The sequence below is a fragment of the Pongo abelii genome, chromosome 2 (genome assembly GCF_028885655.2).
Source record: "Pongo abelii isolate AG06213 chromosome 2, NHGRI_mPonAbe1-v2.0_pri, whole genome shotgun sequence".
Taxonomy (NCBI): Eukaryota; Metazoa; Chordata; class Mammalia; order Primates; family Hominidae; genus Pongo; species Pongo abelii.
The window spans coordinates 11848049-11920137 of NC_085928.1; the positions used below are offsets into that span (position 1 = coordinate 11848049).

At 43.6% G+C, this 72089-nt stretch overlaps 1 protein-coding gene and 1 pseudogene across 8 annotated transcripts; both read right to left on the reverse strand.

Annotated features, from left to right (window-relative positions):
- Window positions 1–1945: 1945 nt before the first annotated feature.
- On the reverse strand, window positions 1946–16392 carry LOC129058448 (ropporin-1B). Of its 8 annotated transcripts, XM_054551342.2 has the most exons (8): window positions 16082–16351; window positions 15890–15960; window positions 14359–14389; window positions 13353–13480; window positions 9829–9946; window positions 8341–8502; window positions 2960–3135; window positions 1946–2152 (listed from the first exon to the last, which is right to left on the reverse strand). In XM_054551342.2, the coding sequence occupies exons 4-8, from the start codon at window positions 13466–13468 to the stop codon at window positions 2086–2088; spliced, it is 639 nt and encodes a 212-aa protein (XP_054407317.1). In that variant the 5' UTR covers window positions 13469–13480; window positions 14359–14389; window positions 15890–15960; window positions 16082–16351; the 3' UTR covers window positions 1946–2085. The 8 variants fall into 8 exon arrangements, with proteins under 8 accessions (XP_054407317.1, XP_063577784.1, XP_054407320.1 ...); XM_063721714.1 differs by lacking the exon at window positions 14359–14389 and having other exon boundaries at window positions 16082–16364; XM_054551345.2 differs by lacking the exon at window positions 15890–15960.
- An 8616-nt stretch (window positions 16393–25008) lies between these two features.
- On the reverse strand, window positions 25009–26932 carry LOC129058447 (uncharacterized; annotated as a pseudogene).
- Window positions 26933–72089: the final 45157 nt, after the last annotated feature.

Here is a 72089-nt window from a genome sequence, read left to right on the forward strand (position 1 = left end):
CGCCTCTGCCCGGCCGCCCCGTCTGGGAGGTGAGGAGCGCCTCTGCCTGGCTGCCACCCGGTATGGGAGGAAGTGAGGAGCGCCTCTGCCTGGGCGGCCCCGTCTGGGAAGTGAGGAGCGCCTCTGCCCGGGTGGCCCCGTCTGGGAAGAGAGGAGCGCCTCTGCCCGGCCGCCCTGTCTGGGAGGTGAGGAGCGCCTCTGCCCGGCTGCCCTGTCTGGGAGGTGTACCCAACAGCTCCGAAGAGACAGCGACCATCGGGAGCGGGCCATGAGGACGATGGCGGTTTTGTTGAAGAGAAGGGGGGGAAGTGTGGGGAAAGGAAGGAGAGATCAGATTGTTGCTGTGTCTGTGTAGAAAGAGGTGGGCATAGGAGACTCCATTTTGTTCTGACTAGGAGAAATTCTTCTGCCTTGGGATGCTGTTGATCTATGGCCTTTCCCCCAGCCCCATGCTCTCTGAAACATATGCTGTGTCAACTCAGGGTTAAATGGATTAAGGGCGGTGCAAGATGTGCTTTGTTAAACAGATGCTTGAAGGCAGCATGCTCTTTAAGAGTCATCACCACTCCCTAATCTCAAGTACCCAGGGGCAGAAACACTGCAGAAGGCCGCAGGGTCCTCTGCCTAGGAAAACCAGAGACCTTTATTCATGTGTTTATCTCCTGACCTTCTCTCCACTATTATCCTATGACCCTCCCATATCCCCCTCTCCGAGAAACACCCAAGAATGATCAATAAATACTTCATAAATTAAAAAAAAAAAAAAAGAAAAGAAAAAAAAAAAAAAAAAAAAAGAAATGAGGGGCCACTCACATGTACACATATGTAACAAACCTGCACGTTGTGCACATGTACCCTAGAACTTAAAGTATAATTTAAAAAATAAAGAAATGCGGGGCCACTTTGGCTAGGAAGGCAGACAGCAGGTAGGATTAGTTGTTGCCCATCCCCTGCAGGTGCAGCCCAGTGCTGTGGGGGAAGAATTTGTTTCAGTCCCTTTTATTGTTTCACTCGAGTCAGAAATCAAGGACCATGGTAACATCCAATCACAATCTCCTCTTACCTTTAGACACTAATAGACAAATTTCTCCTCAATTGATGTAGAGACACATATGCATGTAACAACACAATTTTTGAGCAAAAGCAACTTTTAAGAGGGGATAGTATTACAAATACAAGGGACTGACCCAGCGACCTTGGCACACCTGACATTAAGAACCATAATCACAGCCTGTTAATCTCATCTGTTTCCTTCGAGAAAGGAAAATCTTTAAGACCTTGTCAGAAGGTCTTAGGCTCATATAGGGGATTTTCTCTAGTGGGTTCCATGACATCTGTATATGGTTTCAGAAAAATCCGTTGAATTGACACTTACTGGAATCCTGTTAGTTCTTCTCAAGGCCATTTGCATGAAAGTAATGTATGTTCATGTATTTTCTTATGTTAGACTGTGAGCTCCTTGAAGGCAGAATTCAGATATTATTTGTATCTGCTCAGAAGCCAGCATAGTTCCTGGAATGTTGCCATGTTTAGCAAAAAACAAAACAAAACATTTGCTGTTTGTCTGAAATTCAAATTTAACTGGGTGTCCTGTATTTTTTCTGGCAACCCTATTCCTGGCACATAGCTAACCTCAATAAATATTGATGAGAGGATGAATGAATGACTAGCACAGTACCAACAAATGGAGAAATAAACTGGTAAAAACTTCAATTGACCATATAAAAGACACTCATCTAAATTATGCCTAACAATCACAGAACAACAACACTGTGTCTGGTTAACATACTGCTTTTTAAAATCTGACAGTCTGGCTTTGATTGGAAATGCATTTTCTATCCGTGCTTTGTCACCCACTTTTACTCAGTGTCCACGTGGGAAGAATACTAATCTCCTGGTAATTAAGGTGTTTTGTTCCAACAACTTCACATCTTAATTCCGCACATTTCTGATCTCACATGTTTGTTTGTTTATTAGTGTGTACCAGTTGTACAAGAAACTTGATTTTGGGTGGTATATGGGTTTCAGTCATTCTGAAGTACAATCATCTCTGTATCTTCCTTTAAAATTGCCAAAATTGTGCTGTTACTCCAGCCAAACCATGGGGTTTTGGGTAAAGTCATTCACCGTGATTAAACCATCAGGACCAATTCTGTTTGGATAAAGGTATATCTGCAGTTAGTTAATTGACAGTTAATCTTAAGAAAGACATTATACAAACAACTCTCATTTCAAATTAATTCTGCTGTTGCTCGTTTTTCTCTTAACTTTGTTTTTCTGAGACAGGGTCTGGCTCCATCATCCAGGCTGGAGTAAGTGATGCAATCTCGGCTCACTGCAACCTCCGCCTCCTGGGCTCAAGCCATTCTCCCAATTAACTGATACAGACACATACCACCACGCCCAGCTAATTTTTGTATTTTTAGTAAAGATGGGGTTTCACCATATTGCCCAGGCTGGTCTTGAACCCCTGAGCTCAAGCCATTCACCCACCCTAGGATTACAGGTGTGAGCCGCCATGACCAGCCCTCTTTTCCTCTTAACTCTTGACTCGCTGCTCCTCCTCTCATCCTCCTCTTCCACTTCTGTTTCACTGGTCATAGCTAAGCATGAGTCAGAGTTACTGGAGGAGCTTATAAATACACAGATTCCTGGGCTCCACCCCTACAGTTTATGATTCCATAGGTCTAGGGTGTAGCCTGAGATTCTGCATTTCTAACATGTTCTCAGATGCTGCTGCCACTACTGCTAGCCTCAGTAGCACTCAAAGAATTATTGTCCTGTATCATTCTTTTCCTTCCTCTTCTCCTTCCCTTTCCCCTTTTGTCTCAGATCCATATTTCATGTCCTCACTTTTCTGTTCCCAGAGCAGTATAATACAATAATCTCACTCTGTCTTGGCCCCATAGATTTGTTTTCCTGGTATTCTTTCACCTCCAATTGGTAAAAGTTAACTTACACTTCCTGTTCAATGTAGTTTAGCATCCTGCTGACGTGTGATGCACAGATCTCCCCATCCACTTCGGCAATATACGTGTAGAGAAACTGGAAGGTGCTGAACGGGATCCGGGGCAACCCACCATTATGGTCACATGATAAGACCTCACACACTATCTTGAGAGTTTTGGTAATAGTCTATAAAAGTTACATAAAATGAGGAGAAAGTTACTCTTCCAGGAAATATTCCTGAGATCCATTTAAATACAAGAAAGAAAACAAAAATATTGCTCTTACAAAATGAAGTGGGAACAATTTAAGATTCTAGAAAGCTTGAAATTTTTACATTCAAATGTCACTAATTCATTCTAAAAAATATTAAGTATTGGGTATCTTTATTTTTCTTTCTTTGTTGGAAGACTACTCAAGGAATTAAATTTATAAATTCCTAAATACTTTAAGATATTTGTTACTTTAGTCCGAATAACCTCACTAAAGGAGGGAAGTTGATTTGTATTCTATATCATTAGAATTATTTCTTATTACCCTCCAATCTTATCTCTAAAGAGCTGAGATAAATGGTCTAGCCTATGTACTCCAGCAAGATACTATATACTCCAGCAAGACACAGTAGAGGAGAAGAAGGTAAGAGAAGGATAATTTCCCCAGGAAAATGGAGTCCCAGGAAGACACTGGAAAAATGGTCTTGAACATCAAGATAAACCTTCATCTAAAGCATCTGGGTCCATCTAAATAGAATCACCTAGTGCTTTATTTCATATTACATAATACTAACCCTTATATTGCTGGGGAAATATCGGTTGACAATGAGTGCCAGGAATTTTAACAGAAGGGTTACTACAGAAGCAAATCCTCCTTACAATGAAACTTGAACATTAAAGGAGCATGCTCAGAACTCATCTCACGTCTTTAAATAAACCCACCCTTTGAATAAATGTTACAAGCAAAAGAGTTGTGAAATGAAGGTCAACATACAGATCTTGGTGGTTTACTGAAACTGATGATGTACAGATCATCCTGACACACTCTTCCAGGGATCAGTGAAAGATCAGTCCTGAGTGGTGACTTAGGGTGAGTGAAAAAGCAGCTGCTGTGTCTTCCCACATGATTAGTAGAGGAGACTTGTCCTGCCTTAGCAGTTGATGTTTGCTGTTCTCCTCTCATCCTCTCCCAGAACAGAATGATTGCCTAGATGGGACTTCTCTAACTGTGGTGTGTGTTACCCAGGAGCGTAAGTCTATGTCAGGAGGTACTGAGGATGTGAATAAACTCGTCCTTGAGTGATAGTTTTACTTGATGCCAAGTAATTTAAACATAATTTGTAATAATTATTAATTTTAATTGAGTTAATATTTAAAATTTGTTTCTTTACATTTAATAAGCATTGTTATTTTATGAAACAGAATCTTCAATAAACCACACGATGTCAAAAAAAATTGAGTTTGAGGCAGGCCACCTTCCTTTCCTCTCCTCTGCCCCTGGGGGTCCTCTCATGGAAATCGTTGTGAAACACTGCATCTTCTACTCACTTTCACTTAATTCAGAGCAGGTGGGAGGGCAGGCATGGGGCTAACTAGTATATATGAGGCTGTCTGGGAGGATGGTAAGTCATGCATGTGAGATGAGGTCAGTGGGAGAATGCTTTGGGGTAGATTTGCAAGCACACTCTGAACTTTATAATTTCCACCCACAGCTCACCCGTTTCTGTAAAAAAACAAACAAGCAAACAAGAACAACCCTCTGCACCACTAATGCTTTGTTCTGTTGCCCTCTCCCATGGGGTGCTGGTATGGGCTGAATTGTTCCCCCTAAAATTCATATGTCGAAGTCTTAACCCCAGAACTGGAGAATGCAATTGTATTTGAACATATGACCTTTAAAAAGATAAGTTAAAATGAAGTCAGTAGGGTGTCTTTATAAGAAGAGAAGTTAGGACATAGAGAGAGCCACCAGACATGTAGGCACAGAGGGACACAGTTCGAGAAGCTGGCCATTTTTAAGCCAAGGAGAAACATCTCAGAAGAAAGCAATCCTGCTGACAGCTTGTTCCCAGCACTTCTGTCCTCCAGAACTGAGAGACAACAAATTTCTGTTGTTCAAGCCACCAAGTCATGGCAGCCCTAACAAACTAACATAGGGGCTTTCAACTCTAAACATCATCTTTTATTGTTTATTCAAACAATAAACCTTCAAATTCTATTGCCTCGTAAGATTTTTAAATATTTTTAAAGATTTGATAAATGGATGAGTGGATAAATAACTCTTTGTACTAGAGCTATTTGGTAAACTGACATAAATCTAAAGTAAACAGATCTTCATTCTCTTGCACAATATTTTTTTGGGGATCCACTTCACAGAGGTAGTCTTTAAACATCTTGCGAGCTTCATTTTCAAAGTCAGAGGTGAAAGCCTTGAAATGTGAATAATTTGCTAAAAAAAGTCATTCTTTCCAGTGAACATTATTTTCTACATACATGATCTCTTCCTTTTTTAATAATCAATTCAGTGGAACAGGAGGTGGCATAGGCCAGTCCAGAGGAAGGAATGCTGAAGGGAGGAGGAATACAGGTCTGCATGCCATCGCATTGTGAATAATGTGTATTAGACCCAGAGAGCTCAAGATGGAGTAAATGTACCTATTACCTACCAGAGTAAAAACTCCTGTTACTAGACTCTTCTACAAGGAACAAACTGGCTTTTCTAGATGACACAGAGATCCTGTCTTGCCGTTGAATTCGCAAAGGAAAGAGAAATTCTGGGCTTGCCTCTAAGCCCAGAATTAATATGAATTAACTAGGATGCAAGGTCTCCACCAGATGTGACCCCTGACTTAGTCTCAGCTGTAAAAAAAATACCTTAGAATGGGTAATTTATAAACAACAGAAATTTATTGCTCACAGTTTTGGAGTCTGGGAAGTCCAAGACCAAGGTGCCAGCAGATTTGCTCTCTGGTGAGGGCCTGTTCCTCATGAATGATGCCTTCTATGTGTCCTCACTTGGTGGAGGGGGCAGCTTTTATAAGGGCACTAATCCCATTCATGAGGGCTCCACCCTCATGACCTAATCAACTCCCAGAGTCCCTACTTTTAAGGCCATCATCTTGGAAGTTGAGATTTCAATATATGAATTTTGGGAGAGCACAAACATTCACACCGCACCACTGACCAACCCCACATTTAAGATCCCAGAAACAGTCCAGCATGATAGAAATGAATATAAGGGTATTGATTACTGGATTCATAGGGCACCCCTTATTTACAGACTTAACCTCCAGGCTGACTTTACCTCTAGGGGTTCTTTGACATGGGGATGATGAGGAGCAAAGTCAGATGTGTCAAGGCATCTTAGAATTGGAGGAGCTCACTGTTATTCAGAGGTAGGCCTGAGGGTGTCTCAGAGGAAGCAGAGAAGCCTCAGAGGAAGCAGAGAAGTCTCAGAGGAAGCAGAGAAGTGGGGATAGAATCACAGGATGTCAGAGGTAGATGAATCTCATGGAACATTGAATCCCACCTCCTTGTTTTAGAAGGGAAGTAGAAAGATCCAATTCACCTCATGATTTCCCCTCTCTAGTTTGGGAGGCAGGTACATCAGAAGAAACTTAGCATCTACACGGTGGGCTAAGCAGAGGGACGGTTGGAATTTGACTTTCCAAAGTCACTCTTTGTTACTCTGAGGTATGGGGATAAGGGAAGGGCTCAGACACCTCACACACTGGTGAGGGGCTGTGAAGTAGGCCACCAGAGCCAGGGAGCAGATAGCACACCCTGGCAGACTCAAAGAGGCCCTCGACACCATTGAGAACGGAAATGAGCCAGTTGGGGAGGCATCATCAGCCTTTCACCAATCTGGGAGAGACGAAACCAAAAACTTAAGCTGCAAGCAGCTAGCGACCAGACAGACAGGGATTGCCATGGAGACCAGAGATGCCAGAGAAGACTGAGGGATGTGAGAAATGACTGCTCTGTGGTCCTAGAGTCCCCTCTTTCCGTCTACATTCAACTGCCATCTTGGTGAAGACAGCATGGTGAGGAAAAACCTGAGATACTGGAAAATGTACCTTTAGGCTCTTTCAGTTACTGCCTCAGACTAAAATTTCAGGATTGGATTGAATTTATTTATTTTCTTATTTGACCCTTTGTGGGTGGGGTAGACAAAGAAGATCAGAATTAACTACAGATAAAATTTTAAAGGTACATTTTCCCCCAAAACATCTCCAAATGTGGTGTGAAAAAAATCTGTAAGCCTATAAAAATTTAATAAAATATGTTCTTTTTTTATCTTCCCGTTTGTGATTTTCCCCAGTCCTGATTGACAACTCATAGGCCTCTGCTGCTTACTTTCTTTTCCTCCTCAGAGGATAGTGATTTATTCAGTAATAAATGCTATAAAGGACAATGAAGAAAAAAAGCCACAAATGTCCTCTTGTTTACTTCTCTTTAAAGCAATGATAAACATTGTAGGGGAACCTATAGGAAAAGTTGGACTACAATATTTCTGCTAAATTTTCTCAGAAACAAACCTGTCAAATATGCATTCCAAGCATATTTGAGAAGAACAAGATTATGTTTAGATATGCTGAATGATTCAGACTACCTTTTCATACCATTTGGTTTTGGCAGAGGCAATTATTTTCTCAATAATTTTCAAACTTGTATGTATCTCAGGGATTCTTTTTAAAAACCATGTTTTTGATTCATTTTAAGTTATTTTAACAATGTTTAACAATGTAAGTCCACATATAAGATACCCAAGCTTTAGATATCTATACATATAAACTGATTTCAGCATCTTTGGCTTCAAAACCATAAAATTGTTTTTCCAATATCAAACAAGTCAAATTTGGAAAAGGCATAAATCTCTATGAACATCCTGCATCCATGGAGATGTCGTGACTAAATTCAGAAATAGCCTCATCTCTCTTTTCTTTTGCTTTCTTATGTCTGAGTTTTGCATCCAATTCTGTTTATTACATAGTAGTATTCTATAAGATTGTACCCCTTTTAAAAAGTGTCTATTGATATATATTCTAGGTGTCTAGAAGTCTTTTTCTACAGTCGGCTCTTGGTTGTCTCTGGGAATATGAATGGAGGGAGCAGAGTGAAAATAAATCTGAGGGCAATATTCATAAATAATCCAAGAGCTACACTGTAGTCAACTCTCCCCAGAGCCTGACCACAGTGTTTCCCTCTCTCTTCCTCCCAACCCCTGCTACTGCCTGATGAGCACAGAAATGACCTTGCTTTAGAGAGGAGAAGGACAAGATGAGAAGAGGCATGTTTATCATCAGCCCTGGAGAGTTGACCGCGTGTATAGATGCACTGCCCTTCCAGGCCCAGAGAGAGATTTCCCCTTCAGGAACAAAAAAGAGTCAAGGTAACTTACAACTCCCAGAGCGCTGCAAGCAAGGGCTAAAAACTTCAGCCACTCGATCTCCTCCGTGAAGCGACCCACATTCATCACACTATTAAACAGATCTGTTGGGAGATTCACCACTTTCCACATCTGGGCCAGCTCCTCTGCATGGATGATCAGTCTGCCAGCAACCTGCAGGGCAGGGGACAGACACAACACAGAGGATGTGGGAGAAGTTGAGACAAAGCCCAGAGAAACACCCTGCCCCCAGGCTAGGTCCACATCTCCCAGCACATGGCAAGGGGCGGGAGGGGGTGTTAGGAAGGTAAAGATGGCTCTGTGTGGCAGTTATCTTTGCAAATCCTAGTGAAGAGCATGCTGAAATATAATTTATTAATTGTTAAACTTTAGGTGTCAGAATTATGCAAAAGATATACATTTATATTACATTTTAATTTCTGGTGATGCTTTCATCTGCTATTGTATTCCTAAATTGTTTTATTCCTTATATGACAGATAGAACAGCCTGAAAACAAAACCAAGGGGTAGAGGGCTTACCTGAGACCACTAATTAGTGGTAAAATTAGAACAAGACATAGGTCTCTTTCTTCCAGATTGCACTGAGTTCTTAGCTCTAGACCTCAAGTGCATCCCTCATGCTTTCCCAGGAATGATATGGGATATGTGGCTGACCCACGGGGATTTGGTCTGGCTGCCTAATGTTGCTTGATCCCAGGTACTTTAGAGCTCTGTCTTGTTCACTGCACAAGGTACTTGGTGGATAAAAGGAGGGAAGGTGACTAGTTGTTGGCCACCAATGCAACAAGAGCACAGATGCCCCTGATGAAGTGCTCCAACACCTTTCCTGACCGTCTGATTCTAGTGAAATGCTAAGCCTCTGGGACCAAGGTAGTTAGCCAAGCCAGTCCTAAATCACCCCAAACCTCTCTGTCCTGGATCATAAAGCAGGGTATGGTGGTGCTCAACCATATTTCCTGGGAATTGGCCAAACCACAAACTTTCTCAAGCTGGACCCTCCTCATGCATTCATTCACCAGGCAGCTCCTAGGATGATGTGGCTGTGAAGAGGCTCACAGCCTCTCCCTAAAAGGTAAAAGCTATGTCTGGACCTGGGATAACTGGGGAGCTAAAATATGACCTTCCCCAAACTGTGATTGGCATCATATTATGGTCTTGATCAGTAAGGGAGACACTGTCGAGTGACTGAGGACCTGCACTTTTCTGGAGAGACGAGATGAGCATTGCATTGAGCCCCTGTACATTCTGCCAGCTTCAAGGAAATCTGGGATGACTCCACCAATGACTCAGCCTACAGTCAATTTCAAAATTATTCCCATTTCCCCAAGGGAAGATTTACTTTCAGTCCACGGTTTAGTGTATTTTAGGGTGGTGCTAAGTGGTCAGCTGACTGGCAGGAGAACAGAGGGCTTTTGTCTGTACCCACCCAGCCTCAACACTGTCCCTACATCCCCGTCGATGCTGCAGCAGGGCCCCTACCTGAGAATGCAGGATCTTTAACAGCTCAGGTGTTAGCTCTGCCCAGTTACACAAAGGGACTCGCTCAGACTGCTCTCTCACCGGAGGCATCTCTCCACGGGACAGGGCCTCAAAATAACTACAAGAAAAAAAGTCAGAGAGCAGGAGGAGCATCGTATACACCAGTGGCCTCTGACTGTTCTAGCAATCCTTCCCCCTTCTTCTGAGGGAAGGAGGTAGAGAAAGGAACCTTTCTTAAGTGGCTTCTATGTGTCATTGTGTTTAGTTCACTTACATATGGGAAAAGCCTGAATGTGTTACTCTCCACTTAGGGCATAGAGAATGCTTAGAGAATACAAAGCTTTGTTCTTCTCTAAGGATGAGGAAGAACCAAGACAAGTTTGGGTATGCAATTCCCTGGAGCATATTGGGTTCAGGTTTCTTTTTCAGTCATCTCTGAATGTTTTATACACACAGATATATATTACATATGTATATATAATCTTGGGAAGAGAAGTTGGAAGAGAACTAAAAAGTAATGTACGTAAGAAAGGGGAAGGCAGCACAGGAATGGTGGCTAGGGCCTGTAATCTGGTGACTCCAGAGGCTGAGGCTGGAGGACCACTTGAGCCCAGGAGTTTGAGGCTGCAGTGAACTATAATTGTGCCACTACACTCCAGACTGGGTAACACAGTGAGACCCCCATCTCTGAAGAAACAAAAAAGGAGGGAAGGGGAGGAGATGTTAAGTGTCCTGGGGTGAATCAGGAAGGGTTTCTGGCCGCAGGTAGTGAGGCTTGGGGCTTCAAGAGGGAAGGGAGAGAGGCTTGGCAGGGCAGCCTGCGAGGCTCAGGAGAGAAGAGAAGCCAAAGAAGGTTTGAGACAATCTTAAGCTATATGGTGCCTGTGAAATAAAACTGTTTCTCCATCTTCCCTCAAAATTTTCAGTGAAATCTGCCTGCTCCTCAATGTTTTGTGGAGTGGACTTTGTTTTGGGGCATTGTGGAACAAGTACTGAGTTCTGTTTCGGGATTGGCATAAGATGAAAAGAGGCTGCCTACAGCAGGGAACGGACATGAGCCGCTGACATGTGGGTCACCAATGCAGCATGGCAGGGTCTGTCTCCATCAAAAGCCTGGTTATTGACGATCCATGAACCACAAATTTCTGTCCCTCCCTGCTTTTTTCCCTCCATTACTTCCTCCAAATCCAGGTAGTATGAAAATAATATAGAGGGAATTTTGTAAAAGCCCACTTTAGGGTCAAGCCATACAATGATGGGCTAACGATTGCCTGTCTGTGAGCCACATAGCAAGGCAGAGTGAAAGCTACATGGACTAAAGGAGTAACTGCCAGTCACCCCTTGGAGGTCATCAGCAGGAAGGGCAGAAGAAATACATTAAGGCCACCTTTAACAATGTGCATGAGAAATTTCTGCACACAGATCAGTGTTGGGGTGGGTGGGGCATGGGTGCAATATGACAATAGGAGCAGGGTGTGGCCTCAGGCTTTATAATCAGACTTGGGTGGTATAAATGGGACGGACAGAGACACACAGCACCTCATTCCACAGAAGTGCTGCCCAGGTAGAGTAACACTCAGCACCAACATCTCTGGACTTCTTGTGGAATTGGTTAGACAACACGGAAGCAAAGCTGTAATCATGGATTTCGTTCTTTGGGTTATTGAGCTTCATTTGCAAGTGATCAGGTCCATGGTTATACACATATATTGCAAATTTGAGTTGTAACACATGCCTACCAGAGGACAAATAAGCGTATGTCCTGCCAATACCTGGTAAGAGGTTTCTTCGTTGACAACACATATGTAGGGAAATTCTTACTTGCACTGGATTAAATACATATTTTTCTTTGAAATACTTTGTAGAGTTTTATTCTCTAAAATGCTACAGGTTTTAATAAGTCACATACAACCATCTGAGAGGTGCTTTTCATGTCTGGATAGAATGGAGGGGGCTCTTAGGTCATGCCCTCCTTTTTCATTGTGGTTAAACTACAAACTAAGTTTTCATGGATGTCTAAAAAAATTATAGCACGTGTTACAATACAAGAGCAAGCAGGCTACAATAGTGGAATTCCTTCTTCCATAAATGTCAGGGACAATACTAAGCAATGTCATTTTGCTTACTATAAAACAGCAGCACAAGAACAATCAAATGGGTTTGAAACTAACGTATAAGATAAAGTCTGTCTATCTGACTATGCCAAAATAAATTAGTCTTATGAAGCTAAAGTTCAATCTTAGAGGCAATATATAAAATTTAGAATGGAAAACTAAACAGAGCTCATTACTAGGCAAAGCAACCCCGATTTATGTTTCTTTTTATGAGCACCACTGGCCTATTTTCCTTCCAATTGTAAAAGCTGCATCCTAATCTAGTCCAGGAGCACAACACTGGCTCAGAGACTCCGAAAGTCCCCTCTTAGATGACATTTTATGTCTTCTCAAAGGTGTCCACACTCTTCCCACCATCTGCGCAGAACACCCACTCACAGCCTCAGGCTGAGGACATCTTCCCTTCCCCAACTCACTGGCTTTCTCTCAATGGCCTCTCTCACTCTCACTTTCCCACTGAAACCCTCCTAAGCAGGGAATCATCAAACAGTAAAAATGCCTGAAAATGGTCCGTGAGGTCTAGTTATCTTCCAACTCCTGTCTCAAGTCCTGGTTCCCCAGTTTCAAGCAGGCAAGTTTGTCCAAGGAGCAATTTCATAGCTGAGAGGTTTTCTGTGCAAAGCTACTTCAATGCAGGCCCGCAGCGATTGTTGTGTAAGCTCCATCTACTGAGCAGCCTCTGGAGGTCTCTCCTGAAAGAAGGCACCCGTGTTTGAGGCACACTGTTTTCAGCCATGCCTGAGGACCCCATCACTCTGCTTGGCCTTTCCCCAGAATGCAGTGTGTACTGTGTGGACATCTTTATGTTGGCAGAGCAAATCGGTTCAGAGAAACACCAAAGAAAATAACAATAATTTCCTCAAAGATACAAAGCCTCTTTGGTTGGGTCCGAGTAAGAGTTTTAACAGCAGGAGAGGAAGTGTCTCCTTAAAGGGGTGAACTAGCTGGACTGGTCCCACCCCAGCCACCCAGGGCTGTCGCTTCCCTCCCCCGGCTGCACTTCTGCCATCTAGTGGTGAGACAGGAGAACGAAGAAAGGCAGATTAAGCTTCGGAGATTCCCAGCCCTTCTTTCCACGGAGAGTGGGAAAAGCAGTGCAGGGAGGAGGTGGGTGTGCATAAGCTGGTGTGACGCGGTCATCTAACTTGCTGCTTGCCCCAGGACACGGCCTATTGACCTAGCGTCCTACTGCTCAATCTGGCTCGCTTGGGGGAGGCATCCCATCCTTGCCCAGCTAGATTAGTATTTATGTGTAGATTCTAAAGCATCAAAGCAATGCAAGAGCTAAAACAAAGACGATGCCAGTTAGTCCCGACCCCCTGTCTGCAGCCATGACAACCTTCGCGGTTTTCCAGGACCCTCTCTCCCCGCCCGTCCTCCAAGAGATGAAGGCGAGAAAGGAGCACATACTCGGCCCCCCACTGGATGAGGTCCTGCGGCTGCGCCCGAATGGCGGCTTTGGCAAACTCCTTCAGCATTTTCGGCAGCTCCGGCGGGACGCATGTTGGCTTATCTGTCTGAGCCATTGATTGGTTGACCTATTCTCAGGAGAAAAAATACAAAAGATGAAAACTTGGACTCTAAAGATGAGAGCAATCCTGGACAGGAGGTCACCCAGCCTCTGTTTGACACTCAATTTTGGGGAGTCCGCAAGACAAATGCATGCTATTGTTACACAACGGCAAGGTTAGAAAGCCGTTATAACCCCTACTTTTTGTTGTAAATAGTTATATCCTTTACATAAAAATTACACAGTCCTTGTTTATTTAAAAAGGGGAAGTCAACAAAAAATTCCCTAATGATATCACCCCAAAATATTGGATGTCTCCTTCCAGAATTTTTCAGTATAAATATATATGTTTGTAAAATTAAAAAATAAGATTATACAAAACAGCTTATTTACTCAAAAGTATATCATGAACATCTTTGCATGTCATCCAGCTGTTATTAGCTAGGTAAGAATTGTAGCAAAATTTACTCTGAACCCTCTATGAATTAACATTAGGTTATTTCCATATAAAAATAGTCATTAAACAGCCATTTCATGAGCATCTCTCTTTATAGCTGCATGTTTTTTCAACTCTAATTGTCAGGCAGAAAACTTGTACATTTTCTCTCAAAAAGTTCCAGGACAAATTGAAACAAAACATGAAAATCCATAAAGTGTATACAATTCCATCCACAAATAAACAACAGATCAAAAGATTTTTGTCTGCTTTTAGTAGAGAAAGGGACAGACTAGATATGCTAAAACGCTGTCCCTCTTCAAAACACCTAGAGGCAAGACAAATCTCAGTATAAGCCTTTCACATTGCCTTGCTGGGCTTGCAGTGAAGTGAGAGAAATCTTCCAGTGGCAAATCAGGTGAGTAAAGCGGAACCCGCAGTGCTGGGCAAATGAAGAAACTAGGGCTCACCTGGGCAAATGTAGATGGCAGGAACTTGAAGCTTTGAGATAAATGGCCAGGCAGGGTGGGTAGAGACCAAGGATTGGGCTCACAAAAGGCAAATGTCTGGACTAAAGGACTCCCCTTCTGACCTAAACTTGAGACCCGCCCAGGGACTACACCCTCAGCCTGAAAAGGTGTGGCTGAAAATATCCGCCTACAGGCAGGGGTAAGCAACAAAGAAACCTGTCTCCATTGCTGCTTCTAGTCAGGAGAGAAACAGTCCCCCAGGAGTTTGTAGCCACAGACTAGTTCTAAGTTTTCAATTTATACCAACACCAGCATGGCTCGGAAATCCCAAGACAAGAAACTAAAGTGGTCTTAGGTTGGTGGGACTTCATGACCTTTTACTTTATTTATATTCTTTTATTTGGAGGAAAAGGATGATAAAATAATGATTAATTTTAGACTTTGCAAAGTATTAGAAAAGTTTTAACAGTAATATAATCACTAAATCTGTACAGAGGAAAAAAGGAATTTTTTTAAAAACACAAAAAAGCAAACAAAACATGCCTCCCAATGTGAAATGGCAGCCCAATATATATCTGCCAAGTGCTGAAGAATGTAGGTCTTAAAATAGACTATATAGTCTTGTTTCTGGAATCTCTCACTTGGTTTTATCGGTATGGGCTAAACAGGGCTTCCGTTTCATAAATGAAAGTCTCCATTACATGAATGAAAGGCTCCAGGCCAGAATCTCAGAGGGTTTCTATGAGCAGCTTGGAACCAAGCACAGACAACTGCACATCCCTGTTTGGGTTTGGAATTGGAGGTGGTGAGTTTGGGATGTGGTTACTCTTGTTTGGAATGCATTCTCCTCCTCTTAACAAGTTAATTCTTCCTTTGGAGGTCTGCTCAGCCTTCCCTGATTACCCTGTCAGTTCCATTGTACATACCCTTTCAGAGCATCACTTACCTATCGTTGGTATGATTCTTTGAGTAACATGTGCCTCCCCCAGCAAACTCCACGGCAGGACTGGTCAGTTTTTGCTCACCATACCATCCCAATGCCTAGCCCAGTGCCTGGAACTTAGTGTTCAATAGATACTAGTAAAAATGAACGCGTGATAGCAGTCTATGAAGTGCTAGGTATAAAATAATGCGTGATAGGAGCTTACGAAGTGCTAGGTATAAAATAATGTGTGACAGGAGTCTATGAAGTGCTAGGTATAAAATAATGCGTGATAGGAGTCTATGAAGTGCTAGGTATAAAATAATGCATGATAGGAGTCTATGAAGTGCTAGGTATAAAATAATGCGTGATAGGAGTCTATGAAGTGCTAGGTATAAAATAATGCGTGATAGGAGTCTATGAAGTGCTAGGTATGCCCATTGGTCCACATGACAATTCCCCAAAGGTATTTTTATATCCCTGTTGCTGATGAAAAAGCAGAGGTGTGGCTCCTCCGTGGAGGGCTCTGATTCCAGACTCTTGAGTCTCACAACCACTGTCCTCCGGGTAAGAAACCGTATAACAGTATTCTGGGTACAAAATACGCACACAAATTGGCCAGAAAGCCTTAATCCCCCACAGTCACATTCTCTTGAAGATCTCCTTGCCTTCCCCTTGCCCTGTGAACAAGCAGAGGCTCAGAATCCAGGGGGCGTCCGGCAGGGCTCCTCCCTCAGACCAGCGCAGCCCTCGGGGCGCTCAGAGCCCTGCCCTCCCTCCACTTCCCCTCGGGGTGGCTACCTCAGGCTCGCTCCCAAACCGGCTGTCTGGCTTCAGGCGACACCTGGCGCCTGGCCTTAGGCGAGAGGTGTGGGGAGAGATCCAGTGCTTCCCACCCTTCTTCTCAAGAAGGAGAGCAGTAGAACGTAGGTGGCTGGCGGGGGCCGGGGGGAGAGGCGGGGACAGCAGCGGCCAGGGGTGACAGCAGCGGCGGGGCACGACCGCCGTTAGCGTTAGACGTTAGCGCTCCGCCTTCGCCTGGCAAACCCTGCGCGGGTTCAGCTGCCAGGTCACCCGGGGTAGCGCCAGACCCGACGTCACAGAGCCGCCCCGCCTCTCCTGAAGCGGCGGGTTCCCAGGGATCCGCTAGGGCGCTGCTGGGGGAAGCTGAAAGCTGTTTTGGGCTTTGCTGGTGGTGGAAGGACCAGACGGCCTGGAGGGTTAAGGATAGGTCTGGGGGCGTTAGGAAACCCGGGCTGGGGGCGCTGGGGGTGGGGCGGAATGTGTAGCCATTGACCGTGCGCTTTTGTAGGTGAGAGGGCAGAAGTGGAGCTTGATCTTTGGGCTTGTGGAAAGTGGACAGGTGAGAAGTCCTCAGGAATCATAGTAATAACACTTCTTACAATGAGTTTTTTGGTGCCAGGAATTGTTCTAAGTGCATTACACACATGAACTCATTTCATCCTTACTGTCACCCCATGAGGCAAGTACTATTATTATCCCCATTTTTACAGATGAGGGAACTGAGCACAGAGAGGTTAAATTTGTCCAAGATGACAGTCAGCAAGTGACAGAGTCAGGATCTGAATCTGGGTTGCGTGGTCCCAGATCCCTCACTCTTGACCTTATAATGCTAAGAAAGGGGGATGGAGTGGATAGGAACAGAGCCTGAGATGCCTGGGGACAACAGGGAAAGATAGAAAATATTTACTGGGTAGAATGTGATCGCTGTGCCAGGGCACTTTTACAAACATGATGACATCAAAGTTTCACAGTAAACTCTGAAGGTAGATATTACCTTCATTTCAGAAAACAGGCTCAAGGCTTCGAGTAATTTTGCCTGTGATCGAACAGCTGGCAGTAGGGCCCAGGGCCCAACTTGACTCCAGGTCTTCTGATTTCAAGACTGTTGTTTTTGTTTTGTTTTGCTTTGTTTTGCTTTGTTTTGAGACAGAGTCTCACTCTGTTGCCCAGGCTGGAGTGCAATGGGGTAATCATGACTCACTGCAGCCTTAATCTCCTAGGTCTAAGCAATCCTCCCACCTCAGCCTCCCAAGTAGCTGAGACTACAGGTGTGTGCCACCATACCAGGCTAATTTTTATATTTTTATAAACGGGGTTTTGCCATGTTGCCCAGGCTGGTCTTGAACCCCTGGGCTCAAGTGATCCACCCCCCTTGGTCACCCAAAGCACTGGGATTACAGGTGTGAGCCACTGCACCTGGCCTCAAGACTGTTCTTTTTAAGCACCCAAGGAGGTAAGAAAAGCTCCATCTTTCTCTGCTACACCCCGTGTCACTTTACACCCTTTTGAAAACTGCCCATTGCATCATGTAATCCTTCAGTCCATTTATACTACAGTGTATATTAGTCTAAATAGATTAGTTCACCCAGGGTCTTCAGAGCTTTCTCTGGTTGTGAGATGAAAGCTTTTCTCTCTCCTTAAAGCAATTTTAAGTATCAGTGAACAGGTGGGGGAACTAGATTTTTGGCATATGCATGCAGAAAGCTTTTCACAGCCTGTCGTCATCCATTTGTAAAGAGGCCACTCTGCTGGCATTTATCAAAATCCTGCAGGTCCTTGCACACCTGGAGAATCCTGGATGGTCTGGGGATGGCCACTCCCCACAGGGCAAGATCTGGGGATGAAAGAAACCTAGTCACTAGCTATCACCTACCTTTCTGAGGCCTCTGTGGAGGGGCTACCAGGTGTTGGTACAGGCACCTGACCAACAGAGTATGCCTTAGGATGAGAGGGAGAGGCTGGAGGTGCATCTTCCAGGATAACAAGAATGCTCTGGCCACTGGGGTCTGTTCTGTTGTATGCACATGAGATGAAGGTGTGCCAATCTCTTCCTGCTTTCATGCTGAGTAAATAATACTGATAGGAATGAATAATAATGATCTTTGTGCAGAAGAGGTTTTTCAGACAAAGCACTAACAGCTGGAGATGGAAGATGAAATAAAATAGAATTTTAGAGTAGCAGGTTAAACACAAGGGAGGAATTTCATAGCACTGTCTGACTGAGGTGGTTTGATGTCTGTCTGTAGGAGGCCAGGTTGAGAGGCATAGGTTAGATTATCCTTGATCTATCAGTCAATAAATAACAGGATACAATAAATAACAGGATACAGTCAAGAGAATATAATTTTACAGGGAAATGATAATAACACAATTCAGGAAAGTTGCTTTCTTCTAAAACAGAGGTAAGAGTAGAGAGGGAGGAGCACATAGATGTTACTGGTAGTGGTCTAGCTCTTGGGGTGGATGGTGGGTTCATGGGTGTTTATTATGTTTCAGTAAAAAAATCTGTCTTAAACATTACAATAAAAACTTTTATTACATAAAATCTTTTATCAAGTAGGTTACATTGTTTTCTGCTATTTTCTTGTACAAATGAATATCCTTTCTCATCATTTCCCTTGTTCTACTAGATAATTCCCATCAATATACAAACATGCTCTAATTTCTCCCATCATTTTCCTCTTCAGCTTTCACCCATTTCTCTGCTTCCCTTTATTGCCAAGTTCTTTAAAGAGTTGCCCATACCTGCCACCACTAATTTCTCTCTTCCAAATCTCTTTTTAATCTACTTGAACCAGGCTTTCATCCCCATCACTCCACTGAAATGACTTGTGTCAAGTTCCCCGGTGACATGCTGTTAAATCCAACATCATCTCTCAGCCTCGGCTCAACCTATCAGCAGCATTTGACCCTGCTGATCACTTTCACATGATTGAAACACTTTCTTTCCTTGGATTCCGGGACATCACACTCTTGGTTTTTCTCCTTCCTCATTGGCTGTTCTTTTGCTTGTTCTTCCTCCTCTCCCTGACACTTTAATCTTGGAGTGCCCCAGGATTTACACTTGGACTTCTCTATCTACATGCACTCTCTTTTTTATCTCACCCAGTTTCATGTTTTGGATATTACATTTATGTCTTCAGCCCTAATCCTTCCCTAAACACCACAGTAGAACATCCAACTGTTTACTCTGCACCACTGGATGTCTAATAGGCTTCTCAGACTTAATACACCCCAACTATACTCCAAGATTCCTCTCCAAACCAGCTCCTCCAAGCTTCCTCATAGCAGAATATAGCAACTGTAAATTCTAGTTTCTCAGGCTAAAAACCTTGGCATTATCCTTGGCTGCTTTTTCTCTCACACCTTAAATCCAATCAGAGCAAATGCTATTGGCTGTATCTCCAAAAGTCATTCAGAATTGGAGCACTTCTCTCCACTTCCATCACCTTGGTCCAAGCAAACCTCATCTCTTACCTGGACCACTACAGTGGCTTCCTAACCCATCTCCCTGTTTCTGCCCTTCCCTTCCGATGGTCTGCTCTCATCACAGGTGCCCAATCAAATTACTGAAAACCTAAGGCTGATCATGTCATTCCTCTGTTTAGAACCCTCAGTGGCTCCCACCTTGTGCAAGTAAAAGTCAAAGTAACCCACAGGCCCTTAAACTCTCTGAACCCATCATTTTCTCTTTTCTCCTTCCTCACTTCCCTCCAGTCATGCTGGCCATCTTATTATCCCTCAGAAAGGCCAGACCCTCTCCTGCCTCAAGACTTAGGCACTTGCATTTCGTCTGCCTGGAACATGATTTCCTCAGGTATCCACAGGGTTCATTCCTTAGCACCTTTGGTTTTGTATCCAGATGTGACCTTTTAAGGGAGTCTTATCTGACTCTTTTAAGTTGAACACCAATATCCCTTCCAACTCCTCCCTTGCTTTACAATCATTACACACTATTTTTACATTTTTGTTTTATTGATTTCTCTATGTTTTTTCACTGGAGTGCATGGGATTCTGTTTGTTTTAGTCACTGCTGTATTTCGGGAGCCTAGAACAGAACTGTGCACATAATGGGCACCATAAATATTTGCTTACTGAATTAAATTCTCCTTTTTTTCTCTCCTTCCACCTTGCTTCCCCTTCCTTCCTTCTTCTAAGCGGCCCTTCTGAAAAAATGATACTTCAGTGTCCATTCAGCTTTGCATGTTCAGTATCTTAGGGACTAAAGTTCTATTTGGCCAAGTAACCATAGGTCTGGCACCAGAGAGTGGGAATCCTGACGGTCTTCTCTACCATCTCAGCCTTATAATAAATATCAACTGTCTCATACTAGCTATGAGCTCCGAAAATCAGTTCTCCCTATCCTGTGTGGCTTATATTGTGGCTCACTTTCCCCAGATCTTAAGTGTGCCATTTCATAGGAGGAAATGAGAGTGACCCTGTCCCACCTGCTGCTTGGATCATGGTGAGGATGGGGCTGAGTAGTGATGATGGGGACACCATACTCGGGACCTTGGCTCAGGTTCAGCACAATTCTGTGATTTAGCTGTGGGTGTGATTGTTAGACTCCCTGTGGAGCCAATCTACCCTGTGTATATAAACTCCTTTCACATATACATTTGTTTTCTTTTGCTGCATTGCAAATTACCACATACTTAGCAGCTTAAAACAACACAGATTTATGATCTCGGTTTCCACAGGGCAGGAGTCTGGGTAGATTAGCTGGGTCCTCTGCTAAGTCTGCTGAGGGTCTTGCCCAGCTAAAATCCAAGTGTTGGCTAGGGCTGTGCTCTCATATGAGCCTTAGGGTCCCCTTCCACATTTATTGGTTGTTGACAAAATTCAGTTCCTTGGGGATATAGGACTGAAGTCCCTGTTTTCTTGCTGGATTTTGGCCAGGGATTGCTCTCAGCTCCTAGAAGCCACTTTCACGTCACAGTTCCATGGCCCCAGAATAGCAGTTTATTGATGTTTGCTTTCTTCCAGGCCAGCAGAGGCATCTGTTGTTGTTTCTTTTGTCTGTTTTTTAAGGCTCACCTGATGATGATTAGGTCAGATCCACCCTTTTGACTAACTCAAAGTCAACTGATTAGGGACCTTAATTATATCTGAAAGTTCTCTTTTGCCACATAATATTAATTACAGGAATGATATCTCCTCATATTCACAGGTCTCACCCACACTTACAGTGATGATGAGATTATACAGGGCATGTGCCCCAGCCGGTGGAAATGTTGGAGGCCATCTTAGAATCCTGCCTACCACAATATGCCCCTTTGTGAGAGAAAATGATGAGAAGGTTTGTCATCTCTCTTCAGAGTTGGAATCATTGAGACGACAAGCACAGCTACTCATTGTGGTTCTGGATCCCCTCCTCTTCCTGCTATCTCTGTGTGTAGTCTTTTTCCAGAACGGAGAAGAGCAACACCTATAACCATTCAGTTATGAGAAACAAACCACAAAATTCCACATAAATGAAAATGTCTACCTAATCAAAGTCTACTTCTTTAAGGACTTGAGTGATTGAGGGGAAAAAAGGAGAATTTTACCACTGGGAGTTGGGGTGAATTGTGTGGACAAGGTTCCTCCCTTCTTGACACCTGTGTCTTCTGTGGCTGCCCTGATTCTCCTCAGGACTGCCCTAGCCTCTATGGCACCTTTGCATACATTAGAAGGGGGCAGACATAGCCCCTTGGGCATATGGCCTGACAAGTAGGGTAGGAGCTGAACTTCAGCCCACTCTCACCCCTCAGAAAACTGCCTGGTTTTCCCGCCCCCAGAGCCTTCTATTTCTATCCCACATTATTCATCTTCTAAATTCCACAACACTCCTTGCTGCCCACCATCACCAAAAACAACAACAACAACAAAAACAACAACAAAAAACTTCAGTAACTTCAGTACTTAGTTTTCTATCTTCCCTTCATGAGAACTACTGTCCTCCTATGGATACAAGTTTGCCAGCTAGTTCTCTGCGTGGCTGACTCAAATCTACACCTAAAATCTCAACCTCCCTGCTCAACTCAATCCCTTGTCCAAATGTCCTGGACCTCATTCAAACAAGTTCACAAAGGGCACATCATCTTCCCCAAGGCCAGCCTCGACATTCATAGTGCTGTCAGTGGAGACATCCTCCTCCCTCTTATCCCACTACAAACCTAAGAATCACCCTTAGCCACTCCCCTCTGCCTGTCCTCACACATCCCATATGCTTCTCACCTATAGGCACCATGCCTTTGTCCATTTCTTGCCGGTCTCACTGCTCCACATTGATCTAGGCCCTTAGCATCTTACATTTGCCCTGTGTTTCAATGGTTTTCTGATCATGTTCTCCTCCATTTCCTCTCCCAGTGGTTCTCAACTTGGGGGTAGTTTTGCATTTGTAGGGTACATTTGGCAATATGTGATGACATTTTTGCTTATCACAAGTGGGAGTGGGCTGATGTTAGCATATAGAGGGTAGGGGCCAGGGCTGCTGCTAAACATTCTACAAAGGAGAGGACAGTCCCCCAAACAAAAATTATCCTACCCCAAATGTCAGTTGTGCTGGGATAAAGAAACTCTGACCTATGTCAATTCCTCTAAGTTTCCTGAATGTTAAGAAAATGCACTGTGCGCATATGGCCTCCTCACTGGAAAAAAAATTATTTCCCATTTCCTATATGCACATGTCTACTTCTGCTTAAGATGATCTCCCCCTTCCTTTTCTATGCCAATATATCTTCCCTTTCTCTTAAAGCCTTGCTGGATAGTGAGCCCTCCAGCCTGTGTGCTGGGCTAGCCTCCATTTGTCCCGCTAGGTCCACTCTGTAGTCCTCTCTAACCTGGTTTCTGCACCAGAATTGTATCTCCTGGGTTTCCTTGCTCTCTAGTAGCTGGATTTGGCCTATTGGAGGTATCAGCAGGTGATCAGACATTGGGTATTTATTTCCCACCTCCCAAACTGAGCTTCTTACCTTGCCTCCATAGCCTCAGCTACTGTAAAGCACCCCATTTTCCATGGAACCAGTTCTCATTGGCTCCAATAACATCATTTCCTCCCTTGCCCTTTCAGGTCTAGGGGTGGTAACAGCTTCCCACAATTGCTAGTCCCTAAGTTCACCACTGTGATTGATTCACTCAACTCTGCCCATTCTTCAGTAAATATTTCCTTAGTTAAACTCTCTGGAGTATGCCATCTGCTTCCTGCTGGATCCTCAATGATGCTCAGTCACTTGAGGATTTTCTCTTCTCTTGGCTCTCATACAAAACTTACAGTTGGGACCACTCCTCTGTCATTCAGCATGTGCGCCTTGATATTGCTGTGATCCACTTACATCCAGTATTTTCATGGTTTCTAACCATGTTGCAAACTCCTGTGGGTCAGGGCTATTTAATACAACATTTCCACTCCCTTCACATAGTGTTGTGCTCAATCAATGTTTACCAATGAAAATTATAATATTATGCTGCATGAGGGACTCTAAGTAAAACTGGGGATTTCTCTACTGGCTTCCTTCCTTGAAACCTGTATTCCCTCCCTTCAAAGCCCCTTGCTGCGTTATGCTATGCCTCATCTGCAGGGAGCAAATATTCTATGTGCTCCCTATGTCTAAAGCCTGCTGCTGCATCAAACATGTGCTTCATAAATGCCTTTCTGTCCCACGATTCACTTCAATGAGTTTTTATTTAAATATTTAATGATGTAATAAGTGGTGTAAGTACCTCCTTAGGGAATCTTGGTAAAGTACAGGGATGTAATCAAATGGTTTGCAAATTGTACTTATTTATTTATAACTCTAATTTTTTTGTTATAAAAAATAGTGCCATGGCACTTTTTATTTTCTTTAATCAGAAAAATAACCCCTGTGCTTCTGGGATGGAGGCCCCATGTGAGCACCAGAGGAAGGGGCCTGGGTGAGCAGGGAGTGAAGGGGCCCAGGGCCCAGAGCAGATGCTGCACCAGAGCCTGGCCAGGACCCAGGAGGGCCTGAGGGAGTGGGGTCCTCATGAGCAAGTGCTGGGGGCTGGAGGTCAGCAGCTGCCTGGCCTGGAAGCCAGGGACACCCACTTCCTGACACCTGCGGTGGCCCAGCTGGCCGAGATCAGGCCTGCACGGTCAGGACCTCTGGTCACGACGCAGGGGTTCAGGTGGCCAAAGCTGCTCTCTGGAGGGCCTCTGGCTGCAGCCCACCCAGTTCCCCTGAGGTCTGGAGAAAGTCAGAGCACCCCCACAAAACACCCCCTCCCTTTTGGGCCAGTGGCATGCCTCGGACTCCAGAAGACTTGAGTGGGGCTCCCTCCAGACCAGGGCCTGAGGGGGTGGCGACCCCTGACCACAGATGGGGGGCGTGGAAAGAGCGGGGATGGGCCCAGGGACAGCTTTGTAGTGTGAGGTCTGCCCGACTGCATGTAGGTCAACAGCCAGACAGGATGCTGCAGGGGACTGTGGGGAAGCCAGGAGAAGGCGCTGCCCATCCTGCAGGCTCCCCCTCGCCTGGAGACCCTGCGGGCAACCCTTCAGTGTGTGCCCACGGGGGTGGTGGAGGCAGAGTCCTGAGAGTAATGTGGGAGCCTCCGGGCCCCCTGCAGCTCCTGACCCACCAGATGGGCCTGTGTTCCCCCTGTAGCTTGGGGGCCCTGGAGGTGGACACCAGTACCACCTGACTGCCAGAGGGAGGGGCTGGACTGAAACCCACACCTTCACCATTCACCACTGGGCGATTCTGCCTGAGGGCAGGAATTGCATCTTGGCCAAAGGGGTGGGGCCTGTGAAGGGCAAGGCCTGCAGCAACCACCCCCACAGATCCTTCATGCCCAGCACACCACTCACTCTCACACCCACTCTTGCACGCAAGCACGCACTCACAGGGTGCACACACCATGCTCACGCACTCTACAAAGGTGGCACAGCTGGGACAATCGTGCACGGAGACTCAGAGATGCAAGGACAGTACTGGCAATTTAGAGGCACAGAAAGACGCTGAGGGGCACCCAGCAAGCTCCCGGCCCTCAGGGGCTGTGTTCCCTTCCCAGGGCATGCACACCACAGGCAGCATACGCAGGTGGGGGCACTGTGACACGAGTGGGAGGGGGCATGGTGGGGTGGCAGGAAGATGCCGGGTTCATCTCTCCTCCTGGCGTGGCGGGCCTCTGCCTGATCACTGCACTGCAGGGACTCCCGCCTCAGGCTGAGCCTCAATTTCCAACGGCAAACAGCCCGGCCCTGTCTGGAGAAGGCCTCGAGCTAGTCCGGCAAAGCATCTCTGGCCCAAAGGACGAGGCGGCCTTGGCCCTCGGGGCCCTGCCAAGGTGCAGCTCAAACTGGGGTGGCCTGGAAAACGCATCCGGGAAGAGGCCCGCAGGCAACACGCTCCAGGGCTCACAGATGGGGCCTGACGGGCCACCCCAGGGGCACAGGATCGGGTTCGCCGTGACCTCAGGGGCCAGCAGGGATGGCCCAGGACCAGGAGTGAGAGCTGGGGCTGAAGGGGCCGGCACCAGATCCAACAGGGACTGCAGTGGCTGGCACAGGGGCCCCAGAAGAGGCCGGCAGGGTGGGCCTGGGTACCCCAGGAGCGAAGGGCGATCGGGAATGGGGAGCAACGGCTGGGGTTTGCAGGGTTTGTTGGGGCCCATGAGTGGCCGCAGGGGCTGGCAGGGCTGCTCCAGGCCCATGAGCCGCTGCTTGGATGGGCAGGGCTGCTCCAGGCCCATGAGCGGCCGCTTCTGCTGCCTTGACTGTCCCGGGCCCAGGAGTGAAGGCGTGAGTGGGCCCTGCAGCTCTGGGGCTTCCACTAACCACTGGGGCTACCTGATGCGCAGCAGCGACCGCCAGGGGCGGCTGGGCTGGCTCAGCAGGGACCTTCGGGGCTGGCCGTACTGATGTGGAGCTATGAAGGCCCACCGGGGGCAGCAGCATTGTCCTGGGAGGAAACTGGCAGGCCGTCGGCGTGGTCAGAGGGTGTAGAGTGGCCGTGGGGGCTGGTACCCCTGGCACCGGGATAGCAGTGACTACAGGGGCCGGCTGCGCTGTCCTGAGGAGGCCCTACCAGGCTGGCCACAGTGACACGGGCTGGCCCACGGCCACAGGGGCCGGCAGCGGCGCCACAGGGTCAGGAGGGACTGCAGGCGCCTGCAGCGGTGCCTTGGGGCCAGGAGGAACCGCAGGCGCCAGCAGTAGAGGCAGGGGTCCAGAAGGGACCGTGGGGCCAGGAGGCACCTGGGAGTGCCCAATGCGGCCGGCAGGGCTGAGCCAGGAGTGACTGTTGGGGCTGGCAGAGCTGATCTGGGCCTGGAAGGAGCCGCTGGGGCCGGCAGGGCTGACTGGGGCCCCGAAGTGACCGCCGGGGCTGGCAAGGCTGTTTCAGGCCCAGAAGTGACCCCGGGGCCAGCTGCGCTGACCCAGGAGTGGCCGCTGGGAGGGCTGGCAGGGCTGCCAGGAGTAGGGCTGGGAGGGACCCCTGGGGCTGGCCGGGCTGGCTGGGCTGGAGCTGTTGCTGGCGCTGGGCCGGGCCCTTCTGGTCCCAGTGGCTAGCTGGGAGCGGTCCCCCTTCTGGGGAGCACACCTGCTTGGAGGGCTGCAGCGGGACCTTCCTCGCCCCATGGCAGGCGGGCTCGAGGTCCTGCCCGGGGCTGCCTGCCTCCAGGGGCCGCCTGGTCTCACCCGGCTCCGCAGGGAGGCAGATTTCCGACTTCCCGGGTTCTTGATGAGGCGACGTTCCCATTTCTCCTTCCGCTCCTGTGACTCCAGGGCCATAGCCTTCTCAGGGCCTCCAGGGTGCTGAAGCTGGCTATGGCGAAGCCGTCCATGACCTCCTCCTTCTGCGAGTTCAACTTCCGGCCGTCGCGGCGCTGGGTGGGTGGGGGGCGCGTGGCGCGGGGCGCGGGGGCAGCGCCTCGGGGGCGCGCCGCGGAGGCCCGCGTTCTCCTTGCCTGGGCTGGGCTGGGACTCGTTGCCTGATGGGGCTGTGAGCGCGGGCGTGGCGGGTGGCCTCCATGCGCAGGCTCGGGGGGGCGGGGGGGGGACCTTGGCCTCCGTGGCAGTGCGTGCGCCCTGTCGGGCCGGTGACCTTGACGCTCGGCGCCTGGCTCGCGGCAGCCGGGCTCCGCCGGGCTCCCTCGGCTACGCGGCGCGGCGGGGCTTGGGCCCTGGGCGGAGGCAGGCGGCGGCCCCCACGCCGGCCGGGCACGCGGGGTGCGGGGCACGGCTCATCCCGGACCTGCGCAACCTGGGATCGCGGCTGGGCGTATCAGCGGGGGCGGGCCCCGCGCTCAGCGGCGGGGGCCGCCTCCCGCCCCGCCGCGGGGACGCGCCCCATGCGCGCTGGCGCAGTGTTCTGGCCTAGCGGGAGGCGGGCTGATGGGCTTCTGGGCGCCTGGCTCATGAGAATATAACTCTAATTTTAAAAGGACCAGAGTTATGAAAGGGATGTTCACATTTCACAGAAATATTATCCTAAGGAATGAGGGACAATTTTTGCTAGGAAAAGGGGCCAATGCCCTATCATTTCATAAAGTTATTGCGTCTTATCCATCAGTATTGTAACGGTTTTTGTGGGAGCAATTTAAAAGCTTTTTCTATTTTTGCAATCTATCCATCTGACAAAGGGCTAATATCCAGAATCTACAAAGAACTTAAACAGATTTACAAGAAAAAAACAACCCCATCAAAAAATGGGAGGATATGAACAGACACTTTCAAAAGAAGACATTTATGCAGCCAACAAACATGGAAAAAAAGCTCGTCATCACTGGTCATTAGAGAAATGCAAATAAAAACCACAATGAGATACCATCTCACACTAGTTAGAATGGTGATCATTAAAAAGTCAGGAAACAACAGATGCTGGAGAGGATGTGGAGAAATAGGAATGCTTTTACACTGTTGGTGGGAGTGTAAATTAGTTCAATCATTGTGGAAGACAGGATGGCGATTCCTCAAGGACCTAGAACTAGAAATGCCATTTGACCCAGCAATCCCATTACTGGGTATATACCCAAAGGATTATAAATCATTCTACTATAAAGACACATGCACATGTATGTTTACTGCAGCACTGTTCACAATAGCAAAGACTTAGAACCAACCCAAATGCCCATCAATGATAGACTGGTAAAGAAAATGTGGCACATATACTTCATGTAATACTATGCAGCCATAAAAAAGGATGAGTTCATGTCCTTTGCAGGGACGTGGATGAAGCTGGAAACCATCATTCTCAGCAAACTGTCACAAGAACAGAAAACCAATCATAAGTGGGAGAGGAACAATGAGAATGGACACAGGGAGGGGAACATCACACACCGGGGCCTGTTGAGGGGTGGGGAGCTAGGGGAGGGATAGCATTAGGAGAAATACCTAATGTAGACGACAGGTCGATGGGTGCAGCAAATCACCATGGCACATGTATACCTGTGTGATAAACCTGCACATTCTGCACATGTACCCTAGAATCTAAAGTATAATAATAATTTTTTTAAAAGTTCTTTCTTCTGCTGTCTGCCAAATATGTCTCCATCTGCCTAATGCTGCTGTGAGGGTCTCCGTTTAACCTCAGGACTCTGGTTATTTTCATGCCAAAAATCTACACCCAAAGTCTGTTTCCTCCTTACCAGAATGATGAACGAGATGATTAGAGAGGAATAGTAGACATTTTGGTTCATAATCCACCTTGATAATTTCATGGAAAGGCTTGGAAAATATGAAGCTGAAATATAGGCTAAGTGACCAGGGCCATGTTGTGATTTTTGTGGGCAGTAGGCGCTTTTGCCTTCTTGGACCTTTTCCTCCATTATAAAAATGAAAAATCATGTTTTATGACTGTTTTGGAATAATGACAAACACATGAATATAATATGTTATAACATTTTGTGTACCCCTAACAGTATTTTGGTCCCTAGCTACTGTGTCTCCTGTGCCTAATGAATGAGTTGGCCCTGTTCACGAGCCATGGGAAAAGAATGTAGCTTAACTCCTTTTTCAGGGTCTAAAGATACCAAGGTGCCAATCTGTTCTGAATGATGGCTGAGTTGGGAGGTTATAATCATAAATAAGGCAAATTCCTGTTCTTCCTCTGAGAGGCTTTGGAGGGCTTTGGAGGGCTTTGGAGGGGTGGGCAGCTGTGGAGCACAAAGCTTGGCCACCTCCCAGATATGGGCTGCTCATCTCTTCACCTTGTCCTAGAGTGACATCACCTTCTCCATATGTGACAGATAGTGTTACAGTCTCTACTCTGGGAGGTCCAGGGTGACTGTGCACAATCCATAGATGGGGAGCCTCAAGCATGGTGAGATGAGCCTGGGTAACTTGCTCTTCTGCCTTGATTCAGATTCTAATGCCTTGCTGCTTTCTTGGCAGCAAGAAGGAGACATCTTTAAAATATTTTTTTTCTGACTATAAGAGTGACACTGGTTTATTATGAAATTTTGAAAAATATAAGAAGTTGAGAGATTTTTAAAAAACAACAACTCCCTTGATCCTACCTCCCGGAGCCAACCACTGCCAACTGCTTCATGAGGCTGCATAAATGGGTGCACCATACCATGGGTGGGATAGGACTATTTGACCTCCCGGGAGCCAGCCCAGGGGTGCCTGTCATTGCTGCTATTTCTGCCTGATGTCTCCCTCAACTGTAAAATGGCTGGATTTTATAATATCCTCCCCTCAAATGCTTACAAGCTACAATGTTAACTGGAAAAGGCAGATTGCAAAATGTTTATTCAGTATGATCTCAAGTATGGAGAAACATGCATAAAAAATTGAGGAAGGTAATAGATAATTATGTCAACAGTGGTATTAGCTGTCCCTCAGCCATGGGAGCTCCTGTATGGGTGAGGAACAGCTTTCTGGGGGGATGGTTGCTTTCCAGCACCACACAACATCCCCCAGAAGGCAATTTTCTCATTTTCCTTTGAATAAAATTCCTCCTGTTTTCACTCCTTAGAAGAGGGCAAAAGGAACCATGATGCCTCCATGCCTGAACCTCAAGACCTTTGGAGGTTGTTGTCCTCTTTCATCTCCTCTTCCCTGTGCCCACCTGTGAAGCAGCAGCTTCTGCAGACTCCTATTTGTATCTGAGGCTGGCAGTGGGTTTTCCCAGCCATCCTCTGGGGAATATGAGTCTATTCTCTACATAAAAGCAAAGATACAATTAAAGCTATGCATCAGAGAGCAATAAAGGGAACTAACAACTCCACATTACCATGGAGAGGATGCTATAGAACAAGGTCAGTTTCTGCTAGAAGACTCTTACTGTTGCCACAAATGCAGAAGAGCAGCTCCTGGTGCCTCTGCAGCCACTCAAGCCTGGCTTATCCAAGAGTGATGGGCATCTGCATACAAAATATTTTGTCTTCCTCAGCGGCTTGATCCAGTGTTTTACCATGTTTCCCTTAGCTCTTACCTACATCTTGCCTACTCAAGTCATCTTCCCATATCTGTTTTCCCTGATGAAGACAAGGCAGAGAACATTGGCCTGTGCATCCCCACAGGATAACCTTCCAAAGCTTGATGCTGGGTTTCTTCTAAAGTGTCTATATCAAACCCTGAATATTAGAATACTACCAGATTAAGGAACTTTGAGTCTAAATGGTATATTCAATAATTTAATTCAACAACTATTTGTTTGAGCATCTACTATGTGCTAAGCAGGAAATAAATAGTCAAGGGGAACACAGTCTGCACCAGAAGTCATCAGCATGTGCTACATCAGATGCTATGTTCAAAGATCCCACATCCTCTTTTGGTTTTTAAAGTGAGATTCGAAGTCAGATAAACTTGGGTCTAATTCATTTTTTGCCACTTACTTCTTCTGTTACCTAGGCTAAGCTACTCAACTTGCATGAGTCTCAGTTTTGTGTGGGGATAATACCTATTTCACAAGTTGTAGAATAAATAAAATTATTTAAGCAAAGCACAATTCCTAAAGTGGAAGTTACTCTGCAAATGTTGCTCCTTCCTTCAGGTTTTATAATGATTTGGTGATGGGGACATCAGAGATATTGAATGTCATATAAAATTGGTTTTTAATTTGAAAATGTAAATTGTTACATGTATTTTTACTTTGTGGATTAACTATAATTCCAAATTGGCTTCCCACAAACTCAGGTTGTGACTTATCATTTAATATGCCAGTATTCATTTGTTTATCCAACAAATATTTAAATATCTTTTATGGCACAGTCAATGTATGTGTGGGGAATAAAAGCTGCCTTTGATATAAGCTTAGTCCAGACATGATCAGGAAAGGACATCTGCCATGAAGAAAATCCTGTATGGAAGGCATTTTCAGGACAGTGGAAGATGGGTTCAGAGAAGCAGGGCTACCAGCAGAGACACTCCTCAAATGCTAGCAGGAAAAAACCCTAACAAATGCCTAACTGCAGAAGAATCCTGGGAGCCGGGACTTGCCTCTCATTCTTGAATTGCATTTATTCTGGGAACTAAGCAGAGTGCTGTGTCAATCTGCTATGAGGGAGGCAGAATTATAAATAGAATATGTGCTAGAAATAGAAAATGAAATGAAAGATGGCATTTTGGGGCTTTCACAGCTTCCCCCAGCCCCCCGCCCTCCTTCAGCAGAGGGAGAAAAGTCATCCAGTTTTGGTGAAGGCAAAAAATTCAGAAGCCATCATTCCAAGAGCAGTGGAAGGGAGGGAGGAAGTAGAAAGTATGAAAGTGATGAAAAGTATAGAAGTGGGAAGAGTTGAGTGAGATGTGAATAGAGAGAGGGGTGGGAGGGTAAGCTGGCCTCCTGGGCAGATGAGAGGAAACCAAAGAGAAAAGCCCAGGGTTAGGACACAGAATGAAGATTTACCCAGCTGGAGAGAAACTTGAAATAGCAAGATAGTAATAACACATGGCCAGACAGGGATTGGGTTGGAAAAGAATTAAAAAGCTTAAACCCGGCTGGGCGCAGTGGCTCATGCCTGTAATCCCAGCACTTTGGGAGGCCGAGGCGGGTGGATCACAAGGTCAGGAGATCGAGACCATTCTGGATAACACAGTAAAACCCCGTCTCTACTAAAAATGCAAAAAAAAAGTAGCCGGGCGTGGTGGCAGGCACCTGTAGTCCCAGCTACTCAGGAGGCTGAGGCAGGAGAATGGCATGAACCCGGGAGGCGGAGATTGCAGTGAGCCGAGATGGCGCCACTGCACTCCAGCCTGGGCAACAGAGCGAGACTCCGTCTCAAAAATAATAATAATAAATAAAATAAAAAATAAAAATAAAAAAAAGCTTAAACCCTAAAAATGGAATTAGGTGGGAAGGCTAATATGACTGTGAGATAAAAGACCCAGGCATGATCAGTAGCATTCCCAGGTAGCTCCATTTATCCTTTTCCCCAAAGCAGACCTTGACCTTCACCTTTCAAGGTGAAACTTGACCTTCACCTTTCAAGGCGAATATCTTCAAAGGTATTTTTGAATCCATAATGAGGTGTCATTTCATCAGGTATGGGGAAGGGTGTTCTAGCTGTGGTTGAGGAAGGCTTAGTGGGAAAAAGTCTTGAAGTTGGAGGTGGGTTCTGGTCCCAGCATTGCCATCAACTAGATATGTGACCTCAAACAAGTCACCTGACTGGCCTCTGTGAGCTGGGTTTGGATATCATCTCTACCATGAACTGCCTGTTTAATCTTGGTCTATTTACTTCCTTTATCTGTAGGCTTTCACAGCTTTCTTCCCTTCAGCAGAGGGAGAAAAACCATCCATCCAGTTTTGGTGGAGGCAAGAAATTCAGCAGCCATCATTCCAAGCTAAGTGAAAGGGAAGGAGGAAATAAAAAGTATGAAAGTGGTAAAAAGTATAGAGGTGGGAGTGCGATGTAAACAGAAGGGTGGGAGAGTAAGCTGGCTTCCTGGGCCTTCATAGCTAGTCTTCATTTTTTTTCAAATCCGCAAAATGATGGGTATTAGACTCTATGTCTTAAAAGCTGCTGCCTGATGTAAAGTTCTACACTTTAATACTTGAATGAATACTTAGGGTGAGAGAGAATAGTGACCCCCTAACTTAATTTGTTCTACAATAGGAAACAGCTGCCATGGAGGTCATTCAGCTGAGATGCTGGATGAATTGACAGCTTTAAGTCTTGCTATAGTCAGAATATGTCTCCTCTCCACCTGGCAGAGATCCATGCCTCCCACCATTGCTCTATTGCAGGGGTGCCAACTTTGGATCTGTGCTGCTTGAGTGGGGGAGCTCCCACAGTGTTTGTTCATACAAGAGGGTTTTTAGCAGCTACCCACACAGAATAATTTGGGAAGAAGGCCTATAGATGCCATAAAATGGAGGTTCCTCAAGGAATCCTCAGGGGAAATGTTACAACAGCCGAGGAGATGAGATGCACCTAGTTATTTTGTAAGTAGAAGGTGTGGAACTGCAGGTATGGTTCTGCTTTGTTGCCCCAAAGTGATCAAAGTTTTGCAGCCCAAATAAGGATTTGGGGAAGTCACAGCTCAGAGAACACCCAAGCACATCAATGTTCAAAAGTGTAGTATGAAGTGGTACTGCCCAAACTCATTAATCAGGAACAGCCACGTGGTATATATAGGAACTTGCATTCTTTTACCTTACAAAGTACATTATCAATTCACCTTGATGCAATAATGTGTCCTCCCATTTGTCCTTGAGCTTTATTAAGATAGTTTCTTTGGCCAGAATCCCTTTGAGGTCGCTATAAAGAGAACCCAACTTACCTATGGAGATTCTATTGCTTCTGCTCCGTCTTCTGCTCATCTATTTCTCAGCCCTGATGGAACTAGTATGCAAAACACTAGTAGGGAGATAATGTTGAATCTTGTCAGCCTTTATGACTTGATCTAGTAAGGTATGCCTCAAATAGCTCAGGTAATCTGTCCCAATATAGTCCTGATTTTGCCCAATCAAATACACTTCTGACAATAGATATGAATTCAGACACTGGGCCACTGGGTCACACTGTCTGGTGGGCATCAGTCTTGGAGGTTAGAGTCCTGGCCGGGGAAACAGGAGACTCACTATCCTATCAAGGATTGTATACAGCACACCCATATCTGGGGATAAATGTGGGTCTTGGTCAGAAACCATCCTTCTGGGAAACCGAGGGCATTCCTAGTAGACGAAGTATCCTCTCTGCTGGGGGTATTTTGTCACAGTGACAAAGTGTGGTGTTTTGCAAAGCTGATTGACTACCGTCACCTCTTAGAAGGAGGTAAACCCATCATAAAGATTGATTGATGGCAAGGTCAGAGTGACTATGGCTTACAATTGGAACTCTGTTTGAGTTAAGTTCTTGCTCCCTAACTCAAACAGAAGTGCAGCCCTGGACGGTAGGATTAGCATCATCTGGAAGTTTGTGAAAAAGCAGACTCAGGCCTCATGCCAATCCTACTGGATCAAAACTCCGTTTGACAAGATTTATATGCCCATTAAAGTTTAAGAGGCCCTGGGTTAGGGTGCTCCTTTTAAAAAGAACATAAGTATCTATTCTAGAGGCCAGTCATTTACATTTTAATGAGATAGCTTAATCAGAATACTTCTCATTTATCCTTTAGCTGAAATATGCCGGAATGGGAATTTTTGTTGCAAGGGGGGGATCACCAAACCCCCAACTCCTGACCGCTACTGTAACTTCAGCTCTTACCATGGGGATCTAGCACATAGTAGCATCAACATATCTTTTGTCATTTGGCTGAATAACTCATTCACAATGAGAAAGAATATGTGGTTTTGTGTTTTTCAGTATTTGACATATGCTTAGGTGTGGTGGGCAGAATAACAGACTGCAAATGTCCATGTCCTAATCCCTAGAACCTGTGAATATGTTACCTTACACGGCAAAGGGGAGTGGAGGTTGCAGATAAAATTAAGGTGGCTAAGCAGCTGATTTTAAGATAGAGTGTTCTGGGTGATCCAGGTGGGCCCCATATAATCACAAGTGTCCTGAAAAGTGAAAGAGGGAGGCAGAGAAGAAGATCAGAGTCAGAGAAGGAGATGTGAGAAGGACTAGCGCTGCCCCTGCTGGCTTTGAAGACAGAGGAGGAGGGCCATGAGTTGAGAAATGTGGGTGATTTCTAGAAGCTGGAACAGGCAAGGAAAGTCTCCTAGAGCCCTCAGAAAAGAACGCAGTGCTACCAACACTTTGATTTTTGCCCAATAAGACATGTGGTAGACTTCTTACCTACAGAACTGTAGGACAATAAATTTATGTTGTTTTAAGCTATTAAGTGTATAGTAATTTGTTATGGCAACAATAGAAAAACCTGCAAAACAGGAAACAGTTCCTTTGTTTTGAATATGAAAAACAGACAAAATGCTAGAATTATGTCTATTTTTTTCTTTTTTATGTCTTTTGGAATTCACATGCACATGTTTGAGGTAATCCTGCTTCTCAGTTCGTGGAATATTATCATTTATTCATAGAATAACCAACCTTTTTGTGAAAACATTTTTTTAAGGTTTATTGTTTTTTTCCCTTCATCTATCATTCCTAATCCCACTGCCCTCCTCACACAGGCATCCACTCTAATACATTTAATATAGTTCTTCCAATCCATCCAGCAGGTGTTTATTTAGATATATGAGTGTCCTTACAAAAATACACAAGGCTGCTTTATTTGTGTATTTGATACATAAATGGAATTGTGCTATAAACCCCATTCTGTTTTTTGCTTTTTTACTCTTAACTCCATTTTTGAGATCAATCCAGGTTTCTAAATGAAAATATAATTCATTATCCTATTGTATACACAAACTGTATTTTACCTGTACATTCCTTAGAGATGGACACCTAGGTTGCCTCCAGCAGAGTGATGGTGAAGCTTGTTAGGAACATCTTGTGTTCCCTGGGAAGAATTTCCCCAGGTGTATACCCAGGAGTGGGCTTGGTGGACAGTTGTCCTTCAGAACGGCTGCATCTGCAGTGGGTGAGGGCTCTCTTTCCCCACCTTTTTGCCAATGCTTGGTAGTATCTGACTTGAAAAGTGATATGCAATGGGCAACAACTAGCTGTGAAAGGAAGTGCTATATAGATGACTTAGTGGAAACCATGCTGTAAATGCAGAATGAGCAGGGAAACGTTAAAAAATAATTCTTGGAGGAAGAGCGTCTTACCAGCAGGACAGATATGGCTGGGAAGAGGAAAGCCCTCCAGGCAAGAAGGTTGTGTGTGTGGCTCACCATTGAGTGGTCTTTATCACCAGTAAGATCACCCTTCTTCTGACTACAGCTATCTGGAACTCAGTCTAGTCTATTTCCAGCCTGAGCTTTTTGCTAACCTTCCCTGGACACGTGAGGGACTCTCTTGACTCAGCTTCCAACTCATTCTCTGCTTTAACTTCCTCTTTGCCACTTTACAAATTTGTGTGATTTAATGACTTTTGACAGACACATGCCCCTGAGAAAGCACCATTATTAAGACATGAAACATTTCCATCATTCCAAAAAGTTCCCTTGTATATGTTTGCAGTCCATCCTGCCTCCTGCTCTTAGCGTCATAGAACTACTGATTTGCTTTCTGTCACTTCAGGGAAGTTCACATTTTCCAGAATTTTATATAAATAGAATTGTTTAATATGTACTCTTTTGTGTCTGGCTTTTTTCCACTCAGCATAATTATTTTGAGATTTATTCATTTTATTGACATATCAATAATTTATTTGTTTTTACTGCTGAATAGTATTCCATTGTATGAATATATGGCATTTTGTTTCTCTTGTTGAGGGACACTTGTTTTGGGCTATTATTATTAAAGCTTCTATGGACATTCATGTATAAGCTTTGGTGTGGACATATGTTTTAATTTCCTTGGATACTTAGGAGTCCAATGGCTGGGTCATATGACAGGTGTATGTTTAATATTTTAAGAAACTGCTGGCTGGGTGCGGTGGCTCATGCTTGTAATCCCAGCACTTTGGGAGGCTGAGACAGGTGGATCACCTGAGGTCAGGAGTTCAAGACCACCCTGGCCAACATGGTGAAACCCCATTTCTACTAAAAATATAAAAATTAGCTCAGTGTGGTGGTGTGCACCTGTAATCCCAGCTACTTGGGAGGTTGAGGCAGGAGAATTGCTTGAACCCGGGAGGTGGAGGTTGCAGTGAGCCGAGATCGCATCACTGCACTCCAGCCTGGGTGACAAGAGCAAAAAGTCTGTCAAAAAGAAAGAAAGAAAGAAGAAAGAAAGAAGGAAAGAAGGAAAGAAGGAAAGAAGGAAAGAAAGAAAGAAAGAAAGAAAGAAAGAAAGAAAGAAAGAAAGAAAGAAAGAGAAAAAGAAAGAGAAAGAAAGAAAGAAAGACTGCCATACTCTTTTTCAAAGTGGTTGTACCATTTTACATTCTGAACAGCATTATAGGAGAATTCCAGTTGTTTCCACATTCTTGTCAAGGGTTGGTAGGGTCAGTCTTTTAAATTTCTTGCCATTTTAGTGACTGTGCGTTTGTATTTCATTGTGGTTTATTTGCATGATGACTAATGCTCAACACCAACTAATCATGTTGAGTATTTTTAATGTGCTTATTTGCCATTCATATATCTTCTTTGGTGAAGTGTCTCTTCAAATATTTTGCCCATTTAAAAACTGTATTGATTCTTGTTATTGAATTGTAAGAATTCTTTCTATCCGGATATATATCCTTTGCCAGATATGTGTATTACAAATATTTTCTCCTACCCTTCCACCTCAGCCTCCCAAGTAGCTGGGAATGCAGGTGTGCACCACCACTCCAAGGATTTTTTTTGTTGCTGTTGTTGTTGTTGTTGTTGTTGTTGTTTTTCTGTAGAGACAGGGTCTTGCCATGCTGCCGAGGCTGCTCTCAAACTCCTGGGATCAAGAAATCCTCCTGCCTCGGCCTCCCAAAGTGCTGACATTACAAGCATGAGCCACTGTGCCTGGCTAACTTTTCATCTTTTAAAGTAGTGTCTTGCAAAGAACAACATTTTAACATTTTAATGAAGTCCAATTTATCAACTTTTTGATTCATTGTCCATGCTTTTTGCATAGTAAGAAATCTTTGCCTACCTCAAAATTGCAAAGCTTTTCTTCTGTGTTTTCCTCTAGAAATAGTTTTAGATTTTTACATCACTTGTGCTTATTCTTAACTTCCTCATTTGATCTCTTGGATCCTTGGGTTCATGGAGCTATTCTGGAAGGGTTACTAGTATCTCTTTTTGCTTGTAATGGGAACAAACCTTAGGACCTAACTGGAGTCCTTTGATTACATCATCAGCCGTTTGGGCTTGCAATCACATAAACATACTGAAGAAAATTCCAGTAGGAGAGTGTTCTCGCCTACTTAGGTACTGTAATAGAGAATAAGACTGGTTATCCTTTTGGGAGCCTAAATTGGATTTATATCCCTCTGAAGAAAAGTAGGTGGGGTGCCAGGAGCTGATTTGGCTAAAAGAAGAGGGAAGGTGTTCTTGCTGAAATGCCTGGGGAGAACAGGGGGGTCAGGAGGCAACAAGGTGTCTGTCCTGGATATTTATGATGAGCCAAATTCTAGCAAGTCAAGCAGAAACTGAAGGATGTGATTTCATAACCGATGTTGTGAAACAGAAGAGCACAAAGGTGCTGCATTGGCACCTGGAGGGAAAGTGTCCTAAGGGGGAAAAAGAAGACACTTTTCCCCACTTCATGTAGACTCAGCATGGTTTTAGCCAGAAAACACTCTGGGAAGTCTAGGGCCACTTTGGCACCATAAGAGTTCGCCCCTCTGGTTGCTCCAAGAACACAAATATTAATGTAGCACAGATATTAATATTAATATTAATTAGCACAGATATAAATGTCACAGAAAGAAAAAGAGGTGAAAAAGAGGAGAAAAAAAGAAAAAGAAAAAAAAAAGAGGTGAAAAAAAGAGACAGGTTCTTTCGTGCATGAGAGACTCCCTTTGGGATCTCTCAGAAATGTGGAAGCAGAGGCTATAGCACAAGCCTGGGTTATTGCTAGTAGCAAGACAGAAAATGAGGCTTGGGTAAGCTGTAGTTATAATCACAATAGAAATGACTGGCCCAGGAGAGTGCTACAGATTACATAACAGCCGCTAAGTACAAAGACAGGCAGAAGGGGTAGGCAAGACATGTTCTCTGGCTGTTGCAGCCACCAAAAAGCCAGGGTACAAAGGCAGGGAGTTATCTGAACTGCCTTCCGGGGGGGTCATGCATTTAAGATCTGACTCATTGATTCTTTTCCTTAATTTTGCTCTGTACGTTTCTCTAAGAGGGCTAACCAGTGTCGAGGTTTGATAATATCTGAAATGGTATTCTGGTGCCAAAGTATCATCTCACAAATTATTTAGAAATTGCAAAAGAGAAAATGTAATTTATAATCCAGATATCTGGCAGTTAACCACATGATCAAATTTAGCATCAGTGACAGTAAGACAACTAGATATTATATACCTCTTGCTAATATATTATGAAGTACACAACATCAACTATGAAGTTTTGTTTTTTTTTTTTGAGATAGGGTTTTGCTCTGTCACCCAGTTTAGAGGGCAGCGATGCAAAGCTCACTGCAGCTTTGACCTCCCAGTCTCAAGTGATTCTCCCACCTCAGCCTCCCTAGTAGCTGGGACTACAGATGTGTGCCTCCATACCTGGCTAATTTTATATATATTTTTTGTAAAGATGTTGTTTCACCATGTTGCACAGGCCAGTCTCAAACTCCTGTGGGAGTTCTGCCTGAAAGTGCTGGGATTATAGGCGTGAGCCACTGTGTCCAAACTATGAATTATTCTTGCCAAAATGGATTAACCTAAATCTAATCAAGCTTCTAGGCCAGAAGTGTCCAATAGCAATATAATGTCAGCTACAGCTACATGTAATTTCAAATTTTCTGGTTGCCACCAAAAGCACAAAAAGAAAAAATAGATAAATTGTACTACATATAGATTAAATACTTCTGTGCATCAAAGGACACAATCAACACAGAGAAAAGGCAAACCACTGAAGGGGAGAAAATATTTGCAAATTGAGATTCATAATATGCGAAGAATCCTTACAACTCAACAACTACAAAATAATTAACAGATTGAAAAATACGGAAAGGACTTGAATAGACATTTCTCCAAAGGAGATGTACAACTGGTCAATAAACACACGAAAAGACTAATTATGAGGGAAATGCAAATTAAAACCACAATGAGATAAAACACATTAAGTTGGCTATTATTAAAAAAAAAAAAAAAGAAAGAAAGTGCCAGGCACAATGATGCTGTAGTCCCAGCTACTCAAGAGGCTGAGGTGGGAGAATTTCTTGAGACCAGGAGTTAGAGGCTGCAGTGCGCTAAGTGTGAATAGCCACTGCACTCCAACATGTGCAACACAGCAAGACCCCATCCCTAAAATGAAATAAGATAAAATAAAGGCAACAAAAAATAACAAGTATTGGGAAGGATGTGGAGAAATTGGAACTTTGTGCATTGCTGGTGGGTGTGTAAAAAGGTATGGCTGCTGTGAAAAATGGGATGGCTATTCTTCAAAAAATTAACCACAGAATTACTATATGATCCAGCAACCCCACTTCTTTTTTTTTTTCTTTTATTATTATTATTATTATTATTATTATTATTATACTTTAGGTTTTATGGCACATGTGCGCAATGTGCAGGTAAGTTACATATGTATACATGTGCCATGCTGGTGCGCTGCACCCACCAACTTGTCATCTAGCTTAGGTGTATCTCCCAATGCTACCCCTCCCCCCTCCCCCCACCCCACAACAGTCCCCGAAGTGTGATGTTCCCCTTCCTGTGTCCATGCAGCAACCCCACTTCTGCATATACATCCAAAAGAAGTAAAATCAAGGACTCAAACAGGTATTTGTACCCCCCGTTCATAGCAGCATTATTTACAATAGCCAAAAAGTAGAAGCAATAAAAGTGTTCATCAATGTATGAATGGATAAATAAAATGTGGCATATACACATAGTGGGATATCATTCAGCTTTAAAAAGGGAGGAAATTCTAACACATGCCACAACATGGATAAACCTAGAAGACATTGTGCTAAGTGAAATAAGTCAGTCACAAAAGCACAAATACGGTGTGATTCTATTTACATGAAGTACCAGAGTTGTCAAATGTATAGAGACAGAAAGTAGAATGGTGGTTGCCAGGGGCTGAGGGGTTAGTATTTTACTGGATGCAGTTTCAGCGGGGTAGATAAAAAAGTTCTGGAGGTAGATGGTGGTGATGATTACACAACAATGTGAGTGGACTTAATGCCACTGAAGAGTACATTTAAAAATGGTTAAAATGGTACATTTTATGTTATGTGTATTTTGGCACAATGAAAACAGCTATAAAAGACATTCTTGAAACAACTGGGGATATCTGATATTCTGGAATTATTATTACTTTTCTTAGGTGTAATAAAAGTATTGCGGATATATACATTATATAAAAACAGGATAATGTCCTTATTCTTAGGAGATGCCTTTTGAACTATTTGGGGATAAAGTGCTCTGTAATATCTGCTCTGTGAAGACAGACCTTAGGGAGGCTTTTCCTGTTTATTATACTTCAGGCACCATACTTGGGTACCATACTCATCACATGACCCGGCAATTGCCTGGGCTTTGCAGGCTCCAGATGGTCTTCCCACATGTTAACCCTCACAACAACCCCAGAGATAGGTCTTATAGATCCCTATTTAGTAGGTAAGGAAACGAAAGTTCCGATGTTTTCCCAGGATCACTTGGTGGTACATCCCTGCAGGCCAACTGCAACTTGAAGCAAGCGACACAAGCTGGAGACTCTAATTTTCTCTACAGGACTGAAGTTTCAGTAAAGACTCAGTTAACACAGTAGATTTTTCCAAGACTTTGGGGTTTGAAAGGTCACTGGGACAGGCTAGAAAAGAGGAAGCAGAAAACATATCAATTCTTAGAGTGTGATATGTGAGATTCTTCCAAATGCTCTGTGGTCTGGGTCTATTGCCCCACAGAAGGTAGATGGCATCTTGGATAAGATCAGGTCTTCCAAAGCAGATTCGGGGTTGGAATTTTTGCTCCATCATTTACCAGCCATGCTACTTGGGGTAAATTACTTAAACAGACCGAATCTTAGCTTCCTCATCTGTAAAATAGAAATAATAATAATATTTCTCACGGGGCCGCTGTGAGGATAAAATTAGATAATGTACCCAAAGCTCTTCACACAGAAAAGCCTTCCCCTGCTGGATCTCTCATATACCCCCTGGATTTTCTAGGAGAGTGTGGCTTCTCCAATACCTTCTCAAACAGCTGTTGAGAATCACTGCTTGTAATGAGAAATATTACGAATGTGGAGCCAGAAAAAGTCTGACAGCCTTTGAGCAGGGGGATGAGGAGGAGGTGGTTGTGTGTGTCCTCAGCTCAGTGGTAGGTGCTGGGCATGTGGTAGGAATGAAAAAGAAAAGGTAGCTATTATTAGTAGAATAGTATCCATAACTTTTATTTTTTGGCATAAATTAACAATTTAACAAAAACCAGACATCATTTTTGTTGGTGCTTTACCAGAAACATTGCTGTTTTCTAATGACTTCTGGTAGTATTTAGTTATTATTTTTTCTTTTTGGTTTTATTTTGTGTAAAAGGACTAAGTGAGACGGGTCTTTGCAATTTTTTTCTTTCCAACTGACTAGCTAGTCAATGCTCCTTTGGACTCCAGCCCACCCCCCTGAAAAAAAAGGAAAAAGAACAAATTGAGAACTTATGAAACCACAACCCAGAAACCTGAATGTTTTTCATTTTAACTTTTCTTGGAAAATTTTGATGAAAAGCCTGTGCTGTGGTTTTAAATGGCATTGGGATGCCCATCTCCTGTCCTTACCCCTAAGCTTCTGAACGTGATTTATATTTCCCTATTTTAAGCTAGTGCAGATTTATGAGACTTTGAACACCATGGATGGAGTTACTGGAGGTTTAAAGAGATTAAGCAGGTCCAGTAGCACCTGGAGGTGTATAAGTTGTTTAAAAGATTTATCGGCATTCCCATGTTAAAATTGACTTATCAAGGATTCTAATATCCTGAATCTGAATCTATTTTGGGCAGAGGAGTAAATTTTTAGGGTGTCTCATAAATGGAGAAAAAACCCATCCGTCTATCGCTTCTTGCTTTGTTTTTCGGGCTGCGCCTCTGCCCCCTCACCTCTCTATCTTGCATGTTTAGTTCTGTCTCTGGGGTTTCCCTTCTCTCTGTTCCTGTCCTCTCTCAAGCAGTTGATCTCTTAGTGTTTCTCCGTGTTCACAAACTCAGCCTGTGACCCAGGAACCTAACAACAGCCAGAGGGAGCCTGAAGTTTTCTTGCCTGCCCTTGGCTCCTTGTGGTCCAGGGAGGGCTGTGGTGGGTGGGAATGCCTGACACAGGGTGACTAGTCTCTGTGTTTACACCAGGGGGAGCAATGACTCCGTGGCTGAGAGAGGCTGGCTAGAGTCTGGAGTTTCCAAATGTCCATTCAAGGCAATACAATTCCTAGGCAGTTAAATTTAGGGGACTCTGTATTGAACAACCTTGAAAATAGGTTCAGGGCACAACATGGGTACACCGCTTTGTCATATTCTACAAATACTGGGGAGAGCCAACATTCTTCTCATTGCCAATAATTATGCTCATCAGCCTCCATGTCTTGCCTCTCACGTTTCTTCCACATCCCAGCTCTGCCCACCCTGTCAAATCAGTGTGGATGTAGGGAACATGAACACATTTTAATATCAGCCTAAACCAGACATCACTTGGAAGGAAATTGGAGAAACTAAAACCCTAGAAAAGACAAATCTAATCTATAGTGACAGAAAGCAGACTGGTGGTTGCTTGGGGCCAAGGTAGGGGCAGATTGGCTGAGATGGCACAAGAAAACTTTCTGTGATGTTGAGAGTATGCTATGCCTTGATTGTGGTGATGGTCGCACAGGTATATAAAGTTGTAAACACTCACTAAAATGTACAATGAAAATGGGCATAAACTATACCTTGGTTTTTAAATGTCTCTGTTGTACATTCATGCCAGCCTTTACCTCCATTAGCACAGACAATAGGAAGTTGTGTGTGAATCTTAGAATGCTCCCCAATCCAGGGATGGTTGTTCAACCAGCCTATGCTGTGTGCCTATAGAGGGCACAGATAATCCAAAGCAGCCGATAAAACACCTAATTAGTTCTAATTGACTCTGGACTTTTTCTGTGCATTTGCATTCCCTGAGTACAACCTGACTGACAGGAGCAGGGAGAGTAGGCAGCCAAGAAATGTGGCAGGGGAGGCCAGATTAAACAATTACAAGGGAGGGACAATGAAAGGGTGACTGACCACACAGATGATAAAGAATTGTTGACTTTGTAATGAGAACCGCACATTGCACAAAGCAATTGGTGAGGTGGAGCAGATGTGCATTAGAAACGAAACTAACCACCCGGAATGGTCGTGGTCTCTGGATACCACGAGCTTCATCAACTCCGTCTTTTCCACATCTCTAAAATTTTGATATTACTTAAGTCAGGCACACTGGTCTATTCATTCTGACATCTGAATATCCATTTTAAAGTGGGCTAGGCTCACCCAGAGGATGATACAACTAGATTAAGAAATGAAGTGAAGGTTTAGAACATTGGATTTTTGTCCCTGTTTGTGTGACCTTCTGGAAAATCACTTGTTTCATTTATTTGTTCCTTTATTCCCTTATTCAATAAAATTATTGAGCACCTATTATAAACGAGGCTGTTTGCAAGACATTGGTGATATATTGCTGTAGGCATCGTTTTCCTCATTTGTAAATGCTCATTCTGGGATCCCTGGACTATCCTGACCACGTGCTAATGGTGGGTAGTGATGAAGTCAGGCTCTGAGACCTTCAGTGGTGCCCCTTAATGTTGAGGCTGCCTCAATATAAAAGATAAGACCCTCCAACTTCATTGGTCTGTATCTTTTTAAAGGGTGGCTCCAGATCACTGAAAGCATCTTTGCCATAAAAATTCCAAGGAAATGAAATTAAGCATTTTAGTTTTATTTGTTGAAAATTTGCCCTTTAAAAACCTCCTAAGACCATTTTAAAATTAATTTCTTATTGCTTCAAAGCACAAACTCACATACAGGTATGAACTAACATATGATCTAGCGCAAGGCAGTAAACTAGGGTTTTTGTCAGGCCTTTCTCCCTGATTTGCAGTGTTCCCTGGCACACCCACCCCCTCACTAAGCAAAATTTAGAAGTCAACAGACACAAAATTGCTTCTCCTTTGAAATCTTCCTCACACTTATTTTCAAGCATCCAAGATAGACAAGCTCTTTTCAAGCATACAAGATCTGTTCCCTTCCAGGTCATCAAGTCAGCTCTCAGAAAAGAGTCTGATAGAGTGAGATTCAATTTCTACTCTGTCCATTTATAATGTGTGACCCACGGAAAGTTCCCTAGCTTCTTTGCCCCACAGTTTATTCATCTGGTAGTGGGGATAACAATATCTACTTTGAGTTGTTGTCTAGTTTAAATAAAATAATGGATATAAAAATGCCCAGCCAATAGTAGAAAATCAATGGTAGTTGTTATGAGAGCCTAGCAGAGGTGAAGGCTGGAGATTAGAGAGAAAAGTCTGCCACAGAGTGAGAAGTATTCCATGAGGAACCAGGACCTTCAGTCTTTGTTAAGTAGGTGGCTTCTATGGAAGGATAGGATCTTCAGATTGTTAAGCTCAGAAGTATGTATTATCTATCTGGGAGGACTGGCGTTCTAAAAGGGGAAATAGGTCATCCATATGCCAAAAATGGGAGGGCCCAGCACCCAGCTATAGGAAGAATGAATACGGAAGAAAATGATGAAGAAAAAGTCAGCTCCAGCCAGCTGCGGTGGCCATATCAGCAGAAGCCACCATCAGATTACCTCCACATTCCCCTAGGAAAAGTTGACATTTCCTGGTCCTTTCCAAAGAAGGCACAGTCCCACCAACAGGTCAAAATTGGTATCACAAAGAGGGCTGAGAACCTGAAGATGGAGCGTGCCTGCTGATCCAAAAACAACAGACAACTGGCTCTGGCTGTGATTAAAGTTGGTTGGAATTCACAGCCGGTAGAACAATGACCACATTAATGAACTGAACTTCGGCTTACCCTCCTGTTCCAAAGTCCTTCTTCTTCCCTCCACACTCACAGCCAATTGTACTATTGAGATTTATGGTGTTAGCACCTGAAGTGTTGGATGGCCTTGATTGCTGTTAAATAAACTCTAACATGTATGATTTGAAAATACAGTTACAGGATATAAACTTACTTTTAATTGCTAGGAACCCCAAAGAAAAACCAACTATATTGTAGAGCTCCACATGGGCAGGGACAACATCTATCTTTTTTACTGCTTTATATCAAGCATCAAGCTCGGAGCTTCTTGGATGTCCAACCATCCTGGTTTGCCTGGAGCTCGCCTAGCTTCCGCACTGAAAATTCCTGTGTCTCAGGAAATTGCTCAGTCACGTATAACCAGGGATGGCTTGTCACCTGGACTTGGCACATAATAGGTGGCCAATAAATTGTCGTCAACCAAAAGAAATGCATTAAATAAGTAGTAGAAGTGTAACTGGAATTACAATGCAATAATTATATTAACTACTTTGGATACAAATCAGCCTCTAATAGATACCAGTTTGAAGTTGAGTTTGATGAAACCAGCATACTAGTTTGATGATATATAGACTAGTTTTGGACTTTCTATACCTTCTTATTTCTGTCCCTTCTTTTGACCTTAGTGTGTATATCTGGGCAATTAGTCAGCAACAGGGCCACAGTTTCGAACTGTCAAAACATGGTCAAACATGACTAGGATTTCTAAAGTTTATTTTCCTAATTATTTACTTTCCCATCCCATCTACATAGAAGCTAGCTGTTTTAATATGATCCATAGCATACACTTGGGAAGGAAGGAGCATTTGTGCAATCAAAGAAATTCAACAATCCTTTACTAACTGACTGCTCTGGGCACTGTGCTGGGTGCTGCAGGGCATTCAAAATGAGTGAAAAAAGATCCTTGCCCTTAGCAGCTCTCAGTCTAGGGAGAGGATGTATGAATAAACAGACATGAATATTTATGATATGAAGCAGATGGGTATACTATTTTAATGATTTTAATTGTGCCCTATATGACTACAGGAGAGAGGGAGATTGATTTTGAGGCATTGTGGAATGTCCACTTGAAGGAGATAGGATTTAAGGTGGGCTTTGAAGGAAGTACAGGACTTCAAAAGTTGGCTATGGGGTTGGGAGAATTTCTTTCCAGGTAGAAGGGAGAGTAAGGGCCTGGGAATTAGTTGTATTAGGCCACTCGCTACATAAACCTGACTACAGGGACTTAGCTAAACAGAGATGTACATACAAGAAGCCCAAGGCTAATGCAGAACTTCAAGGAGCCATCAATGCCCCAGGTTTCTTTTCTCTTTCTGTTCCACCATCCTTAGCTTGTGGCTTTGTTGATCTGTGTTCCCAAGATGATTGCTCCACCTCAAGCCTCATGTTGTGCATAAGGCAGGAAAAAGGAGAAAGAGAAAAAGGTAGGAAAGAAAGTGAAGGAAGAAAGAAAGGAAGGAAGGGTGGGGAGAAGGTGGAGCCTGTATGAGGAGGGCAAAAATTTTCCCCAAATCCCTAGCAGACTTTTTATTCAGTTGTATCTCATGATAAGAAACAGGTTACATGGCCACCCCAGCTGCAAAGGAGTCTGGGCAGTTGAGCATCGTAGCTGGACATATGGTCCTCCTGAATATTATTGTAGTTCTGTTAGAAGCAAGGTGGGGCAGAATGGATTTGGGGTAGGTACCCAGCAGGGTCTGTGCCTTTGAGCAGAAGCCTAGAGATGAGGACAGGAAAGGGATTGCTGGATAAATGAGAGAATGAAGAGCAGAATCTTGTGCCTGGAATGAAGCAGGTGTGTGGTGTGTGTGTGTGTGTGTGTGTACATGTGCATGTGTGTATGTGTTGAGGAGGGGGCAGGACAAGATGGGATGGGATGGGATGGCTTTATAGGTGTGGAGAGAATTCATATGGAGAAAATAGTGGGAAAATATGTGCCAAATGCTAGAGATACGTGGCTTTAACCTGTCTCTTTAATTTCTCTGCAAAAGCTCCAGATCAGCCTGTTTCGTGCTTCATGGGATGGTGTTCATCCTTTACTCCCATCTGCTTCCCTCATCAGTCACATGTTATCAAGAACCTTGGATAGGCTGGGTGTGGTAGCTCATGCCTGTATCCCAGCACTTTGGGAGGTTGAGGCAGGAGGATCGCTTGAGCCCAGGGGTTTGAGATCAGCCTAGGCAACATAGGGAGACCCTGTTTCTACAGGGGGCAGGGGGGGGGAAAGAACTTTGGATAGTTGTATTAAAAATGCCACTTTCAAACCTGTACCTTCATGTCAGTATCAGAACATGACAGAAACACAGCTTTTTCTTTCTCTCAAATTTACCTCTTCTCTATATTTCAATTTTACATTATTGTTTATATATTATACTGATCAACTCTTTTATTTCCCTTGGGTAATATACAATATCAACCTTTCAGCATGAAACAATTGTGATTTTAGTTTGGTTAACTAATAATCAGGAGAAAAAAATATATACAGAAACATAATACTAATCAGAAATATACATATATATTTGTCTATATATTTCTGATTAGTATTTATGAATCTAAAATCGTATTTTATACACAAACACACTCCCTCCTCCCCCATGTGTATTTTCCATCTATAGCAGTATTTTTTTCTGGATAGACATTGAGGCCTTATTTTATTGTCAATATAGTAGTTTTCTTTTTTTTTTTTTTATTATACTTTAAGTTCTGGGATACACGTGCAGAACGTGCAGGTTTGTTACATAGGTATACACATGCCATGGTGGCTTGTTGCACTCATCAACCGGTCATCTAATGCTATCCCTCCCCTAGCCCCACCAACCCCTGACAGGCCCTGGTGTGTGATGTTCCCCTCCCTGTGTCCATGTGTTCTCATTGTTCAGCTCTCACTTATGAGTGAGAATATGTGGTGTTTGGTTTTCTATTCCTGTGTTACTTTGCTGAGAATGATGGTTTCCAGCTTCTTCCATGTCCCAGCAAAGGACATGAACTAATCTTTTTTTATGGCTGCATAGTATTCCATGGTATATATGTGCCACGTTTTATTTATCCAGTCTATCATTGATGGGCATTTAGGTTGGTTCCAAGTCTTTATAGCAGTCTTTTTGTGAGTCAGACTTGTTCTTTAGCTTGGAAATTTCTTTTGTATCTTGGAATGATTTTACTTTGGTTACTCTCTAAGCTACAGCTCTGATTAATTTTCCCATTGCTTGGCTCCAGTTTTGGTTTCTTTCAGGGCAATAGTTTCTGAAGATAACAACTATTCTGAAGAGTAGTTGAAGAACCACAGAGAGCCTATCAGTATTAGGGGAAGTTATAAGGTTGTTATTACTCTAAGTCAGGGGTCAGCAAACATTTTTTTAAAGTGCCAGATAGTAAATATTTTTTACTTTGTAGGCCAAATGGTCTTTGTTGCAACTACTCTGCCCTTGTAATACAAAAGTAGCCATAAACACTAAGTAAATGAGTGGGCAGAGTTATGTTCTGATAAAACTTTATTTACAAGTCCCCTGCTCTAAGTGAACAGCAGAAAGAGATTCTCTCCCTTGAGCACGCTCGTTGTCTGTGTTTTTTCTTTTTGTCTTCATATCACCATCTTTCCTCCACATTTGTCTTTATTCCTTTTTCATCATAACTTCCCTGTTTCTCACTTTCTTTTCCACATCTTGGTCCTTTCTTGTCACTTGCTGCATGACATATCCTCCAGGATGCCTGGCAGATCCTCCTAGTCTCGTGGGATGACATCAGAAAGGAAACCTCACTCCTCCTTGGGGCCACTTGGTGACAGAGTGTTTCCTGGGATGACTGGATTGCGTGTCTGGCCACTTCTTAAGTACACCTAACTCTTTGTGGGTAGCTTAAGATATGTTTTAGTTTATTAACTACATCATTCCTCTGGCTTCCTGGGATCTGCATCTCTGAGATGACTAAGGGGGTCTTTGTTTTAAAATGCCAGTGGAAACTGAGGCATATTTGAGTGTTCTTTGGTTTGTTGAGTTCTCCCATCTCTTCCGAATAGGTGAAGGCTGACAGGGAACATGAGTGTGCGTCTGTAAGGGCAACTTCCTGAGGATCAGTAGGAAATTAACATGATTTTACCTCCTGGAGATTTCCTCATTCAGGCAGGTTTTTGGTCACCACATGCTTCCCCCAAAGACAGGATGAGAGTGAGTGGGCTTCCACTGCAGCAGGAAAGATTATAGAGGTCAGGAAGAACTTTGGGGCTGTCACAACTGTATATCAAGCAAGGCCAAGACCAGGGGATGTTTTGGCATTCCCTTGGAATTGTTAAAAGAAGACAGCAGATTATTTCCTGTCCTCACTCTAAATAGAAAATAGTGTGACAAAGGAAACAGCTTTCTGTTAGAAATTTCCTGTGCAGTATGGACTGAGGGCTGGGAATCAAGATTTGAGACCCAAATATCTTCCACCAGCTTCCTCTATGCAGCCCACCCTTCAGGGTGCCAGCTGCTTACTTCAACAGGGAAGACACCCACCCTTCCACAATCTGAGTGATGCTGATATTCTTCTGGCTTCAGAATTCTCTATTCCTTTCTTTTTCTCTCTGCTGTGTCTTTCCCTCAGCTTTTTAGCTATGCACAGCTGCTCCATTTTGAAAACAACAAAAAAAAATAAACATTTGGAAACTTGACCATCCTGTCTAGCTATTGTCTTCTTTCCTTTTTCACTGCCCACACTTCATGAAGAGATGATTCCTCTTTGCTGTTTCCATTCCCTCACCACACACTGGCCCCTGTCCTGCCTGTGGTACAGTTCTACCCTCTGCTTTGCTCCCTCACCACACACTGTCTCCTGTAAACCAGTCCTAGGCTCATCTTTCTCTACTGAAGCTCGCTTAAAACCTGCCACTTACCCAAATTCTGTCTCCATGTCTTAATCCTTTCTGCCCCTCACTTTCCTGTGGCATCTGACATGTTTGACCCCTGTCTCCTTCCTGACACCCTCTCCCCTAGTCTACATGGCCGACATATTCCTGTGACTTGTGTCTCTGGCCTATTGTTTCTTTCAATCATTGGCTTCACTTCCCCACTTTGCCTGGCCAGTTGGCAAGCTGTTGTAGAAATTCAAGACCATAGAGCTGAAGGCTGGGCTAGGATGGCATTAGAGGGAAAAGAGGGCAAGGGATGTTCTTTCAAAGGAAAACACAGGGTTAATGATAGCATGGATGCAGGAAGTGGAGGAAGGGGAGGAACCCCACAAGTCTCTCAGATTCTAGTCTGTGAAATTAGAATAAAGAGAACTCAAAAAAGTGGGGAGAGGTGCTGATTCTAAGGCACGTTTGATTTGAGTAGAAAGCAGGACATATAGATAGATAATTCATCCAAAGAGGAAAGTTAATGGAAATGGATAGAAAATCTTTTATCTCATTCGTTCTTGGTACTTCAGCCAGCTCCTAGCTCCTTAATCAATATTCCCAGCTGCCAAGCCCTCTTTCAGCTGCTCTGCCAACTGGACATCACCATAGTAATTGGACATTACTAATTGCTGATTGGACATTACCACCTGGATGCCCATCATCACTTCAGACTCCTAACATAGGTGAGGAAATGTGTGTGATAGGGAAACACCATGGGAACCGGCCTAGGACTCATGAATTCTGGGGTCTGCTGTGGGTCTTCGGGCAAGTCACTTTACTCTCTACTTTTCAATCTTCTTGTTGTTGAAATGAGGGGTTCGATTAAGTAATATTTTAATCACTTTCTTCATCTTTCCCCAGATTGTTTTCTCCTCTCTCTCTAGAGGAAAAATTTCTCCTTTAGAAGCCGATTTTTCCTGTTATGCTGTTGTTCTCTCTCGGTTACCTAGTGGTTCTTGGACTTCTGCTCACCCCGGCTCACTCTTTCCTGCCCACACCTGCTTCTTTCCATATATAAGGCATCAACACATGCTATTATGTTTCCTTTCTCATTGCCTTCCACAGCTTTCAGTCACAGCCACAGCTTCGTTGAAGTACTTCTACACTATTCTACGGACTCCAAACTCCTTCTTCCAGTCTCCTAGGCTCATCTACCTTCCGAAAACACTTCTTCCATCTTGTCCCATCCTGTCCCTTCCTTCCTTTAAATCTCTGAGTACAGGCGGAGCAAAGGGGGTGTGTGTCAAGATGCCTTGGGAGCTGTTTCTAAATACATAGACCTGAACATAGCTCTTCCTTCCTCCACTCTGGCATTCTTATGCATCATGGGAAAAAGTTTCTCCAGGTGATGATTTTCTCCCTGTCTCTCTCTCTCACATCATTGTAAAGAATCCACATTATGAAAATTTAAATATTTTATAGACTATAAAAGTCCCCTCAAGATAACTGGTATTTCCTTGTTAGCACATATAGCTTTATCCCATTTACTTAAAAAATTGCTTTTTGAAGAGTTTTATTGTGGTGTAATTGACATTTGACAAATTGCATGTATTTAAAGTGTGCAGTTTGATCAGTTTTGACATAAGCATACAGCCATAAAACCATCACTGCAGTCAAGAACATATCCATCACCTCCAAAAGTTATGCTGTTTGCATTTATAATCCCCCCCTCTCCCCTCAGCTCTCAGTCCCTGACTCTGGTCATCTCCAGACAATCACTGATCTGCTTTCTGTCAGTATAGGTTACTTTGCATTTCCTAGAATTTTATAAAAATGGAATCACCTAGAATATACTCTTTGTTGTCTGACCTCTTTCACTCTCCATAATTATTCTGAGATTCATCCAAGTCCTGCGTAGTATTCCGTTGTATAGATATATCAAAATTTGTTTATCTGATCGCTTGTTGATGGATTTTTGGATCACTTCCTGGTCTTGGCTATTATAAATGAAGTTGCTATGAACATTTGTGTGCAAATCTTTACATGGATATATGCTTTTATTCTTCTTGGGCAAATACCAAGAGTGGAATGACTGTGTCACATGGTAAGTGTATGTTTACCTAGTTAAGAAACTGCCAAACTGTTTTTTGAAATAATTGCACCATTTTATGTTCGAAGTGTAAGAGAGTTCCATTTTGCATCCTCTCCTCATCCTCACCAACACTTGATATGTTTGGGCTGTTTAGTTTTAGGCATTCCAATAAATCATGGCATCTCATTGAGCTCTTAGTTTGTATTTTCCTCATGACTAATAGTGTTGAGCATTATCTCAAATGCTTATTGGTGTCTGTATAGCTGCTAAAGTGAGTGTCTAGTCAAATCTTTTGCCCAGTTTTTAAAAGTTAGGTTGCTTGTTTTCTTATGAAGGTCTGAGAGTTCTTTATATATTCTGGACACAGAGGGACGGCAGTGTGAGACAGACTTGGCCCATCTTTGTTGGTTTGGAGATGGAGGAAGGGAGACACAAGCTAAAAAATGCAGGTGACCTCTAAAAGCTAGAAAAAGTAAAGAAATGGATTCTCCCCTAGATCCTCCAGAAATGACACATCCCTGCTAACATATTTTAGCCCAGTGGGACTCATTTCAGACTTCTGACTTCTAGAACTCTAAGGTAATAAAATTGTGTGGTTTTAAGCTACGAACTTTGTGGTAATTTTTTACAGCAGTCATAGAAAACTAATACAGATTTTCAATTATTCGAGCACCATTTGTAAAGACTATCATTTTTATACTGAATTCCCTTTGTTTTTTTTATTCTTGAAAATCAACAATAGCAATTGATGATATATGTATGGGTCTGTTTCTGGACCCCATTTTATTTCATCAATCTATTTGTCTATCTTTACACCAATACCACATTGTCTGGATTACTATAGCCTCATAAATGTCTTGAAATTGGGTGGTGTAAGTCCTCCAACTCCTTCTTTTCAGTTGTTTTGGCTTTTCTAGGTTCTGTTCATCAAATCAACTTGTAAATTTCTACAAAAAAAAAAAAGCCTATTGGGATTTCATTGAATCTACAGATCTATTTGAGAAAAATTAATGTCCTAAGGATTTTGAGTCATCACAAAATGCCATGACACAGTATTTCTCTCCATTTTCTTAGATCTCCTTTAATTTCCTTCAGCAATGTGTTTTATCTTTGAGTGTATGGGTCTTACATACTTTAAAAATTAGACTAAGCCTTCAAATTTCATATTTCCATGCTAATATAGTGATGTTTTAAAATTTCAAGTTCTAAATCTTCATCACTAGGTTATAGAAATACAATTTAATTTTTATATTGATCTTGTACCCTGAAATCTTGCTAAACTCATTATTAGATCTAGTAGTTTTAAAAAATATATTTCATGGAATTTTCTAAGTAGCAATCATATCATCTTTAATACAGACAGTTTTACCTCTTCCTCTCCAATTTGGAGGCCTTTAATTTCCTTTTCTTATTGCACTGTACATCCAGTACATTGAATAGGGGTAAGAGTAGACATGTTGCCTTCTTCTGATCTTAGGGAAAAAGCTTGCTGTAAACTATAGATTTTTGGTAGATGTCCTTTATTAAGTTAAGAGAGCCCCTTCTATTCCTAGTTTGCTGAGAGTTTTGGTCAGAAATGCATATTGGATTTTGTCAAATTATTTTCCTGCATCTACTTAGATGATCATATGCTATTGCTTTTTTAAATTTTAATTTAATTTTATTTTTTGAGACAGGATCTGACTCTCATGCCACCATGCCAGCTACTTTTTGTATTTTTTGTAGAAATGGGTTATGCCATGTTGCTCAGGCTGGTCTCAATATTCTGGGATCAAGTGATCTGCCCACCTTGGTCTCCCAAAGTGCTAGGATTACAGGCGTAAGCCACCGTGCTCGGACTAGTATTGCTTTTTAAATATGGTATATTAGTTTCCTAGGGCTGCTGTAACAAAGTAGTGCAAAGTAGGTAGCTTAAAATAATAGAAATTTATTCTGTCACAGTTCTGGAGAGAAGAAGTCTGCAATCAAGTGTTAGCATGGCCATGCTCCCTCTGAGACTCTGGGCAGAATCTTTCTTTGCCTCTTTCTAGCTTCTGGTGGTGGCTGTCAATTCTTGGTATTCTTTGCTGCTGCATCACTCCAATCTCTGCCTCTGCCATTACATGGCATTTTTCCCTATGTGTCTCTGTCTTCATATGCAATTTTTTTCTTTTTATCAGGACATCAGTCATATTGGATTAGGGTCCATCCTAGTGACCTCATCCAAACTTGATTATATCTACAAACACCTTATTTCCAAATAAGGCCACTTTCACAGCTACCAGGGGTTAGGACTTTAACATACATTTTTGGGAATACAATTCAACCCATAACATATGGTAAGTTACATTGAATAGTTTTCCAAATGTTAAACCAACCTGGTATATGTGGGATAAACCCACTTGGTCATGATGTATTATCCTTTTTATATATTGTGGATTTTATTTACTAAAATTTAATTAAGAATTTTACATTATATTCCTAAGGAATAGTAGTCTACAGTTGTTTTTTTTTTTTTTCTTACATGGCCTTTGTTTAGTTTTGGCATCAGAATAATGCTGGCCTCATAGAAGTTGTTGGGAAATATTCCCTCCTCTTTACTTTTCTGGAAGAGCTTTTTGTTGTTGTTTGTTTGTTTGTTTGTTTGTTTTTGAGATGGAGTCTTGCTCTGTGGCCCAGACTGGAGTGCAGTGGCGAGAACTTGGCTCGCTGCAAGCTCCGCCTCCCGGGTTCACGCCATTCTCCTGCCTCAGCCTCCCGAGTAGCTGGGACTACAGGCGCCCGCCACCACGCCCAGCTAATTTTTTTTTTTTTTTTTTTTTTAGTACAGACAGGGTTTCACCATGTTAGCCAGGATGGTCTCGGTCTCCTGACCTCATGATGCGCCCACCTTGGCCTCCCAAAATGCTGGGATTACAGGCGTGAGCCACCGGGCCTGGCCTCTGGAAGAGTTTTTATGGAACTGATATTATTTCTTCCTTAAATGTTTCACAGATTTACAAAAAAAGCCATATGAATCTTGAATTGTTTTGTGTTGGGGGGTGTGTGTGGGGGAAGCTTTTAAGCTACAAATTTAATTTCTTTAGTAAATAAATAGCTATTTAAGTTAGTGATTTCTCCTTGAGTGAACTTTAGTAGTCTGTGTCTTTCAAGAATGTGATCATCTTGTGAAAGTTGTCAAATTTGCTGGCATAAAGTTGTTTATAATATTCTCTTATTATTATTTTTACATTTATAGAATCTGTAGTGATGCCACCTGTCTCATTCCTGCTAATAGTAATTTGAGATTTTTCTCTTATTTTCTGATCTGTCTGGGTGGTGGAGGTTTTTTGATTTTATTGATCTTCTCAAATAACCCACTTTAGTTTCATTGATTTTGTTTTGTTTTGTTTTCCTGCTATTTTATTGCTTCTGCTCTGATCTTTTTTATTTCTGTTTTTCCACTTTGATTTCACTTGCTCTTACAGTAGAATAGGAGCTTATTGATGGGAGATCTTTATTTTCAAAACAGGTATTTAGCACCTATATATCTTTCCGCTTTAGCTGCATCCCACAGATTTAGACTGCCTTAGCTGCATCCCACAGATTTTTATATAATGTGTTTTCATTTTTATTTACTTTGAGATTCTTTCTAATATCCCCCTTTGAATTCTTTTTTTCGGGGAGACTGGCAGGGGACAAAGTCTCACTTGTGTCACCCAGGCTGGAGTGCAGTGGCACAATCTTGGCTCACTGCAATCTCTGCTTCCTGGGTTCAAGCGATTCTTGTGCCTCAGCCACCAGAGTAGCTGGGATTACAGGCGTGCGCTACCATGTCCGGCTAATTTTTGTATTTTTAGTAGAGATGGATTTTGCCATGTTGGTCAGTCTGGTCTCAAACTTCTGGCCTCAAGTGAGTGATCCACCGGCCTCAGCCTCCCAAAGTGTTAGAATTAAAGGTGTGAACCACAGTGCCCAGCCCCTGCTTTGAATTCTTAGTAGCTCAGGTGTTATTTAGAAGTATGTTATTTACTTCCCAAATATTTGGGAGTTTTTTCTAGATTCTTTTTGTTTTTGATTTCTAGTTTAATTCTATTGTGGTCAGAGAACATACTCTGTATGACTTTAAAAAAAACCAACTGAGGTATAATTTATATACCACTTTGCATGATTTTAATCCTTTTAAACATATTGAGATTTGTTTTATAGCTTAGCATATGGTTTACCTTGATAAATGCTACCTGTGCATTTGAAAAAATGTGTATCTGCTGTTATGAAGTGGAATATTCTATAAATGTCAGTTAGGTTAGGTTGGTTGATAGCACTGTTCAAGTCTTCCATATCTTTACTGATGACCTGTCTCCTTATTCTATTAATTACTGCATTTTATAGATACTAAATTATCTGACTATAATTATAAATTTTTATATTTCTCCTTGTAATCCTATCAGCTTTGCTTCATGTACTTTGAAGCTGTCTTATTAGGATTGTTACATCTACTGGATGAATTGAAATATCCCTCTTTATCCCTGGTAATATTCTTTGCTCTGAAATCTTCTTTGATATTAATGTAGCCATGAACATTTAACATTTTGATAGAAATTGCCAAATTTCCTCTCAAAAAAGTCTGTGTCACTACATAAGGTGTTCTCCCATTCTTGTCTGTATCTTGAGATTTTGATATGACCCTTCCTCTAAACATGTAATGTTTCTTCTGAACTGGGGTGAGCTAATGCCTTGCCAGGCCACTGGTTCTTTAGGTGCACAATGGTGGCAATTAATTAATAGCAGCTCTGCCATCACATATGTGTGTGCGGGGGTAGGGGAGCAGACCAATTAAGGGGAAGGAAGATTTTGAAAAGACAAGTGAGAAGCATTTTCATTGTCAGAAAAGGCATAGGTAAAGGGGCGTCTTAAGCCAGTTCAAGATACTAGGGCCAGATGAATTAGATCTCAGGGCAGTGAACTTGTGATGTCAGAGTCACTACAGAGGTCTGATAGATGTACTCAAGGTTGGAGACAGGTCTGATAGGTGTATCCAGAGTTGGAAATAGGTACTTTTTTTTTAATGGGTGAAAAAAAATTAGACTATTTGTGTCAGTGAAGAAAGTGATGAGTACAGGGAGCCAGGAAGTGTTCACTAAAAACTTTTAAAATTCGTTTTATTTGTTGCTAGGGTTACCCAGTTAGTGGATGTGCCTTGGCCCCAAGAGAGAGGTGGAACCAAATAGGTTACTAGAGACAAACAGATCCAGGAGATGCTGTCTGATGGGTTTCAGGTCATCAACTTTAGACCAGCATCTGGTTTCCCTATTAGGCGTGTTTTAACCATTAGGTCAGGCCACCACTTCTCCATCTGTCTGGATGAGGCAACAGTGAACAGCGCTCAACAGACCTTATTGAGAGGTGAAACCGGCTGGGCTTCTGGGTTGGGTGGTGACTTGGAGAACTTTTCTGTCTAGCTAAAGGATTATAAATGCACCAATCAGTGCTCTGTGTCTAGCTAAAGGTTTGCAAACACACCAATCAGCACTCTGTAAAAACGCACCAATCAGCGCTCTGTGTCTATCATACATATCCAGTGTTGTATCCTGTATGTGTTGTTTACTTGTGTCCCTTACATGGTCTTGGCTACAGTGGGGCAGGAGCTACATTGGGAAGGTGGGTCTTTTTCACTCAGGAAAGACTGCTTTGTACTAGATTTATACCAGAATTGAGTGGAAGGAGTTCTGGAGTAAGAGAGAAGGTTTCTTATTTTTAAAGACTAAGAAGGAAAAGCACAGCAAGGAGCATATAGCATCATGATGATAGGGCTGGGTGCTGATGTGGCTTCAGCAGCAGCATATGAGCCAACACTGCAACAATTTCAGCAAGATGAGCCTGGCCCTGTGCAAGGAGGATGTGTGAATTCAGAAGGATTACATATTTTGGGGTGAAGTTAGGGAAATTTGAATATAGGTTGGTTATTAGATGATATTCAGAATTATTATTAATTTTGTTAGGTGTGGTAATGTTATTGTAGCTGAGTGCCCTCATATTTAAGAGATTCATATTGTAGTATTTATGGGTGAATTGTCAGGATGTCTGTAATTCACTTCAAAATAATTCAGCAAAAATGATGAAGCAAATATGGCAATAAGCTAATAATTGTTAAATCTAGGTTATAGTGACTGGTTATAGTATTCTTTGTACTTTTCCACATGACTAAAACATTGCTTAGTTAAGAAAAAAAAAAAGAGTACAGGCTCTGAAGCCAGACTGCATGGGCCCAAATCCTGGCATGTGGTTTTAACCTGTGTGCCATTTTCTCCTCTTTAAAATGAGATGAGATAATAAAGGTTCCTACTGCACAGGGTTGTGTGAAGATGGAATTGTATAACACAGAATGCTTAGATCAGTATCTAGTCCACAAATTCTCAACAACTGTTTATTATTATTACTAAAAAGAAACCATCTCAGGAAGTTGAGATTTCAAGCTTAGACTGGGGCTGAGAGAGAACATAACTTTTCTGGAAGCCGGTCAGAGACATCCAGCTCAGCTCACCTTCCAGTTTTGGTGAGTTTGGTGGGAGCAGGAGTAGAGCTGGGCTTGATGGGGATCCAGGATCCCTAATGACACTCTTTTCCCTGGGAGGGTGGCCTGAGTGTTGTCAGGGAGAGGGGCAGTGGGTCACCTCACAGAAGATATATTGAGTCATCAGGCTAGGTAGGAGAGCATATTAGACAATGACATGAACATTGTGTTGTGTTGCTCATCTATGCTCAGAAATGAGAGTTCTAGCCATTATGATTTTTTTTCTTTCTATGTTGCACAGGAAATTTTGCAGGTAGGGATGAAGAGGGGTATGGAGAAAAGAAAACTCAGCTTCTGTGTGGAAATTCCGCTGCACTAGAGAGAGTCCTGAGTGTGTTGAGTTGCATAGTATAGAGATTTTCAGAATGAATCAGTTGTTCAAAGATGACACTAGGGTGAAAATGGGTTCATTAGATGTACCAGTCAGGGCTTTAGCAAGAAACAGATGGCCCAGCCGTGTTGGGTAACCTGAGGAAGGTTTAATGAAAGGACTCTTTTTTTTTTTTTTTTTTTTTTTTTGAGACAGAGTCTCGCACTGTCACCCGGGCTGGAGTGCAGTGATGCGATCTCGGCTCACTGCAACCTGTACCTCCCAGGTTCAAGTGATTCTCCTGCCTCAGCCTCCTGAGTAGCTGGAATTATAGGCGCCCACAACCATACCCAGCTAATTTTTTGTATTTTTAGTAGAGATGGGGTTTTACTATGTTGGCCAGGCTGGTCTTGAACGCCTGACCTCGTGATCCACCTGCCTCGGCCTCCCAAAATGCTGGGATTATAGGCATGAGCCACCGCGCCAGCCTAATGAAGGGACTCTTTACAAAGGTATGGGGAGGGATTTAGACTTGAACGAGTAAGGGAAGTGGATGGTTACCAGAATGTGTGTGAAAGAGCAACCTCAAAAGGAGCTATGACCTGGGTTAAGGGACATAGCGAGCTCATGGGCAGCCATGACAGTGTCTGGAATAGGGAGCACCGCAGCTTCACCCTCCTTGCTTCTTCTGATTTCCTTCCGTGACTTTTCAAAGGCTGAGCTTAGTAGAACGCCAGAGGGCAAGGGAGCCTTCATATGATCCATCTAGGTCAGCCTTGTGCACTCAGCCAGCTGGAGAGGGACAGAGGATGTGCCTGGAACAGGTGGAGAGTGATGGAAGGGCAAACAGGAGCCTCTGGTTGACTAGGAGAATATGAGGCTTTTAGGAGACACAATTTTCTCCAACCCCACTTTCAGTTAGCTTCCCAGTACTAGTATGTGAGCTAGGTGATCTCCATATTCTAGCTACATAAGCTCCTGTATCTTTACACAAACTCCACTTTCTAAGGATGCAGTGTTAGCTGCAGTGCAGACTGAAGCAGACTTTAAATCCCCAAATGGCAGATCCAGAAGGCTCCAGAAGAGACATTAGAGATAATTTAGTCTATCTACCTCATTCCTTTAGATAAAAAAAACAGTTCCCAGGAGGCAAAGTGATTAGTCCACAACTTCTTCATGGCAGAGCCAGAAAGGGGATGCTCGTATCCGGGCTCTCAGTAAAATGATATTTTCTGAGGCCCTAATCCTACTCTGCCTTCAGATATGATATTAGCACTTATCCTCTCTTCCTACATCCCTGAACTTGACTGTTCTTTCCTACCCCACCCCACCCCACCCACCCATGTTGTGATGGGGAATTACTCTGATGCAATGGTGACCTTTTCAAGTATGCTCTACACATAGTTGGCACCCAAACCAGAGGTCGTGGAACTGGAAGCTCACAGCCAAATTAGGATGCTCAGATCACATGGTTTATTAAATCAATTTGAAGCACACAGCAAAACAAAACAAAATACCCAAAAAACAAAAAAACAACAAGAGGAAAGATATGGGATAGGTCTGTGCACTTAGGATAGGGTAGAAATGGGGAGAAGGATCACATCCCTGACTTCTGGGTGACATATCAAAGTCTATGTCCTCTGTATCTCTCTGCCATGTCAGCCTTTCTTGCTGATGATGTGTTTATGGAAACCAGAATCGAGAAGTGAGCAGGAGGGCACAGCAGGCAGGAGGTACCTGTTCCTAACACACACTCACTTTTTCAGAGAGGCTCTGGGGCAGCTGTGCTGGCCAGGGGAGCCACTCACCAGTTATCCTGATGAACTTCTCTGGGTTCTGGGTGCATGAATTGGGCAGAGGACTGGTGAGGCCTGACTAGGATGTGAAGACACAGTTTGAGAGACTCCTGACGTAGTCTCGTAACTACCCACCTGCCTCCTGATGTACCGCACATGTTTCCTGAGGCCCTACGCCATAGCTCAGCTGGTTGGCAGTGGCCTTAAGGAGGTCAAACCATGGGTCTGATTCCTATGGGGCCCAGCTAGACTTACACAGAGGAACAAATGGCTTCTACTCCATAGGCAGTGCCTCCTTTCCCTGAGTGGCTAGTCTGAAAATCTCATCATTGAGGGGGCAGGATGACAAAGTTTGGATAACCTAATCAAATCCCAGTTCTAGGATCTAGATCCCAATTCTAGAAGTTGGGGCTAGGGATATGCTCTTCTTTCTGGGAGGAAACCACCCACCTCCATCTGTGGAACTCAGTATACTTGTCTGGGCCCTTGTCAGCCTCCACTTGGTGTAACCTGCCTTTCCACGGGTAGCAGCCTCTGTGACATCCAGTGAGGCTGCAGCATGTGAGCATCCAGACTGCCTTGTGAAATTAGAACTAAAACCGAAAAGGCTGGTTGGCCCAGTGACACCGATGACAGTCCCACATCCATCTATATTTCAAGTTCCTGGGAGGCTTCTTTTTGCTGAGTGTGTTATAGAGTGAGATTTAATCTTTAGAGTTCACCTAGCAGCACCTCTGTTTCCACCTGACATACTCAATATCTGTGCTTAGGCCAGAGACACAAATAAGAGGCAGCTAGTGCAAAACCCCCTTCCCCATCTGCCTTCATCATCAAGGCCTCTGCCCTGCCATGTCTGGAGATAATAGAGAAGCCTGGTAGATTTTAAATATTTATTGATTTACACCCTTTCCCCAGCAGTTGAATAATGCTGATTGACAGAAGCACTGGGGACATATCATTTTTACTAAAAGAAAAAAAATATCATGGAGCTTGGAAGAGTTGAGGAGGGGTAAAGAGGAGCCCGCACTGAGTGATGGTCTCAGGAAGGAACAATGTGACATCTTCCACTGGATGAATGAGGTAGCAATGTGATTTGTGATGTGAAAAGAGCCTCCAGGCCCTGGCAGTGCCTGCATTGAGACTGAAGACTGAGGATGTAAAGTGGGTGTCTGATCTCCTGCTTTGGTCTGTCTGGATGTAGAAGCATGAATAACAGCAAGGACAATAATCATTAGTAATCATACCTAGTATTTATTGAATACCCTCCACACATTTGGTATAAAGTTGAGCATTTTCACAAATATCTCATTAATCTTTAAAATCACCTTTGTGGGCCCTATTTTTAAGATAAACAGACCCAGAGAGGCTAGGAACTTGCCTAAAGTCACACAGCTATTAAGTGGCAGAGCTAAGACTTGAACCAATTAGTCTATTTGTCTATTTCCATAGTCCACATTCTTTCTATTGGATCACCCTGTAGGAAGAAGGAATTCATGGAAACCTAGCAGTAGTAGTAGGAGGTAATACTGAGGGAACATGGTTAAGATGGCTGAGAGACTGGGGATCTCCCAGAGCTGAGTCGACACGTGTCCCTCTATGTCGTGCACAGCCCAGGGTTAGTGCTAGAGAGAATTACATGAAATCTGCTGCTCCCTTTTACTTGTAGCAGGGAACAGGGCATGCTTGAGAAAAACAGGCAGGCTGGATTTTTAGGTGTATAGGGCAAAAATAGAAAATCAAACAATGTAAACTGTAGTAAAGTGAGAGAGTCCTTCATTGTGCAATGGGGAACCATTGAGTATTTTTGAGTGAGGGAATTATACGGTAGGACTGCTTTGCTTTAGCAAAATTAATTTTTTAGCAGTGTTTAGAGTGGATTTCAGAGTGGACTAGGCTAAGTGCTATAAAGGAGTAGATACCACATGCAGCTGAAGCTCAGAGGAAAGGGAGGTGAGCTTTGCCTGGGGGAGTTAGGGAATGGTTTGTAGAACATTTGACCTAGGCCTGGAAGGATGAATTTGGTGAGTCAGTGAGTGGGGCGGCCAAGATATTTCTGGAGGAGAGACTGGAGAGCCTCTCTTGTCAGGCTGCTGTGCAAATGGGCTTGACTAGCAGGCATGTATTTAGATACCATCTTGCTTTGAAAGGGATTTACAACAGCTTAAAAAAATGTACCACAACAAGATAAAATGAAGAAAAATAAGGAGGTGATGAAATAGAGGCAGAGGAAAAATTAAGGTAGGAAAAATGAGATGAAGATAGGATTACAGTTAGTACAGTTAGCTGGATTTGATCCCTATATTCTGGGGACTTGCTCTCTAACACTTATGGACAAAGACAACTGCTAAAGATAGCATGTGTGGAGTGAAGGCAGAGACTGTGAAGTGGTGATGGCTGAAAAACTTGCGGTCTTGAAAGTCTCTGCTCTGAGTACCAAGCTCAATGATCCTTAATGAGAGGTCCAGGAAGCATCCACATACATACTTACCAGGTCCTTGCAGAACCTGCTGGCATTCTCTCTTTACTGAGAACATACCATACTGAGTCTAGATCCCAAGACTTTGTTCCTACTGGAACCTTTGCTTGAATGTTCTTTGCATCCTAGCCATTGTCTTTATGAGGCTGCAGCATGACCCACTACCTGTGGGGAAGAGATCTTCTATGACATCACCCTGTTTCCATCTCTGATCTCTCTGAACACATTCCACGACTTGTCATCACAAACCCCCTTTCATTATTGCTGTTTCACATGGTAGGTGTTTGCTACCCAGCTAGACAGACGTTAAGCTCCTGGAGGAAAGCTGGGAACTTGTTTCCTAAGTCTCAGTGCCTATCCCAGTATTGTTTATAAAGTAGCGGCTATGTAAATGTAAGCTTGGCCTTCCCTTCCTCTGGCATTTGCCTTGTGTGTCAATTTCAGTGGATCCTCAGCCCAGTCAGGAGGCCTTGGTTTTAGGACGCCTCTGTCATTGTTGTGGGCCTGTCCCTTCTCCTTTCTAGGTCTCAGTTTTGCCACCTATAAAAAGAGAGGATTTCACTGAATGACTGTTAAAGTCCCTTTCACATATATAATATTTGTATGATTGAAATTGCCTTAATTAGGGATAGTTTCTGCCTTGTCTTGCTCCCTTCCACTATCTTTTGTGTGTGTGTGTGCTGATGTCTGTCATTGAAAGGTTTCTACTCATGTTTAAACATCAAGTTTAAAACTTAGCATTTCTATGTGGAAGGTGATCAGGAAGGGGAGGGAGGCAGCCTTGTGCCTGATTAGATGACATGGGGGGCATGGTGTACATGGCTGCATAGGTGTGCTGGGATGCTTGGTGATCTGAGCCCAGTCAGGTGTTACCTGGTGGGTGACTTCTGTAATGGTGTCATCCCATCCCTTGCAGGTATAAGTTTGCTGGAAATTCATTGACTAAGCACTTTCCAAATGCAATCTCTATTTCTCCCAACAACTCTGAAAGGAAGTAGTTACTCCCATTTATAGTTGTGAAAACATACCCAGAGAGGTTAAGTGATTTGCCAGAAATGTTCAAAACGAAGATCTCACCTAAGGCTGTCTGGCTCCAAAGCTTGGGTTCTTTTCATCAACATTGCCTTGCAACTCAACCCAAAAGAGGAGAGCTGAAGACATCTGTCTTAGTCTATCTGTGCTGCTGTAGCAAAATACCTGGTACTTGGTAATTTATAAAGAACAGAAATTTATTGCTCATAGTTCTGGAGGCTGGGAAGTCCAAGATAAAGGAGCTGGCAGGTTTGTTGTAAGGATTCAGTCTTTGCTTCCAAGATGGTGCCTCAAACGCTGCGTCCTCTTTTATGAGGGCCTTAATCTCATTCATAATGAGGGGAGAAGCCCTCATAATTTAGTCACTACTTAAAGACCCCACCTCTTAATACCATCACATTGGCCATCAAGTTTCAGCATCTGAATTTTGGAGGGGATACATCTGAACCATAGCTCTCTTCATCGACATTGCCTTGCCCCTCAATTAAACCCAGAGAAAGAGAGCAGAAGATGTCCATGTCGCAACTACGTAGGAAGGTGAGAATTTCCCAAATGGCAAAGTGTCTCCTCTGTTAGAACTTCCCTTAGGCACATCAGGTCTTGAGTCAGAGAGATTCCTAAAAGACCTCTTGAAGATCTCTTCTAGGCTAAAGAGTCTGAGACTTGAGGAATAAGATGTATTTCTATGCCAGGTTTCAAGTTTCTTTCTTCTAACGACTAAAACTGGATGTTTTTCCATAGGCTGTTGACACCAGGGAAGAAAAAGAGGATATTGGCCAGGATAAATGTAGTGGGAGAGGAGCTATTCCTTTTTAAGTAGTGGATATCAATTTTTCAAATACAATCCTGGAACATATTACACTTCCTTCTGCAAGTCCTTGTAAAGGCAGCAGCTCAGTGCATTCTTATTCCTGGACTTGTTCTGTTCTGATCTGCTCCCTGTATCTGCTCTCTGTGTCTCTGTTCCTCTGTCTGTCTCCCTCTTTCCAACCAACACTTGAAAGTGGTCTTTTCCTGTTAATAAAGCAGATATCTGCAGTTTCACCTGACAAGTCAATCAATGCCATTGATGATGTGGTTACTGCAAATGAATTCCTGTTCTATTTGTGAGATAACCTTGAAATTAAAGAGAAGATGGGGATCCTGGCCCAGGGGAATTTAGCCCACAAAGGTTTCCTGGAGGTAACAGTGAAGCCCATTCTCCCATACCCCCAGGAACCTGGAAATAATAGAAATGAAGCTGCCTCTGAAGGTTCGATTAGGTCCATCCATGCATCCCACATGGATGTGATCTACCGTCTGTAGCTATGGACCAGGAGGTGTTTTGCAAATACGTGAAGCCAAAGACTCCATCAGTGTGACCTGGAAATAATCTCAGGGATATTGGCTGAAATGCGATTGTAATTTAGTAATATAAAACCTAATTAATTGCTCTGAGTGCAATTTGGAGAAAGACTGTATAGAAGGTGCTGGCCAGCCAGGGCACTTCTGAAAGGCAAGTTGAAGCAGAAGCTGGTGGTGCCCATTCAGACTCTGGCTGCCCACCAGGGCCCTTTGGTTCTCCAACAGGACCAGCACTATTCTTGCTAGTCCATCCTATCATGGCCTGCTGATGTTAACCATGGCTTGTTCTGCAGACTTCCCAAGCCTTGATTACATGTTCATCATGCAACGTTCTGATGACAGCTTGGCATCTCCAGTGCATCAGCCTACACTGATTACAGTGAACTGAGCATTCCAGGGTCCTGTGGCAGTTGCGTTTCATTTTTACTTTTGGCACTCAAGATATGGAGTTTCTGGCTTATACATCAGCCTTGTGAGCTTGGTTAATACGAATCTTCACCCAGTGATAGATCTGCTCCCAAAGTACTGATCCAGTCTAGTTTCAGAGTACACATCCTTTACCTTGTGGGTTAATCAAGAACAATGTCACCTGTGGAGCCTCTTGGAAGCAGTAAATGGCCCACTCCTTTTAAAATTGCAGGCATGCTGCCTTTTCCATGCAAACTTTACCCAAGAACAGGCAGCAATGACATTGACACTTAGGAAGGACTTCACAATTTATTAAGCAATATATAGACAAGCCTAAGAAAATACGTGCAAAAAGATACTATAGGGACAACTAAGAGCCAAGGAGCTGTAGAACACAGAACTACCATCAGTCACCCCCCACTTTTTTCAAGTAGCCTTTTAAAAGCTGCATTTAGACTGAGGAGAAAATTAAAAAAGGAATAAATCTTCTGTTTAGGAAGATGTTAATACTAGTTAATATCAATGGATTGCTTATTATGCATTAACTACTGTATCAAGCTCTTTAAAATAAGCATTACCACAATTGATTCCCAGAACTGCCCTTTTAAGTAGATAAACACTATTTTACCTGTTTGGCAAATGAAGATATTGAGCTCTGAGTTCACTCAACTCATAATTAGGAGTGTCAGGATTCGAACCTATGCACATAGCTACTATAATTTGTTGGAATAGGCTTTTGCAGGTGACACAATATAGAAGTCTTTTGTCTCTGATTTCTCCATCAAGGCACTGATCTCAAGCCCAAAATGGTGTAGTAAGTTTCAAGGTCTCATCATGCTATAGGATGACTGAGGGGAGTTCTGTTGCCTGTAGTTTGGAAGGAATGAATGGACTTGGGCAGCAGAGATAGAGCAAAGAAAGTATTGCAATGCCTCTTACCAGGTTGGAGGTAGTAGGAGAAGCAGACTAGATGGATGGGATAGGTTACAAGGGAACAGTGGGGCTAGGCAAGGGGTGCTGAGCTTATTTCTACAGTCAGCTCCCTGCTATATGCCCAAGACAGAGATGCAGTAACAAAAATGGAAGGAATGGATAAATCCAATTATACTCTATTGCTTGTTTTAGAATTTTCAGTTCATAGCTTCAGAATGACTTTTCTATGAATGTGTGCCCTGAATTTCTAAATCTGGAGTTCCATGCATTGAATGGGCACTGTCATGAAGAAGGAAGGGCAGGGCCATGGCAGGCCTGACTGGTCAGGGTTCAACCAAATGCAGTGGACAATATCTTTGATAGTCTAGTCAGAAGCATTTTCTGTGAGTTAAATCTGGATTTGTTCCTGTTTTCCAGGCATATGTAAGTTTTGAAGCCCACAAGCACAAGGTCCAGAGAATGGAGCCCAGAATTTATCTTATCTGGAGAGAGGAGACTAAGGAACTATTATGAAGTAGATAGATCCCTCACACTGAAACTCAGTCACCTCTTCTACATCAACTCTTAGAACCTGGAAAGACTGTCCTATCATTTCTCTTGGTCAGTGTTTCTTTCTCCTACCTGGAAAAGTGTAGATCCATAGAGTACCTCACATTAGCTCCCTCCTACAGATTATAAGGATGTTATATAAGACAAGTTCTAGTGTCCTGATGGCTTATGAACTGCACTTTCAAAATTTCTTTAATTTGGAGACATGTCAGTGTGTTTTTTCATTTTGTTTCTGGCCTCCAAGTAGTTCACTGAAAAAGTGTTTTTCCTGTTGCATTGTTATTCAACTTAAAAATCTTTTTACCATAGTATCTTGGAAATTTCATGCAAATTAAATTTATGTAAATGGACAGATTTTCATTAGTTCACATTCATATTTACTCTCTCAAAAACTATTACAAACAAGCTTTGCTTTTATAAGAGCCTTACTGTCTTTTCCTTTCATAGATCATGCTTGCTTGCATGCTCAGCAGTCCTATTCTTAAGCTACGTCCTGCCTACTTTCCTGGTATGAAAATTAGAATTCTCCCTGGATCCTTTCATATGAATGGAGGCTACATGGGCACTCTGCCAGTTCTAGAGCATGAGTGACTTTGTAATCAGAGGTTACACATTTTGGGCAGCCTCGCCACAATTTCACCCTTGAATTCCTTTAGGACTTCCAGGTGGGTGCCATATGGTTCTAGTGATTTATTTACACTTCATTTGTCAGTCAGGTTCTCATGCCCTCACTGCAGTTTCAACCCTGACCTCGCTCCTGTTCATCAAGGAGGGCAAATTGGGAGGGATTTTCATTCTTGAGGACACCACTTGTACTAAGAGTATCATCAACTGGTTCCACTGATTTGGCCCCATTGGAACAAAATAACCTTTGGGATTTACCTTGGCATTGGCATCTCTCAGGTTTATTTTTGGTCTGATTATTTTCCTGGTTGTTGTTCCATTTTTATGAGCCATTTCTTTCTCCAGGTTCTCTGTGAAATCTCTATCTGGTCATGCAGGGATGTTTGCTTTCTTGACGGTCTGCTATTTTAGGTGCTGGCCTCACCCCATCTATCCTGGACTTCTAATACTATTTAAAAATAATAGGCCATGACTTTATAAAATTTTCCTTTTCATCTTCTCTTAATAATGTCACTCTCTTTCCCTGAAATTTGGCATTCGGGTTTGGGGTGCAGCTTGAGGCAGGAGCAGCACAAGCTGTAGAGAGGGAGTATTGTGCATTCTTACCAAGAGGCCCTTTGGCAATGCAGATGTGGAGCTGAGCATGCTGTCTGAGTCAGGGCAAACTCTGTTCCTGAGGCTTGTGCTCTGAGTCAGGATCTGCACCAAGGACGGCCCAAGGTTGCCAGCCTTCTGAGTGTACCCCTGTCTCTGCAGTGTGGCCTATGTGCAGGCTTCCTTCCACACCCCATCTCGCATACTGGCCTGACATGCTTCCTGTGATGAGGCCAGAATCTCTGCAGGACAGACTAAGAGAATGGGCTGAAGTGGCAGCAGGAGAAACTAATTTTGCTGGAAAGTTTCTAAGGAGCCCAATTGGGAAGCTCAAGGAGAAGGTGAAACCTCTTTGGAGATATTTAGAATATCTATCTGTGTGAGCAGGAGATGCAGACCCAAGGGAAGCAAGGGCAGCTGGGGTAGGGGGATAGGAAGGGAGTTCCTGAAGCTTCTAGGCTGAAGCTTCTGCTGATCAGGATCATTTCTCCACTCCAGCAGCAAGTGCCTGATCAGAGTTGTTAAGCTAATTGTTAAATTAGAGTGGCTGGGGAAGCAAATTGCTTCATGATGGGGTTTCTCTGTGTCCAAGGCTGATGTCATCTGGCCTTGTGCCTCACTGAGGGTGTGGTGTGGGGCAGTGGGCAGGCCTAACACATGTGTTAATGAACCTTCATCCGCTGTAGCAAGCCCTTGCTTCTCGGAGGAGCCCGCATCTTCCATTGAGGGAATATCACTCCCAACTCCTCTGTGCTTGTTTAATGTCCCCAACTCCTGAGTCTTGCAATGATGATATTTTAGATCATTTTTTCTAGATGTTGTGAACTCAGTTCCCTACAGGGGCCAGACTATTAGCATAAAATATCACAATGACCCATGTATAGATGATGAGTGGCAGCAATCAGGGACAGTAGGGGTGGTGGGGACTGTGGCAAGCTGGAGGGTGGTTTTGCAGCAGCCACTCAGCCCCAGCTGATTGATGCGATGTAGGAATGTGGGCTCCATGTTGCCAGACCTTCCTCCTTCAAGAACAGCAGCAAATATGCACTTTCTTTGTGAAATGGCCCAGTTTTTAAATGTTGAAGCTAATTAAAAGACATTGTGTTGGTCAAAGTCCGTTTACAAGATGAGTTTGTCCTGTGTGCCCCTAGTTTGCAGCTTCTTATTCTGGTTCAAACTCCTCGGTTTACAGATTAGGAAACTGAGATCCAGAGAAGTTAAGCTTCTGGTCCAAGGTTACAGGGAGTCAGTGAAGGAGTCAGAATCACTACCTGTGGCCTCTAACTCCTGTCTGCTGCTATTCCACTTCTTGGTGCTGGTTTGGGACCAGACATTGTCTGTGCTGGGTCAGGCTGGCCAGAGGAGAGTAGACCTGGGTGGACATGGTTGTGTGATGTCTCATGTCACATTATTATCCCTCTGTTTTTGTGAGTTGCTGAGCTCAGATGCCCCAAATGGGTGGGAAGGCTCAGGGAATTCAGGAAGCTTTTGCAGGTAGCAGCAATGCTTAGGGAGAGGAAGAGAGTGGGTAGGATTTAGGCTGCCCCCTGGTTTGGAGCTCCTGAGGACTTAAGGCTGCTGTACTCCCACCCATTCATTCCTACTCTTTCCCATGGCATGCACATATGCAGGGCCACTTCCAAATCCGCATCCTTCCAGTCATTCAGGTGCACAGCTTGGGATCATCCTTGATTGTCCCTGCTCTTCCTCTGGAATTCCTCAGCTCTGAATCCCCTTGCCAGTCCTACCGCTGCTCTCCAGTTCAGAAGTTTAATGATACAACATTGGGACTATTGCAATAGGCTTCAAACCTGACTCCCAATCTATTCTCCCCATTACCGTCTGATACGTCTTCCCAAGCACAATCTTTGAACCTTGGCATGCTCCTGCTCAAAGTAGCTCCCACTGGGGAAAGTAGCAACTCCTTAACTTGGCATCCCAGGCTCCAAAGTACCGCAGCATTGCTGCCATGGTCATAAGGCTGGCCTGGGTGTGCATCCCAGCTCTGCCACTTATCGACTGTGACATCATGGGCAATTTTCTTGACTTCTGTGAACCCGTTTGCTTCTTTTGATAGGGGGTTTTACATGGAATTGTTTCAAAGAATAAATGAGATCATGAATGTAAAGCAGTTAGCCTGGCATATACCGACTACTCAAAGATATTATTCAAGGACCTCTACGCTATGGCCCCGGTATTACCTGTCCCATAGGCTTAGCTACAGTGACTTGAACTACTCGGTGATCTCTGTGCCTTTGCTCCATTTTTCCATTCTCTAATATTCATCTTTTTGTGGTGCTCCTTTATATATTTTGTGCCGTAGGTATTTGTGTACTTGTCTTGACTTCCTTACTCAACTGTATGTTGTTTGAGGGCAGGACCTGGATTTGACTCATTCTGTACTATACCTAGCATAAGAGACACAAAGTGTTTGTGGAATGGATATTTACCTCAGTGAAAC

What these genes read in the sequence shown, in the direction of transcription:
- LOC129058448 (XM_054551343.2), bottom strand. Translation starts at nt 13,468, where the DNA reads ATGGCTCAGACAGATAAGCCAACATGCGTCCCGCCGGAGCTGCCGAAA. An exon ending in CTTGCAGCGCTCTGGGAGTT is followed by an intron (nt 3,136 to 8,340) that starts GTAAGTTACCTT and finishes TAACTTTTATAG; the next exon opens with ACTATTACCAAAACTCTCAA. An exon ending in AACTACATTGAACAGGAAGT is followed by an intron (nt 2,153 to 2,959) that starts GTAAGTTAACTT and finishes TTATCCAAACAG; the next exon opens with AATTGGTCCTGATGGTTTAA.